Source organism: Megascapheus bottae, chromosome 9, assembly GCF_031878675.1.
Source record: "Megascapheus bottae isolate mThoBot1 chromosome 9, mThoBot2.hap1, whole genome shotgun sequence".
Lineage (NCBI taxonomy): Eukaryota > Metazoa > Chordata > Mammalia > Rodentia > Geomyidae > Megascapheus > Megascapheus bottae.
In genome coordinates, this window is record NC_143517.1 from 28,143,859 (window position 1) to 28,215,947 (window position 72,089).

At 34.7% G+C, this 72,089-nt stretch overlaps 1 long non-coding RNA gene across 3 annotated transcripts; it reads left to right on the forward strand.

Annotated features, from left to right (window-relative positions):
• The first annotated feature begins 6,296 nt into the window (after nt 1-6,296).
• On the forward strand, nt 6,297-38,631 carry LOC150058941 (uncharacterized). 3 transcript variants are annotated; one of them, XR_016536569.1, is made up of 5 exons: nt 6,297-6,382; nt 8,842-8,913; nt 16,172-16,211; nt 26,324-26,632; nt 38,404-38,631. It is a non-coding gene; the product is annotated as an uncharacterized LOC150058941 (long non-coding RNA). The 3 variants fall into 3 exon arrangements; XR_016536570.1 differs by lacking the exon at nt 38,404-38,631 and adding an exon at nt 28,343-28,487; XR_016536568.1 differs by lacking the exon at nt 38,404-38,631 and having other exon boundaries at nt 26,324-26,725.
• Nucleotides 38,632-72,089: the final 33,458 nt, after the last annotated feature.

Below are 72,089 nucleotides of genomic sequence, written 5' to 3' on the forward strand. Positions count from 1 at the left end.
TAGCAAGCACGAAGACAGGGATTCGATTCCTAGGTACCATATAGATAGAAAAAAAGCTGGAAGTGGCTCAAGTGGTAGAGCTCTAGCCTTGAGAAAAGTTCAAGGACAGTGCTCAGACCCTGAGTTTAAGCCCCACGACTGTCAAAAAATGTAGTCATTTAGAGCATCAATATAACACAAAATAAATACATAAGAAATGGAGCTTTTGCATGATATTAAAGTTGCTCTGTTTGCTTAAAATAGTTTCTTAAAACTATAAAATGTTTCTTGTAGGACAGCCACAAAATTGCCTATGAAATAAAATAAAAAATTGCATCAATATAGGTCACTGAAAATATCAGCAGCTAGAAAGACTATAATCATGGAGTCTAAACTTGACATAAAAGCCACAAAGTAAGTAGAAAACATCAAAATGACAAATGGTGGAGTATATTACATACATATATTACATATTTCAAGATTATGAAATGTGATTAGGTTGTCTATTGATATCATTGAATTAAAGTAAAAATCCATGTGTAATTACATTTGAAAAGTCTAAATGTGGCAATTATATGAATATATTCTGTTAATGCAACTGAAGTATTATGAAAAAACTTTATCATTTGAAAGCCACTTACACTTTCCTTGAAAGCCTAGAGACTATAATGAAAATTTGGACTTACAGATTTATTCACTAATGACATTGTATTATTATTGATAACATCATTGAGCTGCATACGTTCCTCACTATTTCTAGATAAAGTTGGAATTCAAGATGTTCAACAATTCACTAAGACTATCACCTTATAATATAGTAGATTCTCTGTCACTGATGTTGATTCAATTTTATGCCATTATTTAAATACATAAACATATACATTTTAGAATGCATGGAAACCTTATAGTGATAAGGAATCATACACATATTTCTGATTACTATTGAACAGAGGCCCAGAACAGTTTTATAGTTTTCCCAGTATTGTAGAGTTAGTGGTGAGACTAAGTGTAGAACTTTAACAAAAACTACACTGTCAGTCTTGGTATGTCTCTGGCTTCTCTATTTGGCAGGAAAGGACAACAAGAGCCAGGTGTACTAAAAGAAAGAGAAAACCAAAGAATTAAAAGCAGCAAATGGTACTTTTCTGCCAGAAATTGTCCTAGGCATCTGAGTAAAGTGAACAAAAATGGTTTCTGTTAATAGTAGAGAAATGGAGAACTTCTGTAGACCAATGCCAAAGTATATGAGGGCAAGGCCATAGACATGGATCTTTTCACTCATGATAGACCATACATCTACCAGTCTTCACATATCACAAGGACCACGTCATTGATTGTTGCAGAGTTCAGACATACTGTCTATTCACAATCTTTCAGAATTTTATTTTCATTCTCCAATTTTGTGTATGCTGTACTTTGTAAAGTGCTGTATTTTGAGGGATGAAAACCCATATAGGAAGTATAATTCAAAAGGATAGTCTGTAATGCTTTGAAGTAGAATTGTGAGTACTCCTCTCTTCACACTGTTACCATGCAGATGTGCTAGATGAGGTGGTGTCTGTTATGCTCAGTGTGCAGGGAAGGCAGCACCAGGAAGACGATTTGTGGAGTCAGAAGTTTCAGTTCTGCTATGAAGAACTATCTGGTCCATTCCATGAGTACAGAGAATATTAAACTTGCAAATATGAAAAGACGGGCTGTAAAATGAGAAAAATATGAGAGATGATAGATTAATTTAACTAATCAAACCAAAAAGCAAACCAGGCAAGAAGAGGGCCCTGGGTCTTTTATTCCAAGTCCCACCCGCTAAGTGTTGCTCATGATATGCCACCTATATATTGAAGCTTCTCTTTTATGAGTCATAGAAAAGACTACCTGGATCAGAGATTTATAGAACATATTCATCAGACCGATATTTATTGGAATTAATGGCCTAGTAATTAACACATCATTTTAATCCTTATTTTACAAAAATATTCATTTTATTAAATTACAGGTTTTCCCCTTAATAATTCCATTATTTTAGTCTTTTTTTTTTTGCTAGTCTTGCAGCTTGAACTCAAGGCCTAAACACTGTCCTTGAACTTTCTCAAGGTTAGCACTCTACCACTTGAGCAATAACACCACTTCTGGCCTTTTCTGTTTATGTGGTACCGAGGAATCGAACTTGAGTCTTTGTGCATGTAGGCAAACACTGCACCACTAGGCTAAGCTTCAAACACTGTACTGTAGTCTTTATTGTTGAAAACTACTTCTCTGTTGCCTAATCTGTTTCAGATGTTAGTAATCTGCAGAAATGCATTTACTTGTTCAAATAGACATGATTTTATACAAGATTCCTGGAAAATGTTTATTAAAGAAATAAGTGCTGCTGAGCACTCATAGAATCTAGCTACTCAGGAGGCTGAGAACTGAGAACTATGGATTGAAGCCCATAGTCTGAAACTATCCCAGGCAGTAAAGTCTGTGAGACCCTTATCTCTAAAAAAGCACAAACAAAATCTAGATGTGGAGCTGTGACTCTAGAGGTAAAGAACTAGCCTTGAGCCAAAAAGCACAAGAATAGCAGCCAAATCTTGAGTTTAAGGCTCAGTACAGGGAGAGAGAAAGTGAGTGACAGAGACAGAGACAGAGACAGAGATAAAGACAGAAACAAAGAGAGTTAGAAAGGAAGGAAGGAAGAAAGGAAAGAAAGAAAGAAAAAAATATATTTAAAAGTATTTTTAGAACATAATCAAAATTAATTCATAAATTAATATGCATCTATGATATACAAACTCTTGGCCTAATTTTGATTATGTTCTAAAAACTAAGTGCCAGTGATTGTATATAGAGATTCCCTTCTTGAACACTTGTTTGTTAAACATGTCATTTGAAATATGATGTAAAAATCAATGTTAATAAATTCTTTTTAAAAAAGGGGGGGCTGGGCACTACCCCTGAGCTCAAGGCTGGCTTTTTGCTGATTAATTGGAGATGTCTCTCAGATTTTCCTGATGGGATGGTTTTTAACTGCAATCCTCAGATCTCTGTCTCCTGAGTAGCTAGGATTTCAGGTGTGAGCCATCAGCATCTGGCCTGTTGTTTATTTTATTTATTTTTTGTCAGTGAGGGACTTGAACTCTGGGCCTGGGCAATATCCCTAAGCTCTTCAGCTCAAGGCTATCGCTCTACCACTTGAGCCATAGTGCCACTTCTGTTTTTTTCTGGTGGTTAATTGGAGATAAGAATCTTAAGGACATTTTGTGCCTGGGTTGGCTTTGAACCGTAATCCTCAGATCTCAGCCTCCTGAGTAGCTAGCATTACAGGCCACTGGTACCTGGCTTTGTTGTTTTATTTTTGAGACAAGTCCTGTTACCCAGGCTAGCCTGGAACTTGCTATGTAGCCAATGTTTCTTAAGTGCCTGTGTTTTATTTTCAATACAAAAAAGTCTGAGAATGATTGCTATTTGTAATATCCATATTATCTAAACATACTAGTTTAGATACTTAATTCAGTTGCATAAATTTTTGTGTGTTTTTAAAATTTTTATTATTGTTTTGCTGGTTGGTTTCAGTGGTTGCTTTTTTCTGGATTTGGTCTCTGTGATGCTATTATTGAAGCCAGAACCTCACATAAATCTGCTACCTAAACTACATCCCATTTGCAAGAAGTTGAATGTTTAAAATTCATTTTCTAATTTAATGTATCTAAACCAGTTATTATAGAAGGGAAGTTTTTTTCTGTTTGGTATTAATAAAAGATACATTAAAACTGTAAAATAAAGAAAAGAAAAGCACTCAAAAAAGTATTTTTTGAGTTTGTTGTTGTGGATTTCTTAAAGTAATTGGCTCGTGGGACTCCCTGGTTCTCTCTTTTTGTGAGAGAGATCTAGGCAGCGTCCCTATGGTCTCGGCGCCATCTTCCTTCTCCAAGCTCAAAAAAGTATTTTTAAAGGAGCATGTAAAAGTTAGGATTTGTCATCATCTCATTCTTAATTTAATATAATTAAAACAGCTAACTTTTAAGATGCATACACTGGTTTATATTTAAAATTTAGAATGACAGGTCTGAGAAAAAAAATTAATTATGTAACAATATACTAAGAGCTGCTGAAGGGGAGAACACAATGTTTTAGAACAAATTGTATTGCTTTTGAGAACTAATTTGTTTTTATGATAATGTATTTTAGTCATGATAAGAAATACCTCAGAGAAATCTGAATTTGTTAATATTTAAAGACTCTTTTTGAGAAAAGGTGACATTTGTGTAGCCTTTACTCACAAGAGATTGACAGTAAGGAAGCTCCAGAGAGTTAGTATAAATCTATAAACAATCTGAGATATGGTTGAGTGCAGCAATGTTTTTTTAAACAAAATTATAACAGCTTATTTGAAGTATATAAGAGCTAAGTAATATTTTTATGAATGTCTACATAGGTATGGGGCTAATTAATATTCACAATTAAAATTTCAGAACCTAGTTAAAGTATGTAACCCATTTTAAGTAACTTAGTAACTGTTATAGTTCCTTAAATTCTGTTTATAAATAAGTAACTATTTCAAAATTTTAATTTACAAAATTTAATGTAGATATTTTAGCCATGTCACCAAACATTCATAAAGATAGTGGGCAAACAAATAAATACAATTTAAAAGATTCCTAGTTTCTTTAACTTTCTCTTTTCTGTGTGTGTATGTGTGTGTGTGTGTGTGTGTGTGTGTGTGTGTGTGTGTGTGTGTTGGTCCTTGGCCTTGAACTCTGGACCTCGGTGTTGTCCCAGAGCTCTTCAGCTCAAGGCTATCACTCTACCACAGTGCCACTCCTGATTTTCTGGTGCTTAACTGGAGGTAAGAATCTCACGAACTTTCTTGCCTGGCCTGGTTTTGAATGGTGAGCGCAGCCTCCTGAGTAGCTAGAATTACAGGTATGAGCCACCAGTGCCTGGTTCTTATATTTATTTTTTATTTGTTTTCATTATTTTTGAGACTAATTTTTGATATGATAGCCTAGGCTAGAATGAAATGGTGTATTTAGTCTACCTTTCAAGTCACAGTCTAGTTGTGTCAGATTCTCAAGTGCTGAGACTACAGGCATGGGCCACCATTTCTCAGTTCTGTAGGAAATGTTTCCTTTAAGTTCTTGTACTGATCTGTACAACCATGGTACATAATGGAATTGAAGAATTGAGAAATAATGATTGAGATGAGCCTTTGATAATATAGGAATTGAGGGTAAAAAGCCAAAGCTTGTGCTAGATGCAGGCTCCTTCCTGTAATCCAAGCTACTAATCCTGCCTGTAATCCTAGGCTAGGATAGGAGGATCACAGTTGGAAGCCAGTCTGGTTAGGAAACCTTCAGACATTAATTTCCAATTAACTACTTGCAACTCTGGCTCAAGGGGAACATTTCTAGCCTTGGGCAAAACAAATGCTCAGGACAGTGCCCAGGCCCTGGACCAATAGGGAAGAAAAGTGAAGCATGTCATACAGAGTCCAAGTCCATGGTAGTTCCTTTGAAAATGAATGTCCACCACCATTAGGCAATATACATCACCCTTCCTCTGGGATCCCTAACACTTTATTTCTTACAGTCTTCGTCACACGCATGAGAGTCTCTTCAATTAGGTTGCATATTCCTCTAAGAAACCATTAGTCTCCATTTACTTAGCATCTAGCAAATTGCCTAATACTGTATAAGGTAGCAGTAATGTTTATCAATTCTATTGAGAGCTTAAATTCCAATGAAGCTAATATAAAACGTCAGACTTAACTTTTAAAGCAAAAAATCTCCAATTCTCCCACAAAATACACACACCACAGGAATAAAAATAACAACACAAACAGACCCCCAAAATAATATGAATTGGGTAATTAATGAAACACCTTTTAAAATTTAGAAAAGTAGACAGGACCATATGCATTTATTGTCACTATGGTTAGGTTATATGTCCATGTGTATATGGCATTATGTAATTGGGTACTTGTATTCCAAATTTTTTTAAATTCATGTGAATATAAAAAGATGGGGTTCAAGACTGGAGTTTTAACTTAGGTTTTGTGTTTGCTAGGCTGTCATTCTACATCCAAGTCATGTCTCTAGCCCATTTGTTTATTCGTTGTTTTTTGAGATAAAATCACATAGTCTACCCAGGCATATGTGGACACAGACATGTCTATTTAGTGTTTCCTCTAATTAGTAAAGTAACAAGTGTTAGCTGAAACACATTGCTTTTCTTCCCATAAGATGGAGTCTCACTGACTTTTTGTACTGGTTCATTTGGCAACACAGTTCTGTGGATTTCAGTGTTCCATGTAATTATGACAACAAGCATGTAACATTTAGCCTAGATATAGTTTAGAAGGTTTCCCACACTCTTCTTCTTGGCTTGGTCTTGACCTGCAGTCCTCTTAGCTTCCCGGGTATGTAGATAACATATGAGCCTCCAGCACCTGGCTCTGAAAGTTGTTTAAAAAGTATCACAGGGATAAATTATATACAGTAGTTTTCTAATTCATTAAAATTATCTTTTCTCTGTTTTATCATTATTCACCTTTAATTTACTTCGTATTTTTCATCCCTTTGTACATAATGTTGAATAAAGAAGACTCATTTTTCTAAGAATATACTTTTACCATGAGTCTATTTTAGTTAAACTTTTGTTCTGATACAAAATAAAATAGACAATTCAATTTTTTTGTTCTGGTTGTTGGTTTTAGGACTTGAGCTCAGGGCCTGGGCACAGTACATTAGCTTTTCTGCTCAAGGCAAGCACACTACCACTTTGAGTCACAGGTCCAATTCTTGTTTTCTGGTGCTAATTGGAGATAAGAGTCTCCTGGACCGCCGGGAGTTTGGCCTAGTGGTTAAAGTGCTTGCCTAGCATGCACGAAGACCCGGGTTCGATTCCTCGGTACCAAATACATAGAAAAAAGCCAGAAGTGGTGCTGAGGCTCAAGTGGTAGAGCTCTAGCCTTGAGAAAGTCCAAGGACAGTGCTCAGGCTCTGAGCTCAAGCCCAGGACTGGCAAAAAAAAAAAAAAAAAAAAGAGTCTCCTGGACCTTACTGTCCAGTCTAGTTTCTAACCATGATACTCAGATCTCTGCCTCCGTAGTAGAAAGAATTACAGTCATCAGCAACCAACATCCCATTAATTAAGCCACTTTTATTTATTTATTTATTTATTTATTTATTTATTTACTTATTTATTTTGCCATTCCTCGGCTTGGGTTCAGGGCTTGAGCACTGTCCTTGGACTTTCTCAAGGCTAGCAATCTACCACTTGAGCCTCAGCACCACTTCCGGCTTTTTTCTATGTATGTGGTACCGAGGAATCAAACCTGGGTTTTCGTGCATGTTAGGCAAGGACTCTACTACTAGGCCAAACTCCCAGCCCCTTAAGCCACTATTTTTTTCATATATTTTTATTGTAATTAACAGAAGGGTTAGATTATATTCGCCAGATAGAAGGTCCGTTCATTCACATACATTGATACCCTTTCTCATGTCTTGGTCCCCAATTCCCTCCCCCCACCCCCACCCCTTATCTTGTTTTCTCCCCTTCCCTATCCAATTTCAAATAACCAAATACAAATATATCCAATATATCAGATAACAAAGTGAGATACTGTAACTATATGAGATAACCAAGGTACAGAAAAAGAGATGAGAGATAACACAGTACATTAAGGACAACAATCACTCATTATATGGCTTTTGTTAAAGGTAACTAGACAATCACTGCAAAGCAACTTGGTAAGTTTAAATCCAATATTTAAGTGTTTATGTTAAAGGGTTTTCTTTTATTAATTTAAATATTTTTTTCTTAATTTAAATATTTGTTCTTAATGTACGATGTTATCTCTTACCTCTTTTGCCATCCCTTGGTTATCTCATATTGTTACAATATTTCACATTGTTATCTGATATATTTTATATGTGCTTAATTGGTTATTTGAAATTGGATAGGGAAGGGGAAATCAAGATAAGTGGGGGGAGGGTGGGAGGGAAATGGGGACCATGTCATAAGAAAGGGTATCAATGTTTGTGAAATTATGCACCTTCTATCTGGTGAATATTTTAATGTAACCCTTCTATTAATCACAATAAAAAATTTATCTAAGGAAAAAAATAAATAAAGGTAACTAGAAAATCACTGCAAAGCAACTTGGTAAGTTTAAATCCAATATTTAAGTGTTCATGTTAAAGGGTTTTCTTTTATTAATTTAAATATTTTGACAGTTGACACCTTTCCTGTCAGTATTTTCCATTTTAGACATATATAATAAACTATGTATTCCTCTCAATAAAATGATAATTCATTTATAAATTTTATTAGAATTCCAATGATTTAATTATTATTAAAATTCTATCATAGATCCAACAATGTGAAATGAAAGAAATCCTCATAAATGTATATTTTTGTTTGTCTTCGTTTTATTCGTATGGATAATACACTATTTTCTCATTTTTTCATGAAATTTCAGGCAGAAATTTACCTTCAAAATTCTGTTTTAAAATTCATGTTTATATTTCACATTGTTCCATTTTATTAATTTATAATACAAAAGTAAAATAAGCATAACTATTATTTTATAGGATTTTTCCCCCTGATAACTGCATTGCTTAACTAAGTTTGGATAAAGAGCTAGGACTTAGAAATCTTTTTCAGCAGCATATTACTCCTTGGGAAAGGATATTATTAAAATATCAAATAAAACCTCTTCAGGTCATTACCTGAGAAACAAGAGTACATTTTTGAAGGATTTTATAAAGTAATTGCACAACTACTATACCATTTGTAATTTCTGTTAGAGAAAGTTCTGAAATCTTGATCTAAAGAAGACAAGACCTTAATACCAGGACATCTTTCTTTGAAAAGGGTCACCTTAAAGTCCAGATTCAATGATCTTAGAAGATGAGAAAGGATGGAAAAAACAAAGAAGGAAGATAGGTAAGTGAGCCAAGACTAGAAAGTCATTTAAAGGTCAAAAGAAAAAGATAAATCCTGTTACACTATTTGAAAAGAAGCTTCTGCTCATGCATAAATGCCAACATTTGAAAGTCATTATCAAGAATATCAAAGGGGAAAAGGCCTTTTTTTTTGACTTTTCAAGATACTGAATAAAAAGTTGTTATGAGATAGAATAAATTGGAAAGTTAAATCCAGAGAGTGTATTAAAAACTGAAGATTTTTCTGAGGCAATATTGCTCCTAGGTAACTATATTTGAGATATACTTGCAACAAATCAGTTAGTGGTATGAAAGGATGCATTTGATTAGTCTTTGAATACAAAGTAAGACTATATAAACACCTCTAAACATTTACTTGGTTGCTGTCCTTCTAGATGACTAAAACATACTCTAGTTGTCTCCTCCTGTCTTCCTTTCAATCTATTATATAAGAGATAGGACAATGATTGAGACACAGGTCTGAAAGTTCCTTTCATGGGCTTAAAGGAAAAAATTTAGCTCAAGAGTAGGTGGTGGCAATCTGAAACCATGAATGTACAGCATGTCTAACAAGAAAGAGAATCATCTTTAATCATACTATGTTATCCTAGTCCACTAATCTTTCATTTCTGGCTAAACTGATAGGAAATAGTAGCAGGATATTGATGATCAAAGGGGAAGAATTCTTATGGAAACATGAAGAGGATGAGCATATACTGAAGAAAAGATATGTGTACCTACCTGTACACATTTAAGGACTTCCTGATTTGATGTTACGTTTGAGCTTTTAAAAGTATGCTTATTGAATTGTGCTCCTAATTAGAACCATTTCCAGCTCACAGATTGATATTTACTTGGTGTAATTAACAAATTCTCTTGATAAATCAACTTGAAATTTGTAATGGACTTTATGATTGAAATTTTTCCTTTGTTATAGGAATACTATTACCCTGTTCACGTCATTCATTTTTTGCTCATTTGTGAAAGGCCTATTATCTACCTTAATTTTTAATGAGTTTAACTTTTTTATCTTTATATTAATGTTAGCCTTACAACCATTCTTCATTCATATCCCATAACTAAAAAATTTTTATAAGTTTTGATCCCAAAGAGAACAAGAACACTGATGTAATGTTTTAAGCTGAATTTGGATTTTTTTCTTTTTTTTCCTACTGGTATCCTTTTCCATTACAGAATACTATCAGTGATGACACTGCATTATTTTATTTATCATTAATCTGCATTAATCAATTCCTTAGTCTTGATTTTCTTAGCCATGATACTTCTTACATACTTGACAACATGGCACTGTGCTATAATACTCACTATTTGGATGTCTGATACTTTTGCATCACTAGAATTAATTTATGCATTTCCACTGAGAATAGCACAACAATAATATTTTTCTCACGACATTCTATGAAGGAATCAATATACCATTGTTTTACAACAGGGAATGTAGCTTACTTTAATTAGTTTGTTCCTGCAATATATTCAGGTTTTCTCTATGTTAAATATGAAGTATGACCTCATTCTTCATTGAAAACATTATTGAGAATACCCTAACTTGATTCTTTTCAAACTCTCACATTTTAATGTCTTCACATGAGTTCACTTTGCTCTCTATGAATTTTAGACATGTAGGAAGATACAAAAAACCATGTTTACATGGTTTTATGTCTTCTTTATTGCCCTTGATATTTCCTTATTTGACCTTTTTATATCATGTGACCATTTGCTGGCTAAATAAAATCAAATTATCTACTTTCCGTTTAAATTTGCTTCATTCTGGGGCTGGGAGTTTGGACTGGTGGTAGAGTGCTTGCCTAGGATGCACCAAGACCCAGGTTCAATTCTTCAGTACCACATACACAGAAAAAAAAAAGCCAGAAGTGGTGCTGAGGCTCAAGTGTTAGAGCTCTAGCCTTGAGAGAAGTGCAAGGACAGTGCCCAGGCCCTGAGCACAAGCCCAGGACTGGCAAAAAAAAATTGCTTCATTCTTTCAGAGTATATTTGTCAGAATATAGAATATTAGTGATATATTTATACAAAATTCAAATCATTTGCAAGGGCAAATAAGCAACAATCTCTTCAAAAGTAGCAAACAAAGTAAGACAATATGAAAATTGAAGCTACCTTTATGATCAATGATGTAAAAACAAAAAGAATTTCTACTAAGACTTGGAATAAGTGAGGTAACCATTGTTATCACCTCTACTAAACATTAAATGATAAATACTAGAAGCCCAAGTTAAAAAAATTCTATCTACCAGATTGAACATAAAGCAGTTTCTCCACTTGTTAATGACATGATCTCTTATGAATAGGGTGAATGAAAAATTATTGAAAAAATCCTGTTAAATTTCATGTTATATTTGGTAAAATACTAAAATAAAACCCCAACTCAGCAGGGTGCTAGTGACTTAGTCCTGCAGGCTCAGCTACTCAGGAGGCTGAGATCTGGTTTACATTTTAAAGACAGCCAAGATAGAAAATTCTGTGAGTCTAATCTCCAGTTAACCACCAAAAACCAGAAAAGGAGCTGTGACTAAAGTGGTAGAGTGCTAGCTTGGAGTGAGTAAGTATTTCCCAGACATAGCTCCCAAGCCCTAAATGTAAGCCCAGGATGGGCAGAGAAAAGTGGGGGTAGGGGGAGGGAAAGGGAGGGAGAGAGAGATGGAGAGAGAGGAAGAGAGATGGAGAGAGAGGAAGAGAGATGGAGAGAGAGGAAGAGAGACGGGGGGGGGGCAGACAGACAGACAATCAGACAGACATACATGAGGGGAAGGAAGGGAGGGGGGAAAGAAGGGAGGGAAAGAAGAAAAAGGGGAAAAGGAAGGAAGGAAAGAAGGAAGGAAGGAAGGAAGGAAGGAAGGAAGGAAGGAAGGAAGGAAGGAAGGAAGGAAGGATGGAAGGAAGACAGGCAGGCCCAATAATAAAAAGTACACTCACAAAGGCATAAAATTCAATAGTATTTTATACCAAATAATGATAGTATACAAAAAACAAATCAACAAATTAATTCCACTTATGATGAAAAAAAATCCCTAAAAAGAAATTTAATCACAGAAGTAAAAATCATAAAAGATGACTAAAACTTGAGGGAGTAAAAAGTTAATGTAAAACTGTCATACTCATAAATTAAAACAACTAAATACCCACAGCAATTTTACACAATGTAAAAATTAATGTAAAAGTAAATTTATATTCAAATTCAATGATATTATTCACAAAAATAAAATGTTTTGGATTTTTGTGTCAATTTATATTGCATTTGTATTGAAGGATTATGATTAGTTGAAAGAATTCAGAGAAAGAAAACCAAATATTTCATTGTCTACAATACATGGACAGAAATTCTTTTATATCTAAATCGTTGGAGCATAAAAAAATCATGTCAAATTATGTGGAGAAACCACTTGACGTAGTTCAAGATGCTTACTTGATAAAAGAAAAAAACTCTAACTGAAGTGAGGTGGAATCTTAGCATTGTTAACAGATGCTGGAGGGGATGTGGCCAGGAGGGATCACTACTACACTGTTGGTGGAAGTGCAAACTCGTTCAACCACTATGGAAAGCAGTATGGCAGTTCCTCAAAAGACTAAACATAGAACTCCCCTATGACCCAGCAATTCCACTACTTGGCATTTACCCAATCATCCAGAAACAAGGGCATACTAAATCCACCAGCACAATGTTCATTGCAGCACTATTTACCCTAGCAAAGATATGGAACCAACCTAGATGTCCCTCAGTTGATGAGTGGATCAACAAGATGTGGTATATGTGCACAATGGAACTCTGTGCTGCTGTCAGAAAGAATGACATTACCCCATTTGTTAGGAAATGGAAAGACTTAGAAAAAAATCATATTAAGTGAAGTAAGCCGGACTCTAAGGAACTTAGGCTCAATGGTTTCCCTCATTTATCATAATCAGTAGAAATCTTGGGTTCTCCTAGCAGAGATTTGCAATTGATTTGTATTTCTTTTATGACCAGAGATGTTGAGCATTTCTTCAGGTGTCTATAGGCCATTTTTGTTCCTTCTTCAGAGAAGACTCTCTTTAAGTCTTTGGCCCATTTTTTAATGGGATGGTTGTTACTTTGGAGATTAGTTTTGGAGTGATTAATTTTTTGAGCTGTTGATATATTTTAGATATGAGGCCTTTACATAGAGCTCCCCTATGACCCAGCAATTCCACTACTGGGCATTTACCCAACCATCCAGAAACAAGGACATACCAAATCCACTAGCACAACAATGTTCATTGCAGCACTATTTACCATAGCAAAGATAAGAAACCAATCTAGCTGTCCCTCAGTTGATGAATGGATCAAAAAGATGTGGTATTTGTACACAATGGAATTCTGTGCTGCTGTCAGAAAGAATGACATCACCCCATTTGTTAGGAAATGGAAAGACTTAGAAAAAATCATATTAAGTGAAGTAAGCCAGACTCAAAGGAACTTAGGCTCAATGGTTTCCCTCATTTGTTATAATCAGTAGTAACCCTGGGCTCTACTAGCAGAGATTTGCAATAGAGCAAAACCTTGATACATAGGCCATATTATATGAAGCTAATTGAATGGACTTCTAGGATATTGAAACAAAAGCCATATAATGAATGATTGTTCTTCTTAGGTACTATGTTATCTCTCATCTCTTTTGCTGTCCCTTGGTTATATCATATTGTTACAGTATCTCACTTTGTTATCTGATATATTGGATATATTTGTATTTGGTTATTTGAAATTGGTTAGGGAAGGGGGGATCACCAAGATGGGGGATGGGGGGGAGGGTAATGGGGACCAAGACATGTGAAAGGGAATCAATGTATGTGAATTAATGCACCTTCTGTCTGGAAAATATCATGTAACACTTTTATTAATTACAATAAAAAATATAAAAAAAAAGAAAAAAGAAAAAAGAAAAAAACTCATAGGGAAGTCGGGCCTGTCTCAAGGGTAGGGCAGTAGCCTTGAGCTGAAGAGCTCAAGGACAGAGACCAGGCTGAGTTCAAGCCCCATGACCCACAAAAATAAAACAAAATAAAAAAACTCCTAGAGATTAATTGAAATATATTAACATAATAGAAATTTTAAATGATTTTGTATATTAAGAATATATTTCCTTAACAGAATATACTTTCGTTTACAGATTTAAATGTTTCTTTGTTCAGTGTCACTCATACAATGTTATGTTGTTATATATGTGATATATTTATATATCTCTCTATATCTGTATATCTTGTATGTCTGTGTCTATAATCTATCTTGTAAATAGATGTTCATATACATTATTTCTTCATCATTTGTTTTGTATTTCTATTTTTTATTTCTTTTTGATATTTTCAATTTATTTTTGCAGCTTATTGTTGTGATAATGTATAGAGGTGTTATGATTATAATCATCAGATAATGGGTATATTACTTCTCTCAATTTTTTCAAATTTGTGGAACTAACAAACAACAGGATCTCAGACTTGGTAGGCAGATGGTCCTTCTTATCCTAAGCCTTATTACCAACTTTGTTTTGATTTACTTATTGCTGTTATTGTTTTTTAGTTTTTTTTATTATTTTTAAGTTACTGAACAAAGGAAGTGTCATTTTCCAAAGCAGTTTATAATTGGCATCATCCCTTTCAACATTTATTCTTAAAAAAAAAAAAAAACAGAAACAAACCCAAAAACTCCAAGCTCTGTTTGGCAACATAAAGTTTTATTCCATTATTTTTTACTTTAGGTACTTTTCAAGATTTGAAGATATTAGCAAGTTTTCCTAGATTGCTGTGTTAATGGTATAATTTGCAGTCAAACTAAGAGCCAGCTGCATTACTAGTATATTTGTCTGATTGTTATTTTTAATGGATGGGATGGTTAGACAGACAACAGGACTTACAATCTCGGATATGTTGTATCTTGTCCTATTGCTTCATTCTCCCTACGTCATGCAATTACCATAATTGCTTTTCCTGTTGACATTTCTCAACTCATACAAATTATTTAGAATCTCCTTCCTTTATATCCTATGCTTGTCTCTTTAATTCAAATTATTTCCCTTAAATTGTACATGTGGGCTTCCTTATGTTAACATTTTTAGATAGCCCCTATTTGAAATATCCTCTCTGTGGCTTGTGCTTTGACCTCCCTAGTTACTCTTTTAGGATTTTAAACTTGAGGGTAGTTTTAATCTTTCTTTGGGTTGTTTGAACTCTTTACAGGGCTCCAGGGAAGTACATCTTCTTTATCCTTGTAGTGTCTGTCTGTTTCCTTTATTCACCTCAAACATTATAAAGAGACAAAGTTCACTTTGTTAGAACAAAACACTAGAGCTTTTTCACCTTTCTTTTTAGTCAGAGTCAGTTTGCAGTGTTGACATTTACTGTTTCAGATAAGGCAGATATAATCTTGTTCATAATGCTTTTATTTTTAGTTTATTTGGCACTGAGGAATTGAACTCATGTTTTCATAGGTTTTGTTCATAGTTGTAATATTTTTCCATATAATTTGAGGAGATCTTAGGCAATCATAAAATGCTTGTTAGGAGTTCTTTTTATACCAATCATTGCATGCTAATATCAGACTTTTTTCACCAAGAGATATCTCAGATTTCATCTGGTCAGATGTAGTTATTTTATGCGAATGGGAGTCAGAGGTGATTAACTCATGTCACATCAGCATTCCCTCCAGAAGATGTCCTTAACACTTTATCATATTAGCTTTTCATTCAAGGACTAACTTCTAAGGTATATATGAGCAATAACATATTATACATTTAATTTTTATTTTCTTATGCTGTGTTCTTTGGTGTTGCCACTTTAGAGGCTATGAATTAATTTTCTCTTACTTACCTCAAAAATAAAGAAGTGTTTACCATTGAATATCACAAAAAGACATGATAATGAATGCAAGAAGATGAATAAGATATGAAGATAGATGGAATATGAGTACCAAATCAAGGCTTGTTGTACTTCAGTGTAAGAAAGGAGTACCTATGAAAATATTTTACACTACTTACTCCAAATGTTTTAAACAACAAATGCAAGATCAAGAGTCCTAAGTCCATTCACTTATTAGGATCATTAAGTAATTTTTCTTTTCAAGGAATACTACTAATATATGTGAGACTCTGGTAATTTGTCATCAGATTGTCTCTTTAATGAGCTTCAAATCTATTATAATCAACTTTTAAAAAATTCTGCATATTTATCTATACTTTTATTAAACTTTCTCCTCTCTGTCTCTTTCTCTATCTTAGATGCACTGCATGTAGTGGATTAGTGGATCAAACAAATGTGGTATGTATATACAATGGAATTTTGCTCACCTAGTAGAATGAATAATATGACATTTGGATATGGATGGGCCTAGAAATAATTCCATTAAGTGAAGAAAATCAGGCTCAGAGAGACAAATCGTAATGTTTCCTTTCATTAGTGGAAACTAAATCTAAAATACAATCATGCATGGTAAGGTATACAGGAGATTTTGCGTATACACACAAACTGACTAAAGGGTGGGTTATGTAAGGAAAGAGTTCAAAGATGTAACTACTTTGAACAACAAACTATTAGACAAAATGAATACTATATATATATATATATATATTTAGATGGGAAGGACAGTGGAGTAAATACACCAATGAGGGAAAGAAGAAGGAGCAAGTGTGGTTATTATATTCAACATACCTTGTGTCAAAACTAAACTTTATAACATGAGGGTAGAGATAGGAAGGGGAAAATGTGAGGCCAGTTGATGAAGGCAGTGTCATTGATCAAGATACATTGTATTCATAATTTTATTGATGCTGTTGCATCCTCTTTGCACAATTACTTTATAATAAAATAATACATATGCATATGTACATATACACATGGATATTATATATATCATTCATATATACTATATATGCATAGATTGTATACATACATATATGTACATAAACACATGCATGCCTAACTATACTTGAAAATTTGTTTTTTAAAGTTATAGCAATTAGCCTTGCATATGATATTTGTAGAATTGGGAAACTCAACTATTTTTACAATAATAATGAAAGCTAGATGTAACAAGTGATTTTGACAGAATAATCCCCATATAATGAGAAAAGTTGGTTTTATGAATGGAAAATGTATTTTAATGATAACAATTATCATAATTTTGAAAGTTAATTCAATATGACAATAATTAATTTTTCCACAAACATATTTATCTTTTTCTTTTTATAACCTTTAAGTTAAGCTATTACAGTGACCTACTCTTCTAAGAGTGGAAAAAACTTAATGTGTGGTTTCATCATTCTCTGCTTTGGAGGACAGTTTACTATGTTGTGTTTTATCTTGTGTGGCACTAAATGTTTCTAACTTTAAGGCCAATATTTTAAGATGTGAAAGAAGCATTGGATAATATAAAGTCTTTTGGGAGAGTTGTGATGCACATAAATCAGTTATAGAACCTGTCATAATATCTTCCCCATTTAATATAAATGAAATGTCACATTCTTTAAAAACAAAAAGTCATATTTCAGTATGTAGATTGTAATAAGCATTTCAATGACTTAAAAAATTAGATATTAACTTAATTCACCATGTATCTCATAAAGAATTAATAGCAAATTTTTTAAATTCAAATACTTTTAAATTTGAAGAATATGAAATATCCAACTTTCCTTAAAGTGAAGAATGTAACTTCTTTTCCTTTGATATATAGAATGTGACATTTTTCACATCTGGGTTTGAGTATGGGGGTTTTAAATTCTAAACCAGTTTCTTGTGAAAAATAATCAGTGCACTAATAAAAATGTCAGGGCAGAGGACAATACTAATTGGTCCAACGATGAGTCTGCTATGTAAGAAATATTTTGCTTACTTAGGAAAGAAAAAACTCAGACAATAATACCATGGAAAAGTTTGGAAACTAGCTAGTAAAATAAAATTATACAGAACCTAACAAGACATAACACAATTAACTGTAGTACATAAACTGCAAAAAGAATATAGTAGTTGGAGTGGTTAAGGGCTGGTAGATAACAATAGAATGCAATAGTTTCAAGGGCAGAGGTTCCAACCAAGAGAAGATCTGAAACATAAACTACCTGGAAGAAAGTAATATGAAGATAATGACAGGACTTAGAGTTAAAGAATGATAGTGAAGAGAAATAGAATAGAAAGCAGAGCAGGTTAAATAGCAGTATATGAGCAGTTTCCTCACAGAATATAAGAAATGGAAGGAGTAACTGGAAGTACAAGTGCTCTTATCTGAATATTTGTTATTAAAGAATTTATTAACATTGATTTTTGCATCATATTTTAAATGACGTGTTTAACAAACAAGTAGTCAAGAAGGGAATCTATATACAATAATTGGCACTTAAATTTTAGAACATAATTAAAATTAGGCTGAGGGTTTGCATGCCATATGTACATATTAATCTATGTACTAAAAATTATGTTTATAGAGTCATAAATTTTTATGTCTATGTAGTTGTGTTTATATTTCCAATACCATGTCGATAGCATTGGGTATGCAAATATTGAGTCCTAGCTCTTGTACTGTTTGGATCTAATAGCCACATATTAAGGATACCATGCACCTTTTGTTCCTTTGGTCTTGACTTGTCTAACTCAACATGATTTGCTCTAGATTCCATCCACTTCCCTGCAAATGCCATTATTTTATCTTGTCTATTGGCTGTGTAGAATTATATTGTGTGTATATATATATATATATATATATGTCATATTTTCTGTATCCATTCATCTGCAGTAGGGCATCTGGATTGTTTCCATCTTCTGGCTATTGTGAATAGTGCAGAGATAAACATAGCTGAGCAGGTGTCCTTATCATATCTTGAGTTATGACTCAATATGCCCAGGAGTGGTATGGCACGATCGTAGGGAAGGTCTATTTTCAGTTCTTTAAGAAACCTCCACACTGCTTTCCAGAGTGGCTGAACTAGCTTACAATCCCACCAGCAGTGCAGTAGGGCTCCTTTTCCTCCATAACCCCGCCAGCATCTGTCATTGTGTTCAAAATCTTGGCCATTCTAATTGGGGTAAGGTGTTATCTTCGGATGGTTTTTATTTGCATTTCCTTCATGACCATGGATGATGAGCATTTTCTCATATGTTTTTCTGCCATTTTAATCTCTTCTTTTGATAAGTATCTCTTTAGTTCCCTTGCCTATTTAGTGATTGGTTTGCTGTGTTTGGAGGGTGGATTAGTTTCTCGAGTTCCCTGTAGATACTGGATATTAAGCATTTTCTGATGCATTATTGGTATATATCTTTTCCCAGTTGGTTGGATGTCTTTCTACTTTAGTAGCTATGCTTTTATCTATGCAGATACTTTTTATTTTTAGGTAGTCCTATTTATCGAGTCTCTCTAAAATCTGTTGTGACCGTGGGATTCTGTTCAGTAATTTTTTGCCTGTGCCTATGAGTTCCAGTTCTCTCCAACTCTATCATGTAGCAGTTTCAAGGTTTCTGGTCTGACATTGAGGTCTTTGATCCACTTTGAGTTAATGCTTATGCATGGCGAAAGGCTAGGGTCAATTTTTAGTTTTCTGCATTTGGCTGCCCAGTTTTGCCAGCACCAATAATTGAAAAGACCGTGTTTGTTCCATTGTATATCTTTGACTCCTTTGTCAAATACAAGTTGACTATAGGTATGTGGTTCTATTTCTGGATCTTCTATTCTGTTCCATTGATCTTCTGGTCTTTTATTGTGCCATTACCATGCTGTTTTGTTATTATGGTTCTGGTATTGTAATAACACCTGCATTTCTCTTTTTGCCTAAAATTCCTTTGGCTATTTTATGTCTTTTCTTGTTCCATATGAACCTTTGGATTATGCCTTCTATTTCAGTAAAGAATGTCTTTGGGATTTTGATGGGGATTGCATTGAATTTGTATATCAATTTTAGCAAAATGGCCATTTTCTTTATATTATTTCTCCCTACCCATGAGAATGGGATGTCTTTCCATTTCCTGGTATCCTCTTTAATTTCTTTTATTAGGCTTTTATAATTTTCATTAAACAATTCCTTTGCATCTCTGGTTAAGTTAATTCATAAGTATTCTTTTGAAGGCTATTGTGAATGGGATCATTTTCTTGATTTCATCTTCTGTGTGTATTTTTGGCATAAAAGAAAGCTATTGACTTTTGTTTGTTTGTTTGTTTGGTTTGCCAGTCCTAGGCTTGAGCTCAGGGCCTAAGCAATGTTCTTGGACTTTCTCAAGGCTTGAGCTCTACCACTTGAGCCTCAGCACCACTTCCGGCTTTTTTCTATGTATGTGGCACCAAGGAATCAAACCGGGGTCTTCGTGCATGCTAGGCAAGCACTCTACCACTAGGCCAAACTCCTGGCCCCAAGGCTACTGACTTTTACAGGTTAATTTTGTATCCTGCCACTTTGCTAAAGTGATTTATTAATGGTAGGAGTTTGGGAGTGGAGCTCATTGGGCCACTCAGGTAGAGGATCATGTGATGTGCAAAAAAAGGATAGTTTAATTTCTTCTTTCCCTATGTGGATCCCTTTGATGTCCTTCTCTTGCCTTATTTCTCTGGCTAAGGGTTCCAGCACTATATTGAAGAGAAATAGAGAGAGTGGGCATCCCTGTCTAGTTCCTGATTTTAAGATAAATGGTTCCAGTCTTTCACCATTTAGTATAATACTGGCTATAGGTTTTTCATATATGCCTTTAATTATTTTAAGGAATTTACCCCTTATTGCTATTTTTCTAGTCCTTTCAACATGAATGTATATTGTATTTTGTCAAATTCTGCATCCAGAGAAATTATCATATGATTCTTATCCTTAGCTCTATTGATATGATGTATTACATTAATTGATTTGCTAATGTTAAACCAGCCTTGCGTCTGTGAGATGAAGCTTACTTGATATCAGTGTATAATTTTTTAAATTTGTTTCAGGATTCTGCTGGCTAGTATTTTATTGACGAGTTTTGTGTTTGTGTTCACTACAGAGATAAGTCTGTAGTTCTCTTTTTTTGTTGGGTCTTTCCCTGGTTTGCGGATGAGTGTAATATTAGCTTCTTAAAATGAGTTTGATATTGCTCCTTCTGCTTCTATTTCTCGGAAAAGTTTCAAGAGTATAAGTATTACTTCATCTTTAAAAGTCTTGTAGAATTCCACAGTGAAACCCTCTAGACCTGGGCTGTTTTTGGTTGGCATATCTGAACATTGTTAATGATATAGAAAGAATGAAAATTTGCAATAGTCCTATTAGAAATATCACAAATTGCAGGTTTGATTTCTGATTGCTATAATAAAGCAAATAACATAATAAAATGAATTGTATAACTTTTTGGTTTAGAAAAGCATTCAAAAATATGTTTACACTCTAGTCCATAAGTGTAGAAATGTTAAGTCCGAAAACTGCATATATCTTTATTTAAAAATCCTTCATTGCTGAAAAATGTTAATTATTGTGTGAAATTTTTTTCTGGTAGTTGTTTTCTTTTTATGTTGATGGCTATTGACTAATTTGAGTACCGGTGGCCTAATATTGGGATGGTTGTGGCAAATTCTTAAAATCAGACCAAAATAAACTTTGCTGTATTGATTGTATCTCCCTTTCATAAGAGATTTTTCTGTAGTACTTGAAAGAGTTTAACCCACAGCAAAATTTCTTTCAAAACTGAAATCAATCCTCTTACATGCTCTTCTGGTTTGTTAAGTAAGTTTCTATAGTTCTTTAAGTCCATTGTTTTCTACAATGTCCACAATATCTTGACCAGAACTAGCTTCCACACAAGATGCAAGTACTTTTGCTTATACTTAAAAAGCAAGTCCTTACCCATTAAAATTTTATCATGAAATTGAATCAATTCAGTGGAGTCTTTAGTTTTCTATTATTTCCTCCTGTGAAACTCAAGCCCCTCAAAATCATTCATTTACATTACAATCAACATCTCTCAAACTCCTATTAATATTCTGATTTCTCCGAACACCAAGTATCCTTTTTTACATCTAGATGGGGAAATCTTTTTCAACAATATTTCTGTTTTCTTTGCTCAGATCCCTTGGAGGAATCAGAGTCTATGACACCTATTACAAAATAAAGTTTCTTTAAAAATAAATTGGTATATACAAATTGCACAGAGGCATGGATTTCATTTTGATATTTCCACACATGTCCACAAGGTGCTTGCTAATCTTCATTCTCACTAATTTTCTCTAATTTGTGGAACGTGGGGAAGAAAATGAAATGCATTTATTCAATCCCATTTGTATTTCATGGAGTACAGAATGCATTTTGTGTTAGCAATCATGATAAACAACATGAATCTTATTGTGCATTTCTTTAGGATTATTAGGTGGTGACGTGCATTATTTTTCTTTGGTTTTATTCTGAGTAGGTCTCAATCCACAGTTCATGCACTTATTAATTATACTATAGATAGGTTGGAGGCTATCCAGGCTTAGTTTTTATTTTTCCATTTATAGAAAGGAGCCCAGTGTGTTTCATATAATAATTGAAGGCACTGGGGTTGTAGAAATGGAAAATGAACACTGGGTTTAACTTGAATTATCTATACTAATGTCTGTTATTTAGCTATGGAAGTCCTAATAAGTATCTTAAGGCTGTCTCAGTCTATCTGGGAACCTTGGAAATTGTTGTTGTCTGCAATTGCCTGCATCACTGACCTTCTGAGTAACTTGCTCATACTTATCCATTAGCACACACTGGTCACCCTGAAGTTAAATGTGAGAATCATCCTCTGCTACTTTCAAACTTTTTTGCTTCAAACATTTTGCTCAGACTTAAAATAATTGAACACTCAATGTAACTGTCAGAAAAGAAGCTTTATAGAGAAGTTCTCTGGCTTTGTATTTGTGTATGATAGCAATTACATTAATATGAACAAAATGCAGATCACAGATTACTATAACATGAATGATAATAATTTTAAAAGTTTGTTCTGTTGGGAGAATTACTAAAACCTGCATTTAGAGAAATGCAGTGAGCATATCCTGTGGAACCTATGTACGCAGGTTTACCCATGCCACAAATACTAAATTTCCAAAAAAAATCATTTTTGTTTTCTCAAAAAAATCCACAACAATTTGAAGTTCAGTAAAGCATGATACAAGTGGGTCAAGCTTTTCCAGTTGGCTGTCATCAGTGTTTTCTCTTGCTGGTATTCTTACATACTAAATATAAAGGAGTTCCACTTTTAGAAGTATTTGTGAGGCACTTTCTCTCTCTCTCTCTCTCTCTCTCTCTCTCTCTCTCTCTCTCTCTCTCTCTCTCTCTCTCTCTGTGTGTGTGTGTGTGTGTGTGTGTTATTTTTTTATTTTTATTTTCTTGTCACTTGTCAGTCCTGGGCCTTGAATTCAGGGCCTGAGCATTGTCCTTGGGCTTTCTCAAGGCTAGAGCTCTACCACCTGAGCCACAGCACCTCTTCTTGTTTTTTTTTTTTTTTAAAAAAACTGTATGTGGTACCTAGGAATTGACCCTTGGTCTTTATGCACTCTACCACTAGGCCAAATTCCTGGCCCTTGTCTCTCCCTCTCTCCTTCTCCTTCTCCCTTGCTTGCTCTCTCCCTCCTTCCTTCCCTCCCTCATAGATTTTTCTGTGAATGATGATAAAATGAAACCCATCAAGAGCCATTTAATAATATGGTGTACAGAATGTGGACATTGAAAATGAAGGTCAATCTGATTAAAGTACTATCTACGTATGTATAACTTTACAAGGTGAAACTTCATTGAATGACTAACATACACATAAAAATGAGTGATAGGCAAGCACTCTACCACAAGGCCAAGAACAAATCATGTTGAATGAGACAAGTCACGACCAAAGGAACAAAAGGCACATGGTATCCTTAACATGTGGCTGTAAGATCCATAAACAGCACAAGAGCGAGGACTCAATATTTGCATATCTAATGCTATGGACATGGTATTGGAAATATAAACATAACTACATAGACATAAAAACCAATGACTCTATAGACGTAATGTTTTGTTTCATAAGTTAATATGTATCTATGATATACAAACCCTTAGCCTAATTTTGATTATGTTCTAAAAACTAAGTGCCAGTGATTGAATATAGAGATTCCCTTCTTGAACACTTGTTTGTTAAACATTTGAAATATGATGTAAAAATCAATGTTAATAAATTCTTTAATAAAAAAATGAGTGATAGGGATGTAACACTTTGTTTAAGGTATTGGTGAGAGAGAGAGAGAGAGAGAGAGAGAGAGAGAGAGAGAGAGAGAGAGAGAGAGAGAGAGAGAGAGAGAGGAAGAAAGGGTGAAAATGTGTGAATGTTGTCAAAATACTGTGTGTGCATCTGTAAAACTGGAACAATGAAACATGTTGTCATTGGTTAAGAAGAGGAGGGGAAGGCCAAATCAAGAAAATGATCCCATTTGCAATAGCCCCCAAAAGCATAAAATACTTAGGAATATACTTAACCAAAGATGTAAAGGAATTATTCAATGAAAACTATAAAAGCATAACAAAAGAAATTAAAGAGGACATTAGGAAATGGAAAGACATCCATGGTCATGGCTAGGGAGAACCAACATAGTGAAAATGGCTATACTGCCAAAACTGATATACAAATTCAATGCAATCCCCATCAAAATCCCAAAGACATTCTTTACAGAAATAGAAGATATAACTTAAAGATTCATATGGAACAAGAAAAGACCTAGAATAGCCAAAACAATTCTAGGCAAAAAGAGCATTGCTAGTGGTATTACAATACCAGACTTCAAACTCTACTATAGAGCCATAATAACAAAAACTGCATGGTAATGGCACAAAAACAGACCAGAAGATCAGTGGAACAGAATAGAAGTCCCAGAAATAGAACCATATACCTATAGGCAACTTGTATTTGACAAAGGAGTCAAAGCTATACAGTGGAACAAACACAGTCTATTCAATTATTGGTGTTGGCAAACTGGGCAGCCAAATGCAGAAAACTAAGAATTGACCCTAGCCTTTCGCCATGCACAAGCATTAACTCAAAGTGGATCAAAGACCTCAACGTCAGACCGGAAACCGTGAAACTGCTACATGATAAAGTAGGAGAGACACTGGAACTCATAGGCATAGGCAAAAGATTCCTGAACAGAATCCCAGGGTTACAACAGATTGGAGAGAGACTTGATAAATGGGACTACCTAAAAATAAAAATTTCTGTAAAGATAAAAATAGTCGCCAAAGTAGAGAGATAGCCAACCAACTGGAAAAAGATATTCACCAACAATACATCTGACAAATGCTTAATATCCAGTATCTACAGGGAACTCAAGAAACTAATCCCCCCCCAAACCCAATAAACAATTCACTAAATGGGCAAGGGAACTAAAGAGAGAATTATCAAAAGAAGAGATTAAAATGGCAGAAAAGCATATGAGAAAATGTTCATCATCTATGATCATGAAGGGATTGCAAATAAAAACAACCCTTAAGATACCACCTTACCCCAACAAGAATGGCCAAGATTTTGAACTCAGACAATGACAGTTGCTGGCAGGGAGAAAAAAGAACCCTACTACACTGCTGGTGGGAATGTAGACTAGTTCAGCCACTCTGGAAAGCAGTGTGGAGGTTTCTTAAAGAACTGAAAATAGACCTTCCCTACGATCCCACATACCTCTTCTGGGCATCTATCCTAAACATCATGACCCAAGATATTATAAGGACACCTGCTCAGCTGTGTTTATGTCTGCACTATTTACAATAGCCAGGTGATGGAAACAATCCAGATGCCCTACTGCAGATGAATGGATACAGAAAATGTGGTGTATATATACAATAGAATTCTACATAGCCAACAGACAAGATAAAATAATGGCATCCACAGGGAAATGGATGAATCTAGAGCAAATCATGTTGAGTGAGACAAGTCAAGACCTAAGGAACAAAAGGTGCATGGTATCCTTAATATGTGGCTATTAAATCCAAAGAGTACAAGAGTGAGGACTCAATAACTGCATACCCAAAGCTATGGATATGGTAATGGAAATATAAACATAACTATATAGACATAAAAACCTATGACTCTATAGACATAATGTTTTATTTCTTAAATTAATATGTTTCTATAACATACAAACCCTTAGCCTAATTTTGATTAAGTTCTAAATACTAAGCCCCAGTGATTGTAAATAGAGATTCCCTTCTTGAACACTTGTTTGTTAAACTTGTCATTTAAAATATGATGTAAAAATCAACATTAATAAATTCTAAAAAAAAAGAAAAAAATCTGCTCAAGACACCTCAGATTTATTGACTTTAAAATTCGACATAGTTTTATCTCAGTAAGAGAATCTCTTTCCTGTAGCATTGGTATCATTTACTATAGCTCTTTAAAGTGTCCAATTTTGTAAAAAGAAAAATCTTAACTTTTTTTCATAGAGAAATGTGACACACCATTCCTCTACAAGTAATGGTTAACACTGTCATATAAGATCATTGATATCATATGATGAGAAGAGCATTCTTGGGTGCTTTTCCTGAAATTTCATCGTCAAAGTCTTCCCCATGAAAAATGTTCTTCAAACCCATGTGGAAGTGAATATTAACTACTCGAGCAGTCGTCGACAAAACTGTGGAGGCCATGGAAACTTTGGAAAGACTGAGAAACTAACACAGTTTAGAAGAAACTATGGAGACATGAAAATTAACTGCAATACAGTACCCTGGATTAGAACCTGGACCTGAGAGGTATCATTTAAAGCGAGTCTTAAATGTCATTAAAAGCAGTGTAGCCATGTTGGTTTGTTGGTTCTGACCAATATGCCCCGGCAATATAGGAAAAACTGGGTGTAAAGCTTACAGATACTGTACAAGTTTGCAACTTTTGTAAATTTCAGACTATACCCAGAAATGGTGTTGGTGAATATATAGTAGAGTGAAATGTGAAATAGTATGAGGCCCTGAGCTCAAGTCCCTGCACCCTGGCAGAACACACACACACACACACACACACACACACACACACACACACACACACACGCTATCCCCAAGTAAATAAACTAAGTTTTTTTTAAAAAAAAAAAAGAAGGGAGAGGGGAGTAAAGAAAGGTGATATGGTGAGTGATCAAGATACATTGTATGCATGACATAACAATGTACAGCTAATTGATGCTAATAAAAATTATGATGGAAACAAATGATCAATTTAGCCTTCATATATATCCAAGAAAACATTTCCAGCACATTTTGAAACAATCTAGCTGAAATATCTTGTTATCCTGACAGTATAACAAGGAACACAGTTTTTTTTTTTTAAATCAATAATGTAGGGACATGACTCAACATTTTTCCCTTTTCTTTCATTCTTTTTTATTTCTTTTAGACTTGGTCTTGCTTTACAGTCCAGGTTTACAATCCTCTGCCTCAGTTTCCTAAATGCTGGGATTACAAGATTACAAGTGCCTGTTACCATTCCCAGCTAAAGTAACAATTTTGGTTTGCTTATCTTTATGAAAAAAGGATAATATCTATTAACTAGTAGAGGAGAGTGCTACTGGGATCTAAACTGGGTAACCTTGTAATATGTCATGAAATTATAATGAATTCAGTACATTTATGTTCCCTACTTAGGGAAATAGTGAGTTGAATTTATGCGCCTGCAAAGATTTAGAATTTTCTATATAAACCATTTCTTTATAATTTGTATTACTGCCAATAATCAAAAAATCCATTGAATTGTAGTAATCATTTCTATGTGGAATATTTCCTTCATAATGGTACATGGGGCTTGTTTGTATAAATATAGCTAAATCTTATCTTTTTTTGTAGAATTCTCAGTTAACTGTAATAATGAAAAAATCATGTTCAGTTATCATAAAATTGCATAGATCATGTCTTGTGGCTTAATGCTATTTTGGTTAGCTGTCCACTCTATATCATGAGATAGAATGAGGTGACAATGTTATATAATAAAGTAAAAGTATGTCTTTACTTCAAAGACAAATGGCAGCTCTAATAAATCAAATAATCTTTCCTAATATGGATTATTTGCAACAGGTAGATTTTCTAGTAAAGCACAACTGCCTTCAGTTGTTATCATGTTCTTTCTATGCTCCCAGGCCAAATAAGACATTAAAATATGATAGAAAACCAAATTTGACATCTTGAATATATCTCACCCATGCCTATAAGTTAATGATTAGAAATGAGAGAAACTTGAACTCATGAGACTGCTCTGATAAATAAATAAATATGTGGCCCTTTCCAAATAAGAAGCAATTATTATATGAAACCTTTATTCAGAGACAGAGTCATGTAATATAAAAGGAAAATTAAAGACACCTTTTGATTACAAGGCAGAAGTGTTTCAATGAATAGATGTGAAAATTAAAGTCACAGAATGTACCTATCTCATGTTGGCACAATGCATACTCTGATACAGCTTTTATATTCCAACAGATGGAAATTTAATATTAAGGCAGTAATTTATATCACACAAGGGTGCAACCAAATATGCCTTAAATTTCCGATTCCACGGTGCCTTGATAGAAATCCACAGCTTCTGTGGAAATAATCTGTAGCAATCAGCTGACCGACTGATCTTGTAATGGTAAACTATCAGAATTCAATCCTTCTATTGTAAAGCCCATAATTTAAAGAGACCACTGCTGAGCTTTTCATAAATTGAAATTTCAAAGTAAATGTTGGAAGACACTGAATGTATAAGAATGTTATTACTTATACATTCAGTGTATTTTAATTTCTATAATAAGCATTTTGGATGAAATTTTCTGCAATTTGATAGTCAGAAGCCAAGCTCTAATAGAACATGTTAAAAATGTCACACAAAAATTCACAGATAGCTATTTCTTTAAAGTTCAGAATGCATGGCTAGTGAGACTTTCATAATTATCCTGATGGTATGATTTAAGTCTTTTGATTTCCATTATCTGATTAGATTACACATCAAGCAGTTTAAAAATCAAAATTGGAAATTATTTCTTAGACACAATCTCTTACATTTACATCTATTCTGTTTACATGGAAATAAGTGGAAAACACTGAAACCTCATAGAAAAGTGGGAAGATATTGAAATAAATAACAATTATTAAAACAGAAAAATTATCTAATAAAGAAAATTTATAGTTGCATAAAATATAAATTATACAATTATTTTATGTTTAATATATTAGATCATTACATTCAATGGTGATGGTAGGTACTGGAATTCATGCTCCAAAACCATTCTCTTATAAAGATTATGGTTTAAAAATGTATTTTTCATAGATTGGTTTCATTTAGTTCATTATTTATAATTGAAGTGATCAATATTGCATATTACAAATTTTCATCTGAAGTTTAAGAACTATTTGAAATTATAATAATCAGGATAGTAACATTTAAAAATATAACTCATAATTGCTACATATGGAATATAAAATGTGAAATGTGAATTATCCCTTTTTTTAGTGTGGGTTGTGGGACTTGATCTCTGGGGCCTTGGTGCTGTACCTGAGCTCTTCAGCTCAAAACTACCTCTGGAATCACAATGCCACTTCCGGTTTTCTGGTGATTAACTGGAGATAAGAATATCAGGGTCTTTCATGCCTGGGCTGACTTTGAAACAGGTTCCTCAGATCTCAGCCTCCTGAGCTAGAATTACAGGCATAAGCCACTGCATCGGGCTTATTTTCCCTTTTTTATTTATGAGAAAACCAAGAATTTAGGGCTTATGTAACTTAAACAGTTTTCCTTCTTTTCAGTTTTCTTTGAGAATAAAGTATAGACTCAGAAAGATGTTAGGTGTGCATAGGATAAGAAAACCATGTTTGACATAATTTCTCCTGTAGGAAGTAGAGCAACCCAGATCACATGGGAAATAGAGATATTACCTAGGTATTTATATTAATATATGAACATCTAGGTTACATCAATAATTATATTACAAATGTATAACAACATGTATAATATCTGTTATGTCCATACACAGAATATTGATAGCAAATATTTCTCTTTGTAGAGAGACTGTGCATTATATTCCATTTTTTTCTTTCATTTCTATCTCTAGATAAATTGGTAGGCAGACAGATAATATTTATATCAAACAATAAGTTTTTTTATTTTTAATTAGTAAAAGAGTAAGACTAGAAAAATCTACTACTGTCCACATAACTGGGCTAAAGGATGAAAACTTGCTGCTTGTCTTTCAAATCTTCATCCATTTGGAAATTGTGCTATGCAAAAGAAACATGGCTTTTCTGCCTTCGGTAAGGAAGAACTTGAACACATAATCATTAAATAGCATACCCATGTATTCTGGGGTGGGACAGAATATTCTACATTCTTAAAAACCTATAGGAACAATGTTCATTCTTCCATAAAGTACTATTGTGAGACATGGTCTTATCTCACATAATGATTACTTTTTATGAATCAAATCTTCAAGTTATGAATCTATTCTTGTTTTTCCTTCTTTTACCTCTATCATTTTGTATTTATTATGTGAAAATGAAATAAAGTAGATTTATTAGACATAATTTAGAGTATATCAATTCTAAACATTACAATAGGAAAAGAATTTAGAAGATAATATAGTTGGACTTTATTTAATATTAATAAAAATTTTCCCATTACACCCTATAGTTCTTGTTCTGTCCACACATAGCAAAAGCAATGAATATTAATTGATATTAATGTTTTAAATTCTTAGACACCAATACATGCATGGGGTATCCATCTTCACAATCTAACTAGCTATAAAAAAAGTCTACCCACCTAATGAGATCATATTGCTTCTTAGGATCTGAAACATGTGATTTTTGAGAGAACACAAAGATTAAGGATATTATATTTTCCATTTTCAGACTGTCATTAGGTCAATTTGATTCTTCATTCATTGATACTCACTCATTTATTCAGTGATCCACCAGTAAACATTTTCACACGAAATGGAATCAGCACATCAGTTAAACAAGAACAGTAAACATTGTGAGAATTATAAATAATATTCAATTTCAGCTCCTACGCTATCATGTAACAGTATAGAAATATTTTAACTAAATTTTGAATGGCATGTTGGTAATAATGTGTCTTAGAATAGAGGCTATGGAGTGTGGAGGAGTTTCATCTCAGTGCAACTAAGGTGCATTCACAGGGAAATGGCATCATATTTTCTTCTGGTCACCTAGATATAAAGCCCACAGACTGTGTAATTATTGATGTGTTTTAAACCTTCTTGGAAAGAGTAAACACATAGTTGTTTCAAAAGTGAGCTCTAAAGCAAATAACAAGGAATTGCAAGTGTAGATTTGGTCCCCAGGGCCTTTTCATGAGGGCAACTGGGCTCCATGGCAGCTCTGAGAATCAGAGCCTGAAGTTGCGATTTACCTGAGACAGGGCCAAGACAGCCAGGCAGCAGCTAATAACCTGGAGATGTTTCAAGAAGAACTGAGATGGTTCGGGGGGAGGAGATGGGTAGTATCTGAACTACCAAAGAAGAATACAAATCAAAGAGCAAGGGGGAAAAAAGGAGAGACCTCAAAATAGGTCAGATTGCTTTAGATTTTGATGCTAACACATAGTAAAATCTGTCTTTGGGTTGCTTTATGAAACATGGGTGCTTTTAATTTTTCAGTGTTTTTGTTTGTAAAGTGTCTGCTATCAGAGCACAGGAGTTGTGTCTATAATCACCAAGTTGAATGATGATTTTAGAATAGTTTCCACATACACATTCCAGAGATGCTGTTGCCAATCAGAGTTACTGTTATGCAATAATGTAGAAATGACTTTGTCACTTTCATAGAAATTTTCCCTTCCACTGGCACATTACTTTAGGACATTCATAGCAATATTTGATAGAACACTGGTCATTCTAAAATTTAACAGTCTGCATATCTAGGGAGAATGTGATAGCTAATTGATTTTACTTGATCACTTTTTCTCCCTTTTCCCTACTAATTCTATATTTTTTCAAAAATACTGACAGAAAATAATAGGGAAAATTTGGAAAGTTAAAAATATAAAGGGGAAAAACGTTGCATTTTTTAATTAAAATTTATACTGTAGTAGGTATTTTCTTACTGCCTTTTCTAGAATCTGGTGACTAAGAATAACTGTACTGTAAGGCTGAAAGTGCTGAATGCATTAACCATCAGTCACCTTTTCGTCAATAAAGGAAGATGACTGGAAGATTCTAAAGTTCTCCCACCTTTCCATCCATTCATTTTTGTAAGACTTGACACACATCCCTTGATGTTATTGGCAAAAATAAAGTATGGCAGAGTTTGACTTTGGGGACTTTCGAAGGTGCTTTGAACGGTCACTATTTATCAGCTTATTTGCTGAGTTATCTTTGCTTGGCTGGAAGAGATATTTAACTGCTGAAGCACATTGCTGCGGCAATTGAAATTTATGATATTTTTGTAGGTCACCTTTAATATAATTAAACTGGAGTTAATTATACCTATATTTTATTCCACAAGTAATAAGGGCAAATAAAGTAGGTAGTCCATTCCCAGCACTTACAGGCTGAGAGTAGGCTCAGAATGTCATAGGTGTAAGTGTCTTAAAGCTACTAGCCACTCAAGCTCACATTAGGCAAGTGTCCAAAATTCACAATGAGTCAGAATGAAGCTCTCCAGAATTGCATTATTAGTGGTCTCTTTACTTCCTAAACAAAGCTAATCTTTCCACTTAATCTATGTGTAGCTTAACTTTAAAAGAAACCATATTTCAAAAAGGAACAAAAATGATCACACCTCTTCAGATAAAATTATGTTACCAAAGCTACTCTGTTCTGGTTTTCAGGTAATTTGTTTTCATGATCACTTAAGGACCTAGATTTAGTCCTTAGCTGAATGTAGTCTTTTCAGACAATGCCTTTTTAAAAAATAATTTATTATTGTGATTAACAGAAGGGTTACATTATATTCACCAGATAGAAGGTGCATAACTTCACAAACATTGATAACCTTTCTCATGACATGGTCCCGATTTCCCTCCCACCCTTCTCCCACTTATCTTGATTTCCCCCCTTCCCTATCTAATTTCAAATAACCAATTAAGCACATATAAAATATATCCAATAACAAGGTGAAATATTGTAACAATATGCCTTTAATATCTGGTTATTTCCTGAAATCAAACCCTATGGAATGTGTACTTAATTTATTTATTTAAAAAATTTCACTCATCCCTGTCTTTTTAAAAAGAAATTTAAAATGCTTTAAGTAGACGCTCCTAGACAATACTTACCTGGGACATTTTATGTAAAAAAGAAATTACTTTTTCTACCTGGCACTTGTAGTAGTGTATTATTATTGAAGGTAAGCTTTTATTCAACAATCTTCATGATGTGGATGGTAAAATACCTCAGTCTCATAGATTTATTTTTGTTCAGAAAATTGCTATCTTTTATTTTGAAATTTTGTCTCACCCATTATAAGGTTTTAAAGTTCTGAGAACTTTAAATTATATGAAGTCAGCATTTGTTTGAGTTGAAGTAGTAAAAGCAAGGGCAGACATCATGTCTAGCAGAAAATCAAGACAGGTGTTATTTTCACTCCTGCCTCAGAATGATATTCTGCCTCTATTTCAACACAAGCTTATGAGAAAAGTACAAAATATGCTAATCGATTTTTTTAGCAGAGGATGTCCAAAATTATTATTTTCTGCTATTTATCCAAAATACAGAGTAACACTGATACTGAGAATATCAATGGGTATTTTGCATGTGGTAGTATAATAAAATATAAGCATATGGTTCCATGTTTCTTAAAGTAGGATTGCTGTTTTTTGTAATGGGGAATTTATGAAATTTTCAGAAAGAAAATGGACCTGATTAACTATAAAATTAAAAGGCTTAATTTAACACCATTGATAAATTCTTGGCTTTTAAATGTATTGTACCAACTTAAATACTGAGTATTCATCAGTAATGTTTTTCTCATGATCCATTTCAAATTTAACTGATGTTCAGTCATTATTATCTTCAATATAGTCACTATTAGTGTTAAATAAGATCATTTTATAAATCTGAATTCAAGTAACATCTAATGCCTAAAAGAAAAAAATTCCCTTTTAGTTCTTAAATATCTTGTGTTGTTTATTCATTTATTTAATTCTAATGCCAAACTTTAGTTCATAAAATAGATCATGAAGATTATACTAACACCAAAGGTATTGGATGCTTAAATAAATTCAAGCAGAAATACTTTTCTAATAAGCTCAATGCTATCAATGAAATATTGACGAGTTTCAATATTACAACACCATGATAAAAGAATGTATGTCATACTAAAATAGAAATACAGAAGCACACCATCATACCTGCAATTCTAATCTCAATAAATGGTCAACAAATGATTAAATTCTCCCTTGCCCTTACTTGTTAGAGACTTTGCTCTTTTAGATTCACAGGAAAACAGAAAACTTTACAGTCCTCCCATAATACCTGTGCTGGAATATGCACAGCCTTCTGCAGTAGCATACTACATTGCACTTGGTATATTTCTGTTGACACATCATTATCACCCAATGTTAATTGTACATAATAGGAGTCATTTGTGGTGTTATATATTTTGTGATTTGGACAAATATATAAATATCAATGTTCACCATTATAGTCAAATGCAAAGCATTTTCACAATCCTAGACATCTTCTGTGTTCTTCTTATTCATCTCTTTTCCCCCTGAAACAGTTGATCCTTGGAACAATTGATCCTTTCTTCCTGTCCAGTTTTACCTTTTCCAGAATATGAGATGGTTGAATCAGAGAGTACTAGAGCCAATGTGTTTATTTCCTCCATGTCTATGTTTCTTTTATGGCTCTACAATTCATTTCCTTTAGCCTTGAGATCATTTTATATTATTGCATCCTGAAGTCTCCTAATGATGCAACACTTTTTTAATGTAATATTAAGCAACTGAAAAATAATCAACATCTACATTAAATTGACTGAAGAATGGAAGGAAAGAAACAAGAATAAAAGAAAAATATATATTCCTAAATACCAAGTCAAACAATCAACAATAATTATATATTTACGTATAAAATTTTCCCTGTACTTCTCAAGCCTATGGTATTATTTGTTTTAACTTGTTCATTAAAACAGTACATGCAGTGTTGCTTAGTGTAAATTGAGACAAAATCAAGACACATTCTTTAAGTATTGTAAGACTTAAGGAAAAGAAACAAATAAAATGATATCATAGTTTTGAGAAATACAGGGAAATTTTTATACATAAATATATAAACATGTACATAGAATAGTTTCTTAAGATATTGATGCAGAAGGGAGTTTGGGGAAGACAAAATAGCATTGTGTTGGCATTACTGTTTTTCATTTCTAAATGTTAAAAGGAATTATTTAAAAAGGTATTCTAGTATTCAGTAAAATAATCCATGTAATTTTGACAGTGTTACTCTTGTAACAACTATTATTTAGTATGCAATGAAACAATTATATCATTATTTCTTCAGTAGGATATAACCAAGAGAATTTCAAGATCAAGCTCATATTAAGGTATTTGACTATCTTAGGGGTCTAAAATGCAGAACAAACATATCAGATGGAATCATATTCATTACTTGGCATCTGATTAATATGTAATACATTTATTTTGACTAATATAGCAAGTTTAGTTGACTACCTGAAATGGTCAATTATTTTATGTAAAAAATATAATTCACCTGACAGAAATGACTGAAGAAGGGAAGGAAAGAAAAGGGAAGAAGAAAAGAAAAATACATATTCCTAAATATCAAGTAAAAACAATTAGTAATCATTCATTTGACACAGCTCTTTTTGGTTATTTCTCTGTCATACTTCTTGGCCATTTTGTTCCTTTAGATATTGCTTCCTACTGTAGAGGATGTGAATCTCAGCAATCACATCTGCTCTCCAGGGGTGGTCTCCAGAGCAGTGACCCATTTTATGCCATTTTCATACTTTGACTATGCTGACGTGAAGATGTAGACTAATGATACTTAAAGTTTAAATATCAATGTGGCTTCAATATCAGAGACAATGTGAAGAAGCCAATCAAAAGACTATTCAAGTTAACCAGAAGAAAGAACAGTAACAGTTTCTCAAGTCCAGTGATAAATGAACATAGACAGAAGTAAATACATTCTTATAACATTTTGAAGGAAATGAACATCTTAAAAACAATACAGGGGCTGGGAATTTGGCCTAGTGGTAGAGTGCTCGCCTAGCATTCATGATGATCCAGGTTCCATTCCTCAGTACCACCTACATAGAAAACAAAAATTTGGAAGTAGTGTTGTGGCTCAAGTGGTAGAGCTCTTGCCTCTAGAAAGTCCAAGGTCAGTGCTCAGACCTTGAGTTCAATCCCCAGAACTGGCAAAAAAAGAAAAGTAAAGAAATAAAAACAATATATAACAAAAGGACTAATAAAAGAGAGATGTAATTGATGGCTTTCTTTTTTTCTTGTTGTTGCATTGTAGCACTGAGGAAGCCATTATACTGTTTCTGCAAATAGTACACAGAGGAAACTAGTGAGTTTATGGGGATAAGAGGTGATGGTTATGAATTTATTTTAGACAGGCTGAGATTGCTTTTGAGACTTGCCCTGCTGCCCCATAATAATTCATGCCTTTTCCACACAGAAAATAAATAAAATCTCATCCCAATATCCCTGAGAGTTTAGCTTATGCAACCATCAACCTAAGTACAAAATCTTTATCTAAATCCCATACACTCAAATACTACCACTCAATCACATAAATCATGTGGTATTCTGAGTGTGATCTGTGCTGAAAAATATTGTTCATCTTATAGACTTATGACCTTCAAAAGGAAAAAAAATAAAAGAAATAAAGGAGTTCTGGGGATATTTGCAAAGGCAGGAAGACACCATGTAATGGATTTGAAGAATTGACATACTCCCTTGTGCTTTATCCTCCACCACCCTAGAGCAGATACAGGTACAGGTACCTTTGCTTGGATCAGTTGAAGAATGTCACTGTGGTCTCTTCCTGTATGTCTCATATCCCTGTACATGAGTTTCTAAAAGGCAATATTTGATTCATCATGAGAAAAACATCAATAAGACAATTTTGTCCAAATTTATTTTTTTCTCTTCCTCAATGATGTACTGTTTTACCAGAAGTCTTTAAAAACAAACATAGTGACTATTTTCAGAAATTGAAAACAGACAATTCCTATATTGAGACGATGGCTTTTACTCAATCCTTTATATGATTATATATCATTAATATTATCAAAATAACTATTTTGACTCATGGTTGTAATTTTAAACCTTACAAACAGAAGAATATATGTTCGTCATTGTCTATGTGCTCATACTTTCGATAATCCTAAGAGATAAAGTGTTTTCCTCAATATAGGGCAGGGGTCAAGGTAAATGGAAATCCATGGAGTTTTGCTAGACTTATTTTCTTCTATTTTGAAAATGTTCATGAACTTAAACTAGCTTTGTCCTACATTTAAAAAAGGGGGGGGTAGTTAACACTCCCAATTTTGCAGTAAATTTAACTTTTATTTCAACTTTCAGTCATTAAACACAATTTAGCTAAATTTTGTCTTGCATTACTTGTTTTAAAAAGAATAAGCACAAAGGAATAATTATATATACAAAAAAGATCAGGCTCATAATTACATCACCCACAGCTTATAAAAATTGTGTATTGTTACTTAAAAAGAACTGAAATAAATCTGCAGTAGATGAACTTCTGTTTCTATTGCCAATACACAGGGTTTAAAAGTACTTATTGACATATTGTTACAGTATCTAACTTTGTTATCTGATATATTGAATTTATTTGTATTTGGTTATCTGAAACTTGATAGGGAAGGGGGGAAAACCAATACGGGGAGTGGGTGGTGGGTGGGGGGAGGGTAATGGGTACCAAGACATGTGAAAGGGTATCAATGTATGTGAATTAATGCACCCTCTATCTGGCAAATATCATGTAACCCTTTTATTAATTACAATAAAATATATATATATAAGTGCTTATTGACACTGGCAATAATCATACTAGAAAAGTAAGTGATTGCCTTCAAAATGTCACTCTCTTTAAAACTTTTAGAATATAAAGAAAGGATTTTTTGAAGTCCCATCAAAAATAGTTAACTAATAAGAGATCATCTAGTATGTGCTAACTTTGAGCTGACAAGCTCTAAGATAGATTGAGATCAGGGTTTAGAACCTTCTAGCAATTACCCATGTAAATTCCCTATCAGTCCTCTCTGTGTCAAGTACTCAGGAAGAAGAGGAGATAATTCTTAATGCAATATAGGATGACAGTTTGGGGAAAATTTAAATTATGATTATCACAAATAAGTGGTAGATTAGCAAGAAAAGCATACAAACCCAAATAATAACAATTTTAGGCTTCTTGCAGTAGACTTCAAAAAATGCCTTATGCTCAAATGCCAAGAGTCCTTGACTAACATGCAAATTTGTCTATGATGAACTGTATCGAGGTATCACTCTGGGGGGTTTTCGGTATTTTTTTGTCTCTTCATTTCAGAAAGAGTTTGATATGTTGCACAAGTCAATGAGCAGCTGAACCGAATTGAACACAACCTGTCACTTCAAGAATTCATCTCCATGGAACATAATGAAGCTGGAATAAAAAAGGAAACAAAACATATTTCCTGTCACTCAAATGTCAGGGCGTTTATTTGTTTTCTTAAGCATAGTACTCAGAAAACAACAGGAAAAGAGATTTTTTCTTAGAATGTTGTTTAATAAAGGATTTGAGGGAACTGAAGTTATTCTCTATTTACTTCTCAGTTAATGTCCAAATCAAAATTGTTTCATGATTCTGAAGAGAAAAATCCTTTCCTTCCAATTTTTCTATTGATAGAAGTAGTCAAATACAATGCACATGAAACATAAATCATATGGGAAAATATGGAGGAAGTTAAATAATTTAAAATCTCTTGGTTTCTTGTGCATGGGGTTTTAAATATATCATGTGAAATGTAAATGGTATTGAGTTAATATTCAACTGCTATTAATTGATATTTTTGCCACTTGCATTAACTGGCTTTAGAACATGTAATGATGTGAATCAGAGTGTGATTTACATGAGCATTCTTGTTACATGAATGAAAAATATAAAACAAGAGTGAGGCTTACCTAGTTCTACTTGGAGCCCTCTTACACATCCACAGACTACTTTAAGACCTTAAGGTCTAAATATAACACAAAGCAAATGAAATAACATCAGACAGTACAGGTTTGTTTGCTGAACACTAGAGTTAGATTTATTGTCCCAGGCATTCTACATTCCTTAGGATGCATCTGTAATGAGAATAAGACCTTGTGTTCTTGCAGGTTCTCACCCATGGCATTGGCTCTTAAACATATGCTCCATACCTTCTGTGTATATTTCTGTGGCATGTGTTGAACTACAACTTACACTGTAGAGGCTCAGTGATGTTAAGGATGACTGACTTTGTTACTCTGAATGGCCTCTCCTTTTCTACTCCATAAGTACAGAGTATGAAAAATATCACCATGAAAGGTTTTGGAAAAATGAATACAAGCTAATAAAACTGACAAAGCACTAACTATATTACAATTTTGAATGGATACATGCATCAAGATGCAAACTGTGTGCGTGCATGTGTGTGTGTGTGGGGGGGGGGTTAATGTGTTTTTCCCGGGGCTTGGCCTTGGTGATGTCCCTGAGCTTTTGTCCTTGAGGCTAACACTCTGTCCCTTGAATTACAGCTCTCCTTCCACATTTTGTTCATTAGCTGGAAACAAAGAATCTCACAGACTTTCCTGCCTGGGCTGGCTTCAAACCAAGATCCTCATATCTGCATCTTGAGTAGCTAGGATTACAGGCATGAGCATCCAGTGCCTAGCTGTATTTTTGTAGAGTTTTTTCATTATATTTTTATTGTAATTAATAGAAGGGTTACATTATATTCACCAGATAGAAGGTGCATTACTTCACATACATTAATATCCTTTCTCATATCTTGGTCCCCTTTTACCTCTCCTCACCCCCGCCCCTCATCTTGTGTTCCTCCCTACACTATCTGACTTCAAGTAATCAAACAAAAACCATGTAATGAGTGACTGTTGTCCTTAATGTACTATGTTATCGCTCATCTCTTCTGCTGTCCCTTGGTTATCTCATATTGTTACAGTATTTCACATGGTTATCTGATATATGGTATATATCCATATTTTATACAAGGTTTGAAAAACTGTAAAGCTTGATTTTATTTCTTCTGGAGCATTATTTATTTAATTCTCTTAGTTTTGTATTTGTTTATTGAAATAGGAACTTGGTAAGTAGGCTGGAGGGGCCTTAAACTCACCCATCTTCTGCCTCAGCTTTCCAAGAGTGAGATTGAAATTGTACACTACTCTGTCCACTGTGATTATAGCAATATGATCAGAATCTGAGATTTCAGGAAAAACAGAATACATAATTTATATATTTAGTTTTAGTTTGTATTTTGTTTGTACCCCACAAATAAAATTATCCAAATCAAAATCGGTCTCACTGAAGTATTAGCTTAGAAATAATTAAAGAGAAGTAATGCGGCTATTACTTGATGAATGTAATTGTAACCCCTCTGTACATTATCCCGATAATAAAATTAGAAAAAGAAAAAAAAAACAGAAAATGGCAAAAAAAAAAGAGTCAATGTAGTAGTGATAATCACAAGACGGTATGTTGGAACTGAACTTCACAACTTAGAGGTGGGTGGGAGGGAAAGTGGGAGAAAAATGTGGGAGAAGTTTAACTGTTCAAGAAGAAATGTGCTCACTACCCTGTGTATGAAACATTAACCCCTCTGTACATCACTCTGAAAATAAAATTAGATTTTTTAAAGTCATGAAAAATATGTAAGTTGATTACTATTTTTATCATCTCAAAATCTCCCCCAAAGAACTTGTAATTAAAAATGTATTACCAAATATGCTTATTTCTCTTTCAAATTAAATATGAATAAAATTGTTGGGCAAGTATATATTTTGTGGTTCTGTTCTCTTTAAATGGAATGTTGCCACCATTTTCTCTTCAGATATGCTAGGACAACAGAAACAGCCTTGTTACCTTGTATTCAAGACTTTGCAGAAATTGAGTTCCTCAGTCTTAGGCACTATTTTAATTGTATGCAAATGTACTTATATCTACATTCATGTTGGGGTGGTTGTTTTCCATCTTCTAGTATTACACATCCCTATACTGATGTGAAAAAGGCACAGTACATCAAAGCCTATAATAAAAGAATCTAACACATTGCTTAGGAACCTATTCAGTAAGTAATATTCAGGCCATTTTTAAAACAAGTATCACTTGCAAAATTCCACACAAAACGTGATAAAGTAAAAATATAGCTAGAGTTTTGAGGTCACAACAACTTGATTACTATTTGAAACAGCTATCTCAAATATTGCTATTAGACCTGGGACTGTAATTAGCTTATCCTCAGTTGCATATCAAAGATACTTGCTAAAATGATATCTCCAATTGCATATCAAAGATACTTGCTAAAATGATAAATGATACATTAAACAAATATAGTATATTAAGTGTAAATCATGAATGAGAGATTAAGTAACTGGTTATGGTGGAGAACTGTATAATTTTAGTATGGCATAAGACAAATATCTTTAACTAATCAAAGCTTTATTTACTACCTATATGTCTTTTTTTGTGCTACAAGCGTTTGATAGCTGGGAAGACAAGGAGCAAATTACGATTTACAATGTTCAGCATGTTTTTTGTTTGTTTGTTTTTGTTTTTTGTTCATTGTGGGGCTTTAATTTTTGGCCTGTGCCTTATCCCTGATCAATTCAGCTCAAGGCCTGAGCCCCCTTTTGCCACAATGCCACTTCTTGTTTTCTAGTGATTAAATGGAGATAAGAGTCTTACAGACAAAAGTCTGTGTCCAGGCTGGCTTTGAACCACAGTCCTCAGGTCTCAGCTTCTTGAGTAGCTAGAATTACAGGTATAAGCCACTGTGCCCAGATTTGTGTCTTTATAGTTGAAATGGTGTCTTGTGAACTTTAGCCTATACTGGCTTCAAATCACAATCCTCCTAATCTCAGTTTCCTGAATAGCTAAAAGTGGCAAGGGGCACTGAAGATGGGTTTTATTGTCTTCAAATGAATTTCTGTTTGTGATTGTGTGTTTCCTTATTTACCTACTGAGGCTCACAGTGTCTGATGGGCATTGTAAATATTAGAGCTAAAGGTATGAAAAGCTTGTAATATAGTTTTTGTCCAATGGTTGCTTCACTTGACAACTTATTTTTGAAATGGTGCTAGTTACTATAAGCAAAGTAAATGAGACAGAAAAATGAAAAAATACAAGTTTACACAAGACCAGTTGCAATATCTCATGATTTTTTGATAATTTTGAGTATTAACTTATTAGTAAGTTCTGTTTCATTATGAAAAATCATAAATAGAACAGTCTAAAAATGCCTATACACTCATTTTTCCAGTTCATAGAAAATAAAATAATTAAGATAAAAATAGTGCTACATTTAATATTATCTCCTAATAATATTCAATATTCCCTTGATAAAGATTCTACATTCAATGTATAATTATGTTCTAGAAGTATATTGGTGAGATAGTCTATATTAAAGATGAAGAAATAGGAATGTTGTAGACAATAGCAATCACCATCAGTTACTTGAAGGACATAAGTATTTGATGACTCCATCATTGTTACAAGGAGTCATTTGACTATGGTCAATGTGTTAGTAAAATTCTACATCTGTCTATTGTTTTTACATTTTCTCCATCTCCTGGAACTTACATTTCATATAATTTCCCATTTTCTTGTTCTATGAGTGTTCAGAATGATCATAGTATCAATTTACATTCATCTTTCTCAAATAAACCTCAATGGATATGTAGTGTAAATGAAACAAACAAACAAAAAATTTTAGGGGTTATATTTTATTCCAGCATAGCTTAGTTTTTTCCAATGATTAACATATCATATACATTCTCCTAGTAGTAAATGAAAATCTCATTATTTGTAAAGCTCTCTAACACAGCAGCACAGTCTTTCTCACAGTCTTGCAATTCTATGGTACCTTCTTAAATGTGTTATGTGTAGTATGAGATAGATCTAAGTATTAAAAAAGGATTTTGCCTTAGTGACACAGACTGACTCAATAGCATTCATTATTGAAATAATTGTGTCAAAACATATGTTAAACAGGCTGATTAAATATGTTAAGACTATCAATGGAACAAAATATCTGAGAGCCTAATAAAATTTTTAAATTTTTTTCATAGGTTATATATATATACATATATTTAAACTTTTTAGAAAGATGATTTCTAACATTCTAGTTTCCTTAACAGCCAGTCTCATTTCATCTGTGTTTCACCAAGAAACATAGTTATTACAATTAACATAGTTCATGCCCAGTTTCTATACATGATTGTCACAACTTCATGAAAATGTAGGAACCCACAACACCAGTAGTAGCTTCCAGAAAAGTATTTTTGCCAACTTTACACAAAAGGTTTTTCTAATTCACAAAGAGTTTAAAAGGTTATCGAAAGAGCCGGGAGAGGAAGGAAGATGGCGCCGAGACGATAGGGACGCTGCCTAGCTCTCTCTCACAAAAAGAGAGAACCAGGGAGTCCCACGAGCCAACTACCTTAAGAAATCCACAACAACAAACTCAAAAAGCAACGGAGAAGGACTCAAACCGGAAAAAAAATCCAGATAAAGCTCACATCCAACTTTCTCAAAGAATTCGGAACGCGAGGAACCCTCCCCCACCTCTCGCCACCGGATCCAACCCGGGAAAGCCTCAGAAAGCCTCAGAAAGTGGCAGGTGGCGCCGGCTCCAAGCCGCGAAAAGCGGCTGCAGGTGCCGACTCCACGCCGGGAAAGCGGCAACGGGCGCCGGCTCGAAGCCACGTAAAGCCGCAACAGTGGAGGGCGCCAGGCCGGGACCCCAACTGCTGCAGAAACCAGCACAGAACCGGGCCAGTGAACGGCGGAAGCAGCGGAACCCAGACACGGAACCAGAACAGCAAGCAGTGGAACCCAGACTCAGAACACAGGCGGCGGCAGAGACCCTAGGGGAGTGAAAGACTCCCCACCACCGTGGAACACCCGCAGACGGACGCAGAGGCATGAGTAATACAGCGCGTCCCCAAACACATCGGGAAAGCGGAGCGGGTGCCAAGCAATAGAACTTAACTCAGACCCTAACACCCCGCCCAAGGAAGACTGGCGGGAGCAGGGGGGCAAGGAATTTAGAATCCTGTCCCTTCCCTCAACAGCCCCCTCCCTCAGGCCATTGACTGGAGATTGACAGGCGGACTACATAAGACCCAGCACCCCACCAAGGGAGGCGGGGATGTCCCAACTCCCACCCACCCAAGGGGCTCAATCCCCAGCCCTCTGACTGGAGACTGACAAGTGGGCGGCCCCTAAGACTCAGCACCCCACCAGGGGAGACGGAGCTATCCCAGCTCCCACCCGCCCACCAGGCTCCTCTCCCAGGCCACTGGATCTGGAGAGTGGAGGGCACTGGGACCCTGCCTTACAACAGCGGGTAGGGGGTGCGGGAATATAGGAGCCAGCATCTGCCCCCCCTCAATTCTTGAAAAGGGCATCCTCCAGCTGGGAATCCTGAGCAAGACAGCACCTAGGGGCCCCCACAGTCACAGACTCTGACAAAGCAGTGGAAACACAGCAGGGATCTGAAGGGCCAACCAGCAGCCAAGCTCCCCTTCTGAGAATCAAAAAGGCGAGGCTCCACCCTTGGAGCCCACGTCCCCAGCTGGGCCCCGCCCCTGGGAACAGAGTGATCTCCTGCTGGTCCTGCTGAGAGCCCCTGAAACTCACAATCCCCAGACCCTTGGCTTGGGGCCGCCCCTGGACGCAGCACAGGAAAATGTCCGCCAACCGCGCTCAGACAGAAGCTCGCAGATCCATCCCATGGTCCACTGTGAGGCCACTGGTTGGGCTAAGAGCTAGTCGTGCAGCAACACATAAGTTTTATTCTAATACTTTCCAAAGTTTGTACTCAAATACGCTACCTACTTACCAACTTAGGTCAGTTATCCTTACGCTATACCTATTCTTCATTACTACAATATTCTTATGTTCCTACGTTAATCCTCCTGTACCTCCCCTGACCTCTCTCATTCTATTTTTCTATCTCTGGACCTCTGTTCGTCTTTCAACCCTTATACTGCATGGATCTACATTTGATGGCTGTTGAGCAATACTGTATATCTAGGTGTTTAATTATTCTCTAGGCTCAGAGGGACTTAAAAACAATAGAGATTGGATTGAGAGGCTTATTGTTTTGGGTATAAATTGCTTATCAGTGGATGTATTAGACTGGTCAGTAACTGCACAAAAAGAAAGAGTGATAACACCAATCAAAACTTGTGAACATCTAGTGTCTGCCAACTACAGAGGTCTAGGTTGGTTATATCTGAAGAACTATAATCGTGTTTAGTATTAATCTTGCTCCCATTTTCAAATGGGCAGAACAAGAAACTCAAGAAAAATGTCAAATCAAGAAACAACATCCCCCACCCAATGTAAACAGACAATGGAACAGTCACTGGCAAACCTAGAGTAGAGTCTTCCAAGTGCTATACAAATGCAATTGATAAACATCATGAATGAAAAATGTGAAAATATAAAGAAAGAGATAAAGGAGGAAGCCATAGCTGAACAAGAGGGAACCATAAACAAGGTGATAAGTGAAAAAGAAGAAGCCATAAAGGAGGCCATAATAAAGGTTTTTCAAAGAAAGTTGGATGAATTCATACAATCCACAAATAAAAAGATGACCGAACTCCTGCAAATGTTCAAAGAAAATGAAGCTACTGAGCTAAGCATTCAAATGGAAATCAAGGAGCTAAAGAAATCCATACATGATCTAAAAGAAGAGATGCAAGGCATCAAAAATGAGCAATTAGAAGCAAGGGAGAAGAAAAATAAAGTAGATAGCTTTGATAGCAGGTTAGACAATGCAGAGGAGAGAATTTCCGGGGCTGAAGATAATTTAGTTATTATAGAGAAAGAACAGAAAATGAGTCAATCCAAATCTAGGAAAAATGAGAGAGCGCTTCAGGAGGTCGAGGATACAATTAGGAAGCCTAATTTAAGGCTAATTGGTATTAAGGAGGGCGTGGAGAAAGAGGTCAATGGTATTGGAAATATACTTCAGGGAATCATCTCAGAGAATTTCCCAAATATCCAGAAGGGCAGGCCCATCCAGATACAAGAAGCTTTTAGAACCCCAAACAGACCTGACCAGAAAAGAACATCCCACCGCCACATTGTAATCCGAACTGGATCAATAGAAACCAAAAAAAGGATCCTAAAGGCAGCCAGGGAAAAGGGTTCAGTAACCTATAAAGGAAAACCAATCAGAATAACCCCAGATTTCTCTGCAGAGACCATGCAAGCAAGAAGTGACTGGAAGCATATATGTCATGCCCTTAAGTTAAATAACTACCAACCAAGAATACTGAACCCAGCTAAGCTCTCATTCATAAATGAGGGAACAATAAAAGCATTCCATTCCAGGGAAAAGCTGCAACAATATGTCGCAACAAAACCAACATTACAAAGAATTCTCAAAGATGTTCTATACATAGAAAACCAAAATAAATGCAATATAGGGAAAGAAATGGCACCTAAACAGCATACCATCTAAGGACCACAAGAACTGTCAAGATACAGGCCCTAATAAAAGCTTTTAAAAATGGTAGGAACTAATAAATATCTCTCAATCCTAACTCTCAATATCAATGGACTTAACTCTCCAATTAAACGGCATAGGCTGTCTAGTTGGATCAAAAAGCAAGATCCATCGTTCTTCTGTCTTCAAGAGACACATCTTACCCCAAAAAACAAGCATCTTTTGAAAGTGAGAGGTTGGAATAAACTCTATCAAGCTAACGGCCCCCATAAACAGGCTGGAGAAGCCATCCTCATATCAGATAAAATAGACTTCAAACTAAAATTAGTAAGAAAAGACAAAGAAGGTTACTACATACTACTAAAGGGATCTTTCCTCCAGGAAGACATAACGATCCTAAATATTTACACACCCAATCCCGGAGCTCCGAACTTCATCAAGCAAACTTTACTTACACTGAAACCATACATAGATCAAAATACAGTGATTGTTGGTGACTTTAACACACCACTCTCACCTATGGACAGATCAACAAGGCAAAAACTCAACAGAGAAACCTTAGAACTGAACAACTATATAGACCAACTAGATCTAACAGACATCTGCAGAATATTCCACCCAGCAACAACACAATATATGCTTTTCTCAGCAGCACATGGAACATTTTCCAAAATAGATCACATCTTAGGCCATAAAACAAACCTGGACAGATTCAGAAACACTGAAATTATTCCATGCACACTCTCAGACCACAAAGGCATCAAACTGGAACTGAACACACATCTCCACCAACGAAAACCCTGTAACTCATGGAGACTGAACAACACATTGTTGAATCACCAATGGGTCATCAAGGAGATCAGAACAGAAATCCAACAGTTTACGAAATTTAACAGTAAGGAGCACACAAAATACCAACTCCTTTGGGACACAGCAAAGGCAGTACTCAGAGGAAAATTTATAGCGCTGAGTGCCTACAACAACAAGTTGGAAAAATTGCAAACCAACAAGTTAATGTGTCACCTTAAGCTCCCGGAAAAAGAGCAACAAACCAACCCTAATCCCAGTAGAAGAAAGCAAATTATTAAAATCAAAGCAGAATTAAATGATTTGGAATCCAAAAAAACTATAGAAAGAATCAACAAAACAAGGAGTTGGTTCTTTGAAAGAATTAACAAAATTGACAAGCCCTTAGCAAATCTTACCAAAAAAAGAAGAGAGCATATCGAAATAAACAAAATCACAGATGAAAATGGTAATATCACGACAGAAATCACCAAGATCCAAAATATCATGAGGGAATACTTCTCAAACCTTTACGCCAACAAATTTGAGAATCTAGATGAAATGGATGAATTCCTAGCCAATATTATCATTCCCCCACTGAACCAAGAAGAACTAAGCCAACTCAACAGGCCTATTTCAAGCTCTGAAATAGAAATGGCAATAGAGAACTTCCACCTAAGAAAAGCCCAGGGCCAGATGGATTCACAGCTGAATTCTATAAGGTCTTCAAAGCAGAGCTCACACAATACTCCTCAAGCTCTTCAACGAAATTGAAAATGAAGGTTCCTTACCAAACACATTCTATGAAGCCAGTATAACCCTCATTCCCAAACCAGACAGAGATTCATCAAAGAAAGAGAACTATAGACCTATATCTTTGATGAACATCAATGTAAAACTTCTCAACAAAATACTGGCCAACCGTCTACAACAACTCATCAAAAAAATTGTACACTATGATCAAACTGGATACATCACAGGAGGCAAAGCTGGTTCAACATATGCAAATCAATAAATAAAATTCAACACATCAACAGGAGCAAGGACAAAAATCACATGATTGTCTCAATAGACGCAGAAAAGGCATTTGACAAGATCCAACAGGCCTTTATGTTAAAAGCTCTGGAGAAACTAGGAATCCATGGAACATTCCTCAATGTAATAAAGGCTGTGTATGAGAAACCCACTGCTAGTATTACCCTTAATGATGAAAAGCTAAAGCCATTCCCTCTAAAATCAGGAATGAGACAAGGATGCCCACTCTCTCCACTACTCTTTAACATAGTACTAGAATTCCTAGCCAGTGCAATAATGCAAGAAGCAAGCATAAAGGGTATCCAAGTAGGGAAAGAGGAAATAAAACTATCCCTCTTTGCAGATGACATGATTCTGTATTTAAAGAATCCTATAGACTCTACTCCTAAGCTCCTTGAACTGATTCAAAACTTTGGAAGAGTAGCAGGCTATAAAATCAACCCTCAAAAATCAACTGCCTTCCTTTACGCCAACAGTGAGAGGAACGAGGCAACAATCAGGAAAGCAACTCCTTTTGTAATAGCCTCAAAGAAAATAAAGTACCTAAGAATTAGTTTAACTAAGAATGTAAAGAACTTTTTTGACGAAAACATTAAAACCCTAAAAAGGGAAATTAAAGCAGAACTAAGGAAATGGAAAAACCTCCCATGCTCCTGGATTGGAAGAAACAACATTGTGAAAAAGACAATCTTGCCAAGGGCTATCTACAAATTCAACGCAATACCCATCAATATCCCAATGTCATTCTTTAAAGAAATAGAAGAGGTAATTCAAAATTTCATATGGAATAATAAAAGACCCCGTATAACAAAAACACTTCTTAGCAGAAAGAACAGCACCGGAGGAATTTCAATTCCAAACCATAGACTCTATTACAGAGCTATAATTATCAAAGCAGCTTGGTACTGGCACAAGAACTGAGGACCCAGATATTAAACCACAGACCTATGGCCACCTAATCTTTGACAAGGGAGCCAAAAAAATAGAATGGAAGAAAGACAGCCTCTTCAACAAGTTGTGCTGGCAGAACTGGTTAAGCACCTGCAGAAAACTAAAGTTGGATCCTTCTTTGTCACCTTGCACTAGAATTAACTCCAAATGGATCAAAGACCTGGAGGTAAAAGCTGACACACTGAAAACTTTACAGGAAGGAATAGGAGATACACTAGGCCTCCTTGGCACTGGTCAAAACTTTCTTAATAAGGACCAAGAATCACAACAAATCAGAGAAAGGCTGAATAAGTGGGACTGCATTAAACTGCAGAGCTTTTGTATGGCAAAGGACATAGGTAGTAAATCAATTAGGAAGCCTACAGAGTGGGAGAAAATCTTCACCAACCAAACAACGGACAAAGGCCTCATATCTAAAATATATCAACAACTCAAAAAATTGAATCACTGCTAAACTAATCTCCAAAGTAACAACCATCCCATTAAAAAAATGGGCCAAAGACTTAAAGAGAATCTTCTCTGAAGAAGAAACAAAAATGGCCTATAGACACATGAAGAAATGCTCAACATCTCTGGTCATAAAAGAAATGCAAATCAAAACAACTCTAAGATTCCACCTCACTCCAGTTAGAATGGCCAGGATCAGGAAAACGAATGACAACAGATGCTGGAGGGGATGTGGCCAGGAGGGATCACTACTACATTGTTGGTGGGAGTGCAAACTCGTTCAACCACTATGGAAAGCAGTGTGGCAGTGCCTCAAAAGGCTAAACATAGAACTCCCCTATGACCCAGCAATTCCACTACTTGGCATTTACCCAACCATCCAGAAACAAGGACATACTAAATCCACTAGCACAACAATGTTCATTGCAGCACTATTCACCGTAGCAAAGATATGGAACCAAATTAGATGTCCCTCAGTTGATGAGTGGATCAACAAATTGTGGTGTTTGTACACAATGGAATTCTATGCTGCTGTCAGAAAGAATGACATCGCCCCATTTGTTAGGCAATGGAAAGACTTAGAAAAAATCATAAGTGAAGTAAGCCAGACTCAAAGGAACTTAGGCTCAATGGTTTCCCTCATTCGTCATAATCAGTAGAAATCTTGGGCTCTACTAGCAGGGATCTGCAATAGAGCAAAATCTTGATACATAAGGCCATATAGTATGAAGCTAATTGAAAGGACCTCCAGGATATTGAAATAAAAGCCATATAACGAATGATTGTTGTCCTTAATGTACTATGTTGTCTCTCATCTCCTTTGCTGTCCCTTGGTTATCTCATATTGTTATAGTATCTCACTTTGTTATCTGATATATTGAATTTATTTGTATTTGGTTATTTGAAATTTGATAGGGAAGGGTGTAAAACCAAGACGGGTGGGGGGTGTGGGGGGGGAGGGAAATGGGTACCAAGACATGTGAAAGGGTATCAATGTACATGAATTAATGCACCTTCTATCTGGCAAATAACACTTTTACTAATTACAATAAAAAAATGGAAAAAAAAAATCAAAGAGCCGCGAATTTGGCCTAGCGGTAGAGTACCTGCATAGCATTCACGAAGACCGGGGTTCAATTCCTTGGCACCACACACATAGAAAAAAATCTGGAAGTGGTACTGAGGCTCAAATGAAAGTGGCCAAGGACAGTGCTCAGGCCCTGAGTTCAAGACTCAGGACTGGCAAAAAAATGCTTATTGAAAATGATCAGGATGGGCCGGGAGTTTGGCCTAGTGGTTAAAGTGCTTGCCTCGCATGCATGAAGACCCGGGTTTGATTCCTCAGTACCACATACAGAGAAAAAAGCCAGAAGTGGTGCTGAGGATCAAGTGGTAGAGCTCTAGCCTTGAGAAAGTCCAAGGACAGTGCTCAGGCCCTGAGCTCAAGCCCAGGACTGGCAGAAAAGAAAAAAAAAGGCTTAGATCTTAGGATTGTAGTTGAAAGCCCAGTATGAGCAGGAAAGTCTGTGAGACTCATCTCTAACTAACAAACAAAAAAAAAAAAGAAAAAAAGAAAATGATCAGGATTCAGAGGATCATTAATAGAGAAAATGAAAAAAAGAAGCAAGATCAACAACTCATAAATCACAGTAATAAAATTTAATTTGGGAAAAACACAACTTTAATTTTGAGAGGTTGAAACAGTAATTCAAATCTATAGATACATACTTTTGGAAGTTTCTTGTCAAAGTCATAGCTGAGCCTCTGTTCTAGATTTACATTTTCAGTATACAGAGTACAGAAAAAGCAAGAGGGTTTCATTTGTGAGAAAGACAGAGGGCAGGAAAATGCTGTACAGCCAGAAAATTAACTGGATAAAAGTTAAAATGAAATGTCTTCTATGAAATACTGAAAATGAATCTCAAGATTCAGAGTTTGGAATCTTATTAAAATAATACTTTTAGTTTGTAGCAATTTTATGCTCAGATTTTCAAATACATTAGAGTAAAAGATTATCATTATCCTTTTCTATCATTGTGAAATTGAGTATGGATAAATTGGTAAAAGCATTTAAAAATTAAGAATATATAAACACAAGATGGAATAAAATGAAGTAGTTCCATTTCCACTCTTTCATGAAAGAAAAAGATGCATTAATTTTAAGTTGGTGTATAGCTGATTTAAAGTTTTCAAAGATTAAATGTTATTTGCTCATTTTGGATAACAAATCACCTTCCACAATCACAATTTGCTGTTAATTTTCCCCTTTTTTCCTTTATTGAATAAAATTAATGGCCTTTCAAATTCCATTTTATACTTGATTTAGATCACAATTCTCTTATGTCTAGCCTCCAACTAAGTAGTATGAATTGTGTGTACCACCGGATTTTGCAGTGGTTGTTCTTACACTCTGAATCTTCTGATCCCTTCCTTCAAATAGCTGTGATCACTGATGTGAGTCACATTTACCTGACAACTTTTGAAATATCTTAGGACATCAGTTACATTTATGAAAGTAATGATGACATATTTTGACTGCAACTCTAAATATATATGTCATCTGTATTTATTTATTTTGTAGGATGCTGAAGAAAATTCAATTAAATTCTATTTATATTTTAATGTGAATTTTATTTCAAAATAACCAGAGGTTCCATAGATGGTTAATATAAAGTTAAAATATTTAAGTGTGATATTCTCTATAATTAAATATATCTTTTAGTTTCTCAATTTGGTTGTGTTTAAAGAAATAAAAAAGCAGAATAAAATCACATAACAGGTGAATTGTGAGAGATATTGGCAAATAGCCTTCGATATAGTTCAAGCATGATTTTTTTCAAGCACTTCTCTTTTTCATATATTTTACTGTAATTAATAGAAGGATTACATTATATTCACCAGATAGAAGTGCATTACTTCATACACATTGATACCCTTTCTCATGACTTGGTCCCCATTTCCCTCCCCCACCCCCACCCCTCTTCTTGTTTTCCCCCATGCCCTATTCTATTTCAAATAAGCAAATAAACACATATACAATATATCAGGTAAGAAGGTGAAATATTGTAACAATATGAGATAACCAAGAGATAGCAAAAGAGATATGACTTTTGTTTCTACATCCTGGAGGTCCTTTCATTTAGCATTATACTATATGGCCTTATGTATCTAGGTTTTGCTCTGTTGTGAATCTCTGCTAGGAAAGCCCAAAGTTTCTACTGATTATGACAAATGAGGGAAACCACTGAGCCTATGTTCCTTTTAGTCTGGCTTATTTCATTTAATATGATTTTTCTAAGTCTTTCCATTTCCTTATATATGGGCTATGTCATTCTTTCTGACAAGGCATGGAATTCCATTGTGTATAAATACCACATTTAATTGATCCCCTCCTCAACTGAGGGACATCTAGATTGGTTCCATATCTTTGCTATGGTAAATAGTTCAATTATGATTTTATATATCAGAATAATTGAATAAAATAAACATTTGACAAGGGTGACACAAGTATAGTTTAGTAGAATTAAATCCATGAACTTAGTAGGTTTATATATTTCACTTACTTAGTATATAATTCTATTTTTTATTCTTTATAATGGAAATTTTATTTTAAAGATGCTGTATAGAGGGGTTACAGTTATATAAGTCATGTAATGAGAACACTTCACTGTGAATAATGTCACCTCCACCCTCCTTCCTCATTTTTTCCCATTTTTCTCTTCCCAGTTCTCCTCCCCCGAGTTGTAAAGCCCATTCCCAAAGTAGTGTCTAATAGAGTATCACTGAAAAATTAATTTACCCTTTGTCCCACCATTTCTTTGAATCTTCTTCCCCTTTCCACATCAAATTAACTTATATATAATACAATGGATAATAAACAAGAAAAGAAAGAATAAAAAATAACTACAATCAGTATAATAAAAACACCTCTTGTTTCCATTTCTTGGAATTCATTTCAATAAGCATAATTTTATATGGTCTTATTCAAATAGCTATTGAGCCATTGTGATCCTCTTCTAAGTATATCTTCCTTTTTTCTCACTGTGCAAAAATGCTGAAAGTGCTGTATGATTAATCACACATAAGTGTAATTATTTGTCTTTTACTAGCCACTTGATTAACTTGCAGATTTAAAGACATTATAGTTATTACAAATGAGGGAAATCATGAAGCCTCTGTTTCTTGGGGGTCTAGCTTATTTTGCTTAATATAATTTTATCTGACCCTTTCCATTTCCTTACAAATGAAGTGAAGTCATTCCTTCTCATGGAGGCATATAATTCGGTTGTGTGTATTTATCTGATTTTCTTGATCCATTCTTCTAGGGACAAGAATTGCCTATACACAGACAAAAAACTGAAGTTAGATCCTTATGTATCACCCATCTCCAGAATCAGTTCCAAATATATTAAAGACCTCAATGTAAAATCAGATACCCTGAAAATATTACAGGAAAGGTTAGGCGAAACACTGGGGCTCACTGGCACAGGTTAAAAACTTCTTATGTAAAAATCCAGAATAACAACAAATTAAAGAAAGACTGTTTGCATGAGACTGAATCAAACTGAAGTGTTTCTAGATGGGAAAGGACATAGATAGTAAGAAAAAAAGAAGCCCACAGAATAGGAGATCTTTACTAGCTGTGCATCATAAAATCCCTCATACTTAGAGTTCAAAAAATTAAATCCCCCAAAAGTAAAACCTCTAAGAAACAAAAATCCAACTAATAGGTTGGCTAAAAACTTAGAGACTTCTGTGAAGCATTTAGAATGGTGGAGAAGCATCTCAGGCCATAAAAGAAATGCAAATCAAAATAACATCAAGGAATCACCTCAATGTTCAAATGTCATTATCAAGAAAACTAATAACAGAGGGTGGTGGGATGTGGCCAAAAGGGAACACTACTATACTCTTGCTGGTAATGTAGTCTTGTTCAACCATTCTGAAAAGCAGTATGAAGTTTCCTCAAAATACTAAACATAGAGCTTCCCTATGACCCAACAATCCTATTCCTGAGCATTTACCCAAATGACCACAAACCAGGCCACACTAAAGCCACCAGCCTAACCATATTCATTGCAGCATTATTTACTATAGCTAAAATACGAAACCAACCTAGATGCCTCCCAGTCAATTATATATACTTTTAACCTACAGATTTATTTCTAAGTGGAACATTTCTTTTCTGAATTTATAGAACTGCATCTAATATCATAGTCCAATTAGAGATTATATTCTTAATTTGTATAAACTCATTTATTTGATATTCATCAAAGGCATTTTTCCTAGTGATGTGATATGGATATAAAGTGTATTCTCCAAAAGCTCAGGTACAGAAAACTTGGTCTATAAACAGTGGGGCTAATATGAGAGATGCTAGAAATTTTAAGTGATGGAGCCTATCTAACCGAAAGAAGTAAGTCACTAAAGGCAGAGCATTGGGGAAACTCCTCTAGGGCTGTTGGCTGTCTGTCTGATTGTCTCCCTCAAATTCTATTTCTGCCTCCTCTCTCTTTTCTTTTTGTTGATATAGGAATTAATCATTTTATTGACAGTATTCTAGATTTTTTATGCCAGTACTGCAGCTCAAACTCAGGGCCTGGGAACTGCCCTTGGGCTTTCTGTGAGGATTTGGGGGGGGGGGGAGTTAATTTTTAAACTCTATGTATATGTTTTCTCCATATGTTTTTATTGTAATTAATAGAAGGGTTACATTATATTCACCAGATAGAAGGTGCATTACTTCCCAAACATTGATATCCTTTCTCCTTTCTTGGTCCCCATTTCCCTTCCCCCACCTCCACCCCTCATCTTGTTTTCCCCCCTTCCCTATCCTATTTCAAATAACCAAATTAGCATATATACAATATATCAGATAACAAGGTGAAATACTGTAACAATATAGATCACCAAGGGACAGAAAAAGAGATGAGAGATAACATAGTACATTAAGGACAATAATAATTCATTGTATGGCTTTTGTTTCTATATCCTGGAGGTCCTTTCATATTTTTGACACGAGCTTCTCATCTGTTGTATAGCTAGGGAAGATCCTCTCTTAATCTGTGGGCTTTCTATTTCTCTTTCTAGCTATGTCCTTTATCATGGAGAAGTGCTTCAGTTTAATGCCATCCCATTTATCCAGCCTTTCTTTGATTTGTTGTAGTTCTGGATCTTTTTTTTTTTAGCAGACAAAAGAGATTTATTACAGAGCTTGGGAGGCCATGGGAAGAGGGAGAGTAAGCAGTTCAGCTTGTATTTGGTGCTGCATAATTAGTACACAATTGGTCAATCAGAGTGTGGGCTGGTTGATTATCATCTCAGGAGAGATGGGTGGAGTCTCGTCTTGATAAGAAAGGCCTTGTTGTCTGGGCACTGGTCTGCCTGTCCTGAAGAAGCTCTCCTGTTCTTTGTTGCTGAATACTTTCTGTGCTTTAATGCAAAGATGTTATCCATTCAGTCCTGGACTTTCTGGAATCTGGGTATCCAAAGTGATTGTAGGAGAGGGAAAGAAAGACAGGTGGGAAGGGGGAAAGGTGAAAAATAAATGGAGAGAGAGAGAGGGAAAAAAGGCACAGAGACCCATAGTATAGAAGACAGCTTTAAATTGAGTCGGGGATGCCAAGTTTTTTTTTCCATATATTTATTATTGTAATTAATAGAAGGGTTATATGATATTTGCCAGATAGATGGTGCATTAATTCCCATACATTGATACCCTTTCACATGTCTTGGTCCCCATTTCCCTCCCCCCCACCCCCACCCCTCATCTTGTTTTCCCCGTTCCCTATCCAATTTTAAATAACCAAATACAAATATATCCGATATATCAGGTAACAAAGTGAGATACTGTCACAATATGAGATAACCAAGGGACAGCAAAAGAGATGAGAGATAACATAGTACATTAAGGACAACAATCATTCATTATATGGCTTATGTTTCTATATCTTAGAGATCCTTTCATTTAGCGTCTTTCTATATGGCCTTTTGTATCAAGGTTTTGCTCTATTGCAAATCTCTGCTAGGAGAGCCCAAGGTTTCTACTGATTATGACAAATGAGAGAAACCATTGAGCCTAAGTTCCTTTGAGTCTGGCTTACTTCACTTAATATGATTTTTTCTAAGTCTTTCCATTTCCTAACAAATGGGGCAATGTCATTCTTTCTGACAGCAGCATAGAATTCCATTGTGTACAAATACCACATCTTGTTGATCAACTCATCAACTGGATCTTTACTTAGGAATTTTCATCCTATGACTTATGTTTTGGAAATTTCTGCCTATGGTTTATTTGCTTCATTTTTTTTGACCTGAGATGATACAATGCATTATAGTACAGGGATGCATTATGGTAAAGGAAATATTTTATTTCTTGGCTGGTAAGTAAAAGGAACATGAAATCTCTGCCTCACAATCCCTCCTGGGTACACTTCATTATCTGAAGACCTCCCTCTAGGTCTTACCTTACAAAATGACCTGGACTTTGATGGTTTTGTACTAGGCATCAAAACTCTGCCACACACTCTGAAAGCACCATTTAGTTAATCCTGTATTGATGGCTGCAAATTCTCATCAAGGTATCTCCTTCCTGGCTACACTAGAATTGTAAAACCTCCGATCACCTTATAGTCCTTTCCTGTTTCCTTCTCAAGGCAATTGTTTTCTAAGGTTTATGAAGACTTCTTTGTGCTTTTATGTATTATTCTCGAGTAAGGACGTGTAGAAAATTGCCTTTCAATCTTCCAGAGGTACTTCTCTTCTCAGCTCTTTTTTTGCTTGCTTGTTTTGTAGGGTTGTACTGTAAAAATGGTAGTCTCTGATGATAGACTTTTGTTATGCAAAGCCATATCTACTACTTGGGCTTCATTTCAACACATTCAGGTAGAAAGTTGGAAAAAAAAGTGGAATTGTTCTAGTGTTTCTTTTACATGAGTATTATAGTTGTGTACTTCCTCTTTCTAAGTGAAAGCACTTTTTTAAGGAATTTTAATTTCATATTAACACATAATATGAAATGAGATGAATTGAATTGAATTCAACAATAAGTTGAATTGTGATCCCATTTCAGAGACCAAACTATCAAGTAGGCCAACTAGTTTAGTTATTAAGATGCAGATGAATGCATAATTCCTCACAATAATATCTTATTATAATAGCTGTTTTCTCCAAATGAAGAAAGAAATTAAAAGTGAATGACAAATGACCCATTATTTTACTGATATCTGTTTGATTTTTAAACCTAGTCATACTACCATGAATCTTTTTTCAACATCAAGCTTGCTGACAGAAAAATCAGAAAACTGTCAAGTAGAGTTCATGTTACTAAAGCAATGTGAATTATTATTATTATTTTCCTATGCGAGGAAAACGTTTATACAAATGGAAAACAGCTGTCAGGGCATAATTCGATTCATTATTTTTTAATGCAATATACTGAGGTAGAATCTTATGAAATATTAATTCCACTAAAAATAGAAGTGCAGTCATGGATGTTTTCCTTAACTCCTGACAAAACTCTGGGAGCCCACACCGAGCGACATATTTCCTCTCTATTTCTACACATCAGCCAGTCCTTTCCATGTTACAGAAGTAGTTTTAAAATGGTCATCTAGGCCAACCACAGTGGCTACTTAAGTGCCAGATGTTGGGAGGATTTTAGACCCAGGCAAACCAAAGCACAATTTAGCAAGATCTCATGTCAACAACAATAACAAAAAGTAGGCTTGCCTGTCATCTCAACTATGTGGGAAAGACAAATAGAAAGATTATCATCCAGGCTGATTTGTGCAAAAATATATACTATCACCCCCAAATTTATTAAAGCTAAAAGGACTCAGGGCATGGTTCAAGTATTAGATCATTTGCCAACTAATCACTAGTCCCTGAGTAGAACCTAGGGAGAGGTTTTCAGATCATGTGGGTAAGTCCTTTCAATAACAATGAAAAATATAGAAAAAAGGAATGGTAATTCACTTCTGAATAGTGAACTGGAAAGTGTCAGAAGAGATTTGTTTTGCCTTACATTCTAAGAACAGAAATATAGAAAAGAACTACAAACAAGAAAATCAGTATTCCACATCTAAAGTACTGTTCAGCTTCCATTGTTATTATAAATTATTTACAAAATAACTTTAAGAATCAATCTTCAACAATTTTGTGAGCATTTCTTTTTTCAACAATTTTATTAGTCTGGAAAAGGAGGGATTGTTGATTCTATTACTGATTTTTTTTTTAATCAGATGAGTCAATGACTCTCTAGCTCAACAATGAAAAAATGAGAGGTACTAGTAAGTATATGGTTAATGCAATTTCTACTCTTCCTATGCCTTTGTAATCCTGAACAATCAATATACTTAAATCATGATATTACTTTTACTTCTCCTAACATCTGCCAATGTGTTTCTATATATTATATTTATGCTAGTAGTAAGACGTAAAATCAGGACCTCATTCTTTGCTTAGTTTTTATTGCTCAAGGATGGTGTCCTACTATTGAGCCATTTCTAGTTTTTTGCTAGTTAATTAGAGATGAGAGTCACTCAGATTTGTCTCTCCAGATCCTTGAACCTCAGCCTCCTGAATAGCTAAGATTACAAGCATGAGCTAGGTTTTCTGTGATTTTTTTCTTGCCACTCAGGGATTAAGCATTGTCCTTGAGGTTTCTCAAGGCTAGAGCTCTACCAGTTGAACCACAACACCATTTCTGGCTTTTTTCTAGGTACATGGTACTGAGGAATGCAAACCGAGTCTTGGTGCATGGTAGGCAAGCACTCTACCACTAGGCTAAACTCCCAGCCTTCTGTGTTTTTTTAATGATTAAAAAACGTATTAGAGCTGGCCTTGTGGCTCAAATCTGTAATCCTAGCTCCTCAGGAAGCTGAGATCTGAGGATCGAGTTCAAAGCCAGCCTTGACACTACAGTCTTGAGACTCTTTATCTCCAATTAATCACTAGAAAATGGGATGTGGGGCTGTGGCTCAAGGGTAAGGAGGAAGCTTTGAGCTGTAGAGCTATGGGACAGTGCCCAGGCCCAGGGTAGGGTACAGGGCTCAGGCCCAGAATTCAAGCCCTATGATCCACAAAATAAATAAATAAATACATAAATAGTACACTGGAGCAAACAAGTGGGACTTTATTATACTTCATTACTATTTCTGTGTAACTAGAAATAGTTTCCTTATTATACATAGTTTGATTTCTCTAAATTCATTCTCTCTGTTCTTAATTATATACAAGGACAACTATGTCAACAAAAGAGAAACTACAAATAAGCACCAAGTTTGTTTGTACTGAATATTGTTGGTACTTCATTCTATTCATGATTTCTTGCTATTTTACTTGTTTCCTTTATACAGGGCTTCTTTGTCTTTTTGTATTCATTTTTTATCTATTGGAATAGCTTCTCTTCTTTCTACTCACTCAGAATTCACAGATGCTACCCTTGATTTGAGTACTATATAGTTATGGTAAATATGGCAAATACTTGATCTGTAATAAATTTCAATGATCTGCAATTTATTATAAAAGAAAGCAATAAATACAGCAAAGAGAGGATATAACCAAAACATGAATTGATTATCTATTTTCTCATAGAGAGGAAAAAGAACTACATTAAAACTGATGTTCAATCATGACTTTTTGGCACTGTGGTGACACAGCCATATCAATAGGGTATTGAACCTCTCTCTCTCCTGCCATTCCTCTGAGAGTAGTGAGCGAGAGAAAGGGGTGGACAGGGAGCATCATGTTCAGGCTGCTTTTTAATTTATTATTTAATTTGTTATTTGTTAAGAGGAATCAATTTATGGCAACTAACAAAACACATTTCAGGGGAATTATGGTCTGTTCTAGTGGTATGCACATAATGGTTAAAAGGAGTTAAGTCTCTAAAGATAGCAAATTTGATGTTTAAGAGTTTGTCTAAAAGAAGCATAAAAGAAAATTATATTATATATGGAAAATAAAAGTATTGTCAATGCTATTTAATCCTATTTTTCTTTTATAATTTTTCAAATTTATAACAACTACAATTAAATAATATGAATAAGATCTTTTTTAAGAGTTCATGATATGCAAAGTGGCATCACTATCAGTAATTTTCTCACAATAAAAGCAGGAAGATTATTGTCAGGAACATTTAATTCTAGTAGAAAATGAGAAAATTAAAAGCAATTATCTTTCTTACTCCCAAATTAAACCATCTTAGGTATAAAACTGTCAATTAGAAAATAACTATGCTTTAAGAATTACTGTGGAACTACCTAGTGTCCTTAAATTGGATTAACTGTAATGTCACAAAGAAAATACTTAATCTTTTATTTTTAACAGAAAAGTTTCCTTTCTTTACCTCCAAAATTTTTGGATTAAAGTACATATTTTCCAGGACTCAAAGCTTTTCTCACATGTTACTGATATAATACAACATAATGAGTTAGGAAATGGAAGCCGTTAGCATTAGATTCTCAGTGACTCTAACTCTTTTATGAGTAGTTAGCTTTGAATTTCCCCATCATTTATCACTCAGTTTGTCCTTCCCTCATGCTATACCTATTACAAGAAAAATGCTTTTATAAATATTTTCTTCTTTTTTTGTTCTCAGAAACTGATAAAATTTTGATAAATTCTGGAAACTTGAGGTTTTTGCTTTTGTTAATTTTCCAGCTCCATATTTACATATTAGGGAGAGCTTTCCCAGTCTCCCCACAAGGATTCTGCTGGAAGTGGCACTGGATGCTTTTTATTCTGCAAATAATACAACATAAATATATTTTCTGAATGAGGAGTAATGTCAAATGTGGAATTATATTATTTTTTCTAGTGATATTTTACTTCTCCAAGTAACCTAAATACCTTATCTCCCTGGATTAAGGTGTGTAAGATGACCTGATGTTTCTTTGATGCTTAAATAGTGTAGTACAAAAGTATTTAGAGATATCAGTTCCCCCTTCTGCCCTCCAGCCTTTGGGGGTAACACAGAGCCATCAGTTGCCTTTGACTTTGACAGAATCAACAGTATTGCTGAGCCTCTAGGACTCTTCATGTTCACTTTGTGAAAAATCTACTACACAAGAGTGAAAAAAAAATCCCCTAACTTTATTCTGAAGTGCATAGTCTCAGTTACCTATTTTACCATTAAAATTTTTCTTCCCTATTTCGCCAAATCTTTGTTCTTCTGTGTTCCAACATTATCCATTTTTCCTAAGATGATTATTAATAGAAGGTTTTGAATACTGGGGCAGGGAGTTAGGCCTAGTGGTAGAGTGCTTGCCTAGCATGCACGAAGACCTGGGTTCAATTCTTCGGTACCACAGACATAGTAAAAAGCCCAAAGTGTTGCTGAGCTCTAGCCTTGAAAAAGTGCAAGGACAGTGTTTAGGCCCTGAGCTCAAGACGCAGGACTGGCCAAAACAATAAAAAAAATAAAAAAAATTGAATACTTTTGATTTGGATTGCTTGTTGTTTGATTTGAATGTCAAATATTTTAATTAAAATTCTGCCTGTGTATTTATCATGGATGGGTGTAACCAATTTTTTAATAGAACAAGAGGTTTTTAATGCATTGTTTATGGTTCTTTATTTCCTCTTTGATTTATTTCCATTTGTCTCTGTTTTTGCGTGTTTTATTTTATTGTCAGAGTAATGTATAGAGGGGTTACAGATACATTCTTCAGGTAGTGGGTGCATTACTTCTCTCACATTGATACCCCTTCTTATGTTTTTGTCCCCCTTTCCCTCCCCACACCCCTCCCAATCATCTTGTTTCCCTCCTTCCCTTCTCTATTCAAATAAACATCTACAATATACTAGGTAACTAAGTCAGATACAGTAACCACATGAGGTTTATCTTTGTGATTGTTGTTTTTAAGGTACTATGTGCAGTTATTTCTTTTCTCTTTTTTCCCCTTATGGTTAATCTCATGTGAATGTAACCAATTTTTATTTAGTGAAGATTGCTATAAAAGAAGTCCAGGAATAATGTCTGCCAGAATGTATGAGCCTGATCTTGAACTCCATTTGTTCCCCAGGATCCAGGTTATATTTCTGCAGTTGGGACTGTAGAAAATGTACTCTTACTAATATTTTTCAAAGATATTTGATAGTTTTTTGCTTTCAAGTTTATTTGGACATCTACAACAGTTGTATTCTCTTCCATATATTTCACTCATCTACTAATTTACTACTTTGTAAATACTTGTTACAGGTGCCGACATTTTCGATGTATGGCAATAAAATGACTAGATACTATAAAGGTTTCTAAATTTTCATTCAGATATAAAAGTGAGATATTGTTACATGCCTAATTGTTTGAGGAAGAAAGACTCATTAATTTCCCAAAAGTAAAATTTATTAACTGTCCCTTATAATAATGTAGATTATTTTCCAAATTAGCTGTGACATAATTTCTACTGCAATTAATATTTTTGAAATGAATGATAATGTAGAATAGATACATTAATGTATCTGAATATATTTAACTGTTAATATGTAGGGCAAAACAACCAGTATCTAAGACAGTTAGGTTTCTTAATGTCTGGATACCAGGGGCTAAATCCAACCTTTGAAAATTAATAATACTGTGAGTTCTTGGAATAAGCAACTGAAATACTCTATTTTTACAATACTTCCTTCACAGATATCAGAGGACTAAAAATGTTCATGTGTATTGTTGCCATATTACATGGATACCATTTCAAGCTGATTAAATCTCATTAAGATTTGGTTATCTATTTTAGAGTTATAGAATTGTAATTCTGGCAATTCATCTACCTTTAAGTATCTAGAAGAAAACTTTTGAAGTGTTTTACACTTGAAAGTCATTCTCACCCCAGTTTACAATATTTAGATTTGTCTCTCTCTTTTCCTTCCTTCCCCCTTCCTCCCTCCCTCCTGCCCGCCCGCCTGCCTGCCTGTCTTCCTGCTTGCTTTCTTGCTACCTTTCTTTTTTTTACTTCTTCTTTTGAACATTATGTTGATCATTCAAATGAAATGCTAAGCCTATGGCTTCATTCTAGATGCATATTTTTTAAGTTTCACTTAGCTTTTGGATATTTATTTAAATAGATCATCACAACCAAAAGCAAAATAAATAATAAAAGTAAAATAAATAATAAAATAAACTTTCATGATATTCTTTTTTTGAAATCAAGGAGATTTAACAAATTGAAAGTTTGTCTAAAATATTTGTCTCAAAAATAAGCAAGTGCTTATTTGGATTGTGATATAAGTTGTGATTTAATATATAAATCTGTTAAATATGTTGTTCTTGGACAGAATACAAAACATTACAGTAGAAAAAAGTAAAGACATCATTTCCCCTTTTGTAATTTTAACCGAGATTTGAGCAAAATATTAGCTATATGATCCTTAGCTCCTATTAAAATCAAATTACATTAGAAAAATCAGATTGAGATTAGTAATATAGAACATACATTAACAAAATAGGAAAATTTATTTAATTAATAAAGGAAAACATTAACCACTAGAACTTTTCTTCTACTGAAGGATAAAATAAAATCCTTGATGCCTTAAATTTTTTGGTTCTATCATAATACTTGTCGTTTTATTACATGAACAATTGCCATTGTTGCTTCTCAGACACTTAAAATAGGTATTTTACAACAGGTCTTTTATATGACTTGGAGATTAAAAATAAAATGAAGAAAAGATACCACTTTGCCCCAGAAATTTATATTCTATTTGCAGCCTTGTGTGTGATTTTTTTCCTAAGAGGTTTTGATCCTTTCTAATTTACTTTGAGATTATGAATCTGCCTGACTGTCTAGCTGACTCATCATTTTTGACCTGCTATCATTCTTTTATTGCCATAATGTCTGTTTTCACTGAGGCAATAACTCGGACTCATGGGAAGCTCACATATTTACAGCTTATCATTATACTTTCTACCCTGAGGTGTTGTCCATACTTTTTCTCAAAAGGGTTGAAATAAAGGATCTATACAAATTGTGATATGCAATGAAAATTGCTTCCTTGTTGTTGGGCAATGTAGAATAAACTTGAGCTATAAATGCACAGAACAAAAATATAGTATTTTTTAGTCTAAAGTCAGTCTATTACTAAGTATATAGATAAGGTATAAAAATTAGCTGAAATCAGACAAATGATATGTTATAGGACATCTGGATCATTTCTGATTATAACAAAAACATTAAACTCAGTGATGTTTTACAATATAGGGTATCAGTTTAACAAACATTAACATCCGGGAGATGCATGATTAAAATGGGATGCCAAGTGAGAGATCAGGCATGAACCTCAGATGTACAAAATCTTGTGTGTGATTGACAAATCATTAATGTTCAAAACTCTAAAGGGATAACCTTTGATTCTAAAACTAGCTTACAATATAAATATGTTAGTGGAGCCCAATAGCAGAGATTTGCAATAGAGCAAACTCTTGATACATAAGGACATATAATGTGAAGCTAATTGAAAGGACCTCCAGGATAGTGAAACAAAAGCCATATAATGAATGATTGTTGTCCTTAATGTACTATGTTGTCTCTCATCTCCTTTGCTGTCCCTTGGTTATCTCATATTGGTATAGTATCTCACTTTGTTATCTGATATATTGAACTTATTTGTATTTGGATATTTGAAATTGGATAGGGAAGGGGGGAAAACCAAGACAGGTGGGGGTGTGGGGGGGGAGGGAAACGGGTACCAAGACATGTGAAAGGGTATCAATGTATGTGAATTAATGCACCTTCTATCTGGCAAATATCATGTAACCCTTTTACTAATTACAATAAAAAAAATCTCAAAAAAACAATATAAATATGTAACTTTGCCAATTTGTAAATAAATGCATCCAATATTAGTATATTTACAATGAGACTTGTTAATTTCTGATTGAAACAGAACATTTGAAATGTAATAAAAGTAAAATTTTCTAAAAAGAGATTGAGGGATAGCAGAAACATAGAACCAAGGAAAACGTATGCTTTGTGATATCTTGGAATGAAACAGGACTGAGATGGATACTATAATGGACCTACCATATTTTTTTCTGAGTTTTATAGGTATAGTTTTGATATACCGGGTCTGGAGTTTGGCCTAGTGGTAAGAGTGTTTGCCTAGCATGCACGAAGTCCTCGGTACCACATATACAGAAAAAGACTGGAAATGGTGCTGTGGCTCTAATGTAGAGCATTAGCCTTCATAAAGCCCAAGGACAGTGCTTAGGCCCTGAGTTCAAGGCCCAGGACTGGCAAAAAAATTTTAATTTGATATGCCAACTAGAAATGAGCTTGGATAAATTTCTCTGTTCAATGAGTATATTAGATAGTAATTTTTGTTTCCATGGCAAATATGCGAACGTGTTAGTTAAAGGAGGACACTTTTTAATTTGGTTCACAGTTTTCTGAGGATTCAACTCCTGACATAGTAGCTTTATCACTGGGGAACTTGCATCAGGAAGGGTATCTTGGCAGGACGGAATGAGGGAGCAAAGTCTCAGCTCACCGTGGGCAGGCAGCCCCAGCAGAAAGTGAGAATGCTATGGGAAGCTTCTTTCTTTCTTTTTCTTTATTACAATGAAATCATCAGCTTATTGGACAGCATCCCCCACTTTTGAATCGGTCTTTTTCTCTATTGCTGTTACATAGGACACTTGCCCCTCAAAATGTTCTCACAGAGACATCAGAAGTGTATGATTTTGTAATCTGCGTGTAGGCAGGCATTTCTCTTTCTATTTAAGTTCACCAGATTAACTATCACAATGAGAATTGTGATGAGACAACAATATGGAATTACCTGTCACTGAAATGTTTAAGATAGTCTTTAAATATGTTTTCTCAAGTTGTCTTCCAGAAGTAACAAGGATAGGTAACTTAATTCAAATGTTGTCATGATTGTTAGACTAAGTACTTAATTTAATTAGTCAATTAATTAGAAATATTCAATATGCAACAGTGCATACTACAATGTGTCTAACATATAGTCATTGAGACAGAAACAGCATTTCAGTGAATTGATCGATTGAATTGCTGTGATGGAATTTAATATAAATATTAGTTACAGCTCTGAGTTTTATTCATATTGTTTGTAAATGAAGTAAATAAATGTCAGAACCTCAGCCTAGCTTATTCTAATTCTTCCTAGATTATTTATTGTAAGGAGAAAGTTTAAACATTTCTGTTTTATTGTAAAACTAACATTGAGTCAGTTTTCAAATGCCCGTTTTGATCAGTAATTGCTTCAGGTTCAATTACAAAATATATTTGTAAATATTATGACCTGAATCCTTATGCTCTCAATATTTTGAGAGCAAAATGATGATTGGCAAAGTATTGCAAATAGCATATTTGCAAAAGGGGCTTTATGTGTGGGGAGGGGGAGGATTAAGTTTTATTGATGACATGTCAGTGATGAGAGTAGTCGGAGAGTAGTCGTTCTATCGAGGGCTTCAGAGAGATACTTAGCTTTTTCCGCATGGACGACCATAGCTAACAACTCTTTGAGGAAAATTAAGAATTGTATTTTTCAGCCCGATGCAGTGGCTCATGCCTGTAATCCTAGCTATTCAGGAGGCTGAGATCTGAGGATCAAGGTTCAAAGCTAATCCGTCCACTAAAGTTCATGAGACTCATCTCCAATTAACCCCTAGAAAACCAGAAGTGGCGCTGTGGCTCAAAGTGTAGGGTGGTAGCCTTGAGCTGAAAAGAGCAGGGACAATGCCCAGGCCCAGAGGTCAAGCCCCATAATCTACACAAAGACCAAAAAAAAAAAAAAAAAGCAAGTAAACAAACAAAAACAAAACTTGCATTTTTTCATAGTTTTTAATGAATAGAAAGAAATAAGCTAGCATAGAAGTATGATTATATGAGGAACTTTGTCATGTGTGTATATATATATATCATAGATCATCTTCCATTTTTAACTATAAATTGAGTATTATCACTGCATTATAGAATACTATATCTTGCATAAACATTTATGTTTGTTAATTATTAACTGGGAAATACTTTTGTATTCTGCTATTTAAGTATTTTTAATATCACAGAGTCTTGAGTACTGATAAAAATCAATATTTGCTTTATACATTATTCACTGAGTGACTCTGGGTGATAATATGGCATTCTTTTTAAAACTGTTTTTATAAAAGGTGATGTTCAGAGTACTTATAGTTACTAAGTCAAATAATGAATATATTTATTTTGGACAATGTCGCCCCTTCCCTCCCTATCTTCCAATTTTTACCCCATTCCCACCCACATGTTATACAGTTCATTTCCAATACAGTGTTTACTGAATACCACTGCTACACCAATGCTGCATTAAGAAACCATCCTGTGATTTTAAATTATCTTAACTTGTCATGATAATAAGTGAAGGTTTGATACTGACATAACGAATATTCACATGGCTACTTAGTTTCATTATATGCCAAGGGACAATCAGACTTAAAATGATGGAAGAAAAATATGTTAAATAAGGAAAGTTCAGTTACAGTGATTTTATTTTTCTTTTTGTCAGTTCTGGAGTTTGATCTCAGCGCCTGAGCACTGTCTTTGGACTTTCGCAAGTCTAGAGATGTACCACTTGAGCCACACACAGCACTACCTCCGGTTTTTTCTATGTATGTGGTAAGGAGGAATCAAATCTGGGTCTATGTGCATGCTAGGCACTCTACCACTAGACCAAACCCCCAGTTCCCAATTACAATGATTTTTTCCATATAATTTTTATTGTAATTAATAGAAGGGTTACATTACATTAGCCAGATGGAAGGTGCATTATTTCACATACATTGATACCCTTTCTCATGTCTTGGTCCCCATTTCCCTCCCCCCCACCTCCACCCTCATCTTGTTTTCCCCCCTTTCCTATCCAATTTCAAAAAACCAAATACAAATACATCCAATATATCAGATAACAAAGTGAAATACTGTAACAATATGAGATAACCAAGGGACAGCAAAAGAGATGAGATATAACATAGTACATTAAGGACAACAATCACTCATATTAATTTTGTTTCTATATCCTAGAAGTCCTTTCATTTAGTGTCATACTGTATGGCCTTATGTATCTAGGTTTTGCTCTACTGTAAATCTCTGCTAGAAGAGTCCAAGGTTTCTACTGATTATGGCAAATGAGGGAAACCATTGAGCCTAAGTTCCTTTGAGTCTGGCCTACTTCACTTAATATGATCTTTTCTAAGTCTTTCCATTTCCTTACAAATGGGGAGATGTCGTTCTTTCTGACAGCAACAAAGAATTCCTTTGTGTATAAATACACAACTTGTTGATCCACTCATCAACTGAGGGGCATCTAGGTTGGTTGCATATCTTTGCTATGGTAAATAGCGCTGCAATGAACATTGTTGTGCTAGTGGATTTAGTATGTCCTTGTTTCTGGACGATTGGGTAAATGCCAAGTAGTGGAATTGCTGGGTCATAAGAGAGCTCTATGTTTAGTCTTTTGAGGAACTGCCATACTGCTTTCCATAGTGGTTGAATGAGTTTGCACTCCCACCAACAGTGTGTTAGTGATCCCTCCTGGCCACATCCCCTCCAGCATCTGTTGTTATTAGTTTTCTTGATCCTGGCCATTCTAACTGCAGTGAGAGGAATGAGGCAACAATCAGGAAAGCAACTTCTTTTCCAATAGCCTCAGAGAAAATAAAGTACCTAGGAATTAACTTAACTAAGAATGTAAAGGACCTTTTTGATGAAAACTTTAAAACCCTGAAAAAGGAAATTAAAGCAGAACTGAGAAAATGGAAAAACCTCCCATGCTCCTGGATTGGAAGAATTAACATCGTCAAAATGACAATCTTGCCAAGGGCTATCTACAATTTCAATGCAATACCCATCAATATACCAATGGCATTCTTTAAAGAAATAGAAGAGGCAATCCAAAATTTCATATGGAATAATAAAAGACCCTGTATAACAAAAACACTTCTTAGCAGAAAGAACAGCGCAGGAGGAATTTCAATACCAAACTTTAGACTCTATTACAGAGCTATAATAATCAAAACAGCCTAGTACTGGCACAAGAACAGGCCTCAAGACCAATGGAATAGAACTGAGGACCCAGATATTAAACAACAGACCTATGGCCACCTAATCTTTGACAAGGGAGCCAAAAAAAATAGAATGGAAGAAAGACAGCCTCTTCAACAAATGGTGATGGCAGAACTGGTTAAGCACATGCAGAAAACTAAAGTTGGATCCTTCTTTTCACCCTGCACTAGAATTAACTCCAAATGGATCAAAGACCTGGAGGTAAAAGCTGACACACTGAAAATTTTACAAGAAGGAAGAGGAGACACACTAGGCCTCCTTGGCACAGGTCGAACTTTCTTAATAAGGACCAAGAAACACAACAAATCAGATAAATGCTGGATAAGTGGGACTGCATTAAACTACAATGATTTTTTAACTGTCTTTTCACTGTGAGTTTCCAAATTCCATTTTTTTTTAGTCTTTCTGTGTCTCCTGAAGGGTTGTTTGTTCTCCTGTATTTCAGAAGAAACTCACTGAAACATATCACTGCAAAGATTAGTCAGGGAACTCCCATGGAGTTTGCAGGTTAACATGACACTATGTCAATACCTTTTCTCTCCTCCTCCTACTCAGAGACCCTGAGATTACACAAATCCCAACTGAGTTCATACAAAGATCTGTTTATGCAAAATGTGCAATTCCTATGTTTATTTAGCATGGCTATGAAAATGAAAAACTTATAATTAGACTTAAAGAGTTTAAAATAGTAATTTAATAATGAATTATGATTATAATTGATGAAGTTATTGAATGGAAATCTAAAAAATAAAATTCTAATCCCAATTATTTTGCTCTATGTTTGATCTGCTTATATATATACTTATCTAATACTTAAAAATTAAATAGTTCATGTTGATATAAAGGACTACAAATAAATTATTTACTATGTGTGATTATCAATGGGATAAATTATCTGAGATGTGAGTCTACTAAACCTTTGGCTAAGCGAAGTAAGAGCCTAAGCACATATATAAAACTAAACTGTTCAAAACAGTATTTAAAGTAAAACTTTTAAATCATAGAATCTTCTGAATAATTATGTAGATTTTCAATGCATTCACTTTGTCAAATAATGCAACAAAAGTAAACAGAATCCACAACCTTGAAAAAGTAACATGTAATGTCATTACTCCATATACTATAGATCTGGAATTTTAATACAGATCAGACTGAAAACTGATGATGCTTATTCTCTATTTCGTGTTTTGTCAAATAAAACCACACATTTTGAATGACTTTATCTCATATCTGAATCTGTGATTTCAAACTAAAAAGAGAAAGATGCAAAAAGAAATATGATGATTTTTTCCATTAAATAAATTTCTATATTGATTTCCAATTTATTTAGATAATGCAATTCTCTAAACATATGTTCTCATTGTTAAATATATAACTATGTAAATGTAAAAAATGGAAGAGACAGAGTCAGAGAGAGAAAGAAAGCAAGGAAGGGAAAAACAGAAAGGAAGGAAATAAGCAGGCAGGCAGGCAGGCAGATTGGAAGGCAGGAATAAAGGAAGGGAACAGAGGAGGGGAAGTGATGGAAGAGGAGAAGAAGCAAGGGGAGAGGAGGGCAGGAGAAGGGAGGAGATGGTTAGAAAGGGAAGGGAGGAGAGAAGGAGAAATGAGGTTATAGTGGTAAAGAGGAAGAAGCAAGAAAACTACTGTATTATGGGGATCTAAAATAGAATTATTGCCTGAAAAAAAATCTATGTATCAGGAAAAGATTTCTCCAGATCACTTTTTGTAATTTCATTCTGACCTGTTTCACTATATTTTATATTTATATTAAGACCATCATTTCAATTCACTGTTTTGAAGGTCACAAATACAATTCCTTACTTCAATCCTCAATTTTCTTTCTTTGTCTTAGTGATTATTGCGTAATGCACTTCTTTTCCCAGGCAATGGTTGTTTTTCACTGTACTTTATGACATTAACTTGCATCATAATATACTAAAACTCATTTTTAAATGAGCTAGGGACACGGCAGTTTGCTTATTTGTGTATATGATTCATCCTATAAATCTCACTACTGTTTATGAACATAATTAAATCAGATGCAAGTGTAAATAGAAAATTTACAACTCAGACTGAGAGACATTTATAAAATAATATAAGAAGAGGCAAATGTTGAAAATTAGCTTTAAGGCCAGTGAAAGTCCTTAAGTAGTCACCAGACACATATCATGATGATGCAATTATGCACATGAATTAGCAAATATTTATGAACAACAAGCTCAAGGAAAAAAGCTTAAGATGTAATCATTTTTTATAAA